Source organism: Elephas maximus, chromosome X (assembly GCF_024166365.1).
Source record: "Elephas maximus indicus isolate mEleMax1 chromosome X, mEleMax1 primary haplotype, whole genome shotgun sequence".
In the NCBI taxonomy this organism is placed as follows: Eukaryota; Metazoa; Chordata; class Mammalia; order Proboscidea; family Elephantidae; genus Elephas; species Elephas maximus.
The window spans coordinates 117,964,021-118,034,292 of record NC_064846.1 but is presented as its reverse complement, the minus strand read 5'-3'; positions in this window follow the sequence as shown (position 1 = coordinate 118,034,292).

The following is a 70,272-nucleotide window of genomic DNA, read 5'->3' as shown; positions in this document are numbered from 1 at the left end:
TTTCTTTCCTTCCTCGTTCCTGCAATGAATTCCCTTTTGTTGTTGCAAACGCAGCCCTTCTTCTGATAAACCGCATCGCAGTGGATTTATCCTTACAGAGGAGCAACTACATAGTCTTAGCTTTAAGAGCTTGTGAAAGCACCCAGGGAGAAAAAGGCCTTTTGTATTATCTATCCTGCCTGAACTCTGTGAATTTGCACTTGCGAAGGCAAGGTTTCCAAGCACAAACTGCAAAGCAGTAACCTCTCTCCTGGCAGAGGCAATCCTATGTAGTGTTGCCGTGAACAGATACTTTAAGCAGAGTGAGGCCCAGGGAAAACGCAGTGCACGGTAAAATCCTAGGAAACTCATGTCTTTCCCCACTTGAAGGCATGCCAATTTCAGCTATTTGCCAAGAACAGAGCTCAGAGGCAACATCAGATTTTGTGCATCTCGGTGAAAGAAAGAACACTCTGACTTCGTCCATTCCTCTGACGAAAGCAGTTAGAAAGAGAAAACCGTCATTTGGTTTCGCTTCCCTGCACTGAGCACGGCAAACCTGCCCATCGCGAAGGGAAGGTTTCCCCTAGAGAAGTGCCTTGCGGTAGCCTGTTCTGGAAGTGGAACGAGTATGCAGTGTTAGACTTTAGCTATTGTGCAGGCTCGTTTTTGCCTCGGGGAAACAAAGTGTCCGGTGAAATCCTTACAATCATAGGGGCATTTCCACATTTCAAAATGTGTAACTACAGACTGTTTTCCGATGAAGACAGCGCAGAGACAACAGCAGCCTGCATGTTTCTCAGTGAAAGGGAGAACTCCCTCTCTTCATCCAGTCCTCTGAGCAAGGGAAGTGTAATGAGAGAAACTTTTCTTTCCTTCCTAGTTCCTGCAATGAATTGCTCATTTGCTCTTGCAAACGCAAGACTTCTTCGGAAAAACTACATCGCGGTGGATTTATCCTTCCTGAGGAGAACTGTATACTGTTAGTTTTAAGAGATTGTGAAAGCACCCCGGGAGAAAAAGGTATTTTGTATTCTCTTTCCTGCCTGAAGTCTGTCAATTGGCACTTGCGAAGGCAAGGTTTCCAAGCACAAACTGCAAAGCAGTAACCTCTCTCCTGGCAGAGTCAATCCTGTGTAGTGTTGCCCTAAAGAGATACCGTGTGCACAGTGAGGCCCAGGGAAAACGCAGTGCACGGTAAAATCCTTGGAAACCCATGTCTTTCCCTACTTGAAGGCATGCCAATTTCAGCTATTTGCCAAGAACAGAGCTCAGAGGCAACATCAGATTTTGTGCATCTCGGTGAAAGAAAGAACACTCTGACTTCGTCCATTCCTCTGACGAAAGCAGTTAGAAAGAGAAAACCGTCAGTTGGTTTCGCTTTGCTGCAGTGAGCACGGCAAACGTGCCCTTCGCGAAGGGAAGGTTTTCTCCGCCTGGCGGTAGCCCTGTTCTGGAAGTGGAACGAGTATGCAGTGTTAGCGTTAAGCTATTGTGAAGGCTCCTTTTGGCCTGGGGAAAACAAAGCGCCTGGTGAAATCCTAACAAACACTGGGGCGTTTCTACAGTTCCAAGTGTGTAACGACAGACTCTTATTCCAAGAAGACAGCACAGAGGCAAACAGCAGCCTGCATGTTTCTCAGGGAAAGGGAGAACTCCCTGACTTCCTCCAGTCCTCTGGGCAAAGCAAGCATAATGAGAGAAACTTTTCTTTCCTTCCTCTTTGCTGCAATGAGGTCCTCATTTGCTCTTGCCAAGGCAAGGCCTCTTCTGAAAACCTGCATCGCAGTGGATTTATCCTTCCAGAGGAGCAACTACATAGTCTTAGTTGAAGAGATTGTGAAAGCACCCAGGGAGAAAAAGGCCTTTTGTATTCCCTTTCCTGCCTGAAGTGTGTGAATTTGCGCTTGCGAAGGCAAGGTTTCCAAGTACAAACTGCAAAGCAGTAAGCTCTCCTCTGGCAGAGTAAATCCTATGTAGTGTTGCCTCGAAGAGATACTTTGAGCACAGGGAGGCCCAGGGAAAACGCAGTGCAGAGTAAAATCCTCGGAAACCCATGTATTTCCCCACTTGAATGCAGGTCAATTTCAGTTATTTGCCAAGAACAGAGCTTAGAGGCAACATCAGATTTAGTGTATCTCAGGGAAAAAAAGAACACTCTGACTTCATCCATTCCTCTGACGAAAGCAGGTAGAAAGAGAAAAGCGTCAGTTGGTTTCGCTTTCGTGCAATGAGCTCGGCAAATCTGCCCTTCGCGAAGGGAAGGTTTCCACCGGAGAAGTCCCTTTTTTGTAGCCCTGTTCTGGAAGTGGAACGAGCATGCAGTGTTAGCGTTAAGCTACTGCGAAAGCTCGTTTTTGCCTAGGGAAAACAAAGTGCCTGGTGAAATCCTGACAATCACTGGGGCGTTTCCACAGTTCAAAGTGTGTAACTTCAGACTCTTTTCCGATGAAGACAGCGCAGAGACAACAGCAGCCTGCATGTTCCTCAGTGAAAGGGAGAACTCCCTCTCTTCATCCAGTCCTCTGAGCAAGGGAAGTGTAATGAGAGAAACTTTTCTTTCCTTCCTCGTTCCTGCAATGAATTCCCTTTTGTTGTTGCAAACGCAGCCCTTCTTCTGATAAACCGCATCGCAGTGGATTTATCCTTCCAGAGGAGCAACTACATAGTCTTAGTTGAAGAGCTTGTGAAAGCACCCAGGGAGAAAAAGGCCTTTTGTATTCCCTTTCCTGCCTGAAGTGTGTGAATTTGCGCTTGCGAAGGCAAGGTTTCCAAGTACAAACTGCAAAGCAGTAAGCTCTCCTCTGGCAGAGTAAATCCTATGTAGTGTTGCCTCGAAGAGATACTTTGAGCACAGGGAGGCCCAGGGAAAACGCAGTGCAGAGTAAAATCCTCGGAAACCCATGTATTTCCCCACTTGAATGCAGGTCAATTTCAGTTATTTGCCAAGAACAGAGCTTAGAGGCAATATCAGATTTAGTGTATCTCAGGGAAATAAAGAACACTCTGACTTCATCCATTCCTCTGACGAAAGCAGGTAGAAAGAGAAAAGCGTCAGTTGGTTTCGCTTTCGTGCAATGAGCTCGGCAAATCTGCCCTTCGCGAAGGGAAGTTTTCCTCCGGAGAAGTCCCTTTTTTGTAGCCCTGTTCTGGAAGTGGAACGAGCATGCAGTGTTAGCGTTAAGCTACTGCGAAAGCTCGTTTTTGCCTAGGGAAAACAAAGTGCCTGGTGAAATCCTTACAATCATTGGGGCATTTCCACATTTCAAAATGTGTAACTACAGACTGTTTTCCGATGAAGACAGCGCAGAGACAACAGCAGCCTGCATGTTTCTCAGTGAAAGGGAGAACTCCCTCTCTTCATCCAGTCCTCTGAGCAAGGGAAGTGTAATGAGAGAAACTTTTCTTTCCTTCCTCGTTCCTGCAATGAATTCCCTTTGGTTGTTGCAAACGCAGCCCTTCTTCTGATAAACCGCATTGCAGTGGATTTATCCTTCCAGAGGAGCAACTACATAGTCTTAGCTTTAAGAGATTGTGAAAGCACCCAGGGAGAAAAAGGCCTTTTGTATTATCTATCCTGCCTGAACTCTGTGAATTTGCACTTGCGAAGGCAAGGTTTCCAAGCACAAACTGCAAAGCAGTAACCTCTCTCCTGGCAGGGTCAATCCTATGTAGTGTTGCCCTAAAGAGATACCGTGTGCACAGTGACGCCCAGGGAAAACGCAGTGCACAGTAAAATCCTAGGAAACTCATGTCTTTCCCCACTTGAAGGCATGCCAATTTCAGCTCTTTGCCAAGAACAGAGCTCAGAGGCAACATCAGATTTTGTGCATCTCGGTGAAAGAAAGAACACTCTGACTTCGTCCATTCCTCTGACGAAAGCAGTTAGAAAGAGAAAACCGTCATTTGGTTTCGCTTCCCTGCACTGAGCACGGCAAACCTGCCCATCGCGAAGGGAAGGTTTCCCCTAGAGAAGTGCCTTGCGGTAGCCTGTTCTGGAAGTGGAACGAGTATGCAGTGTTAGACTTTAGCTATTGTGAAGGCTCGTTTTTGCCTCGGGGAAACAAAGTGTCCGGTGAAATCCTTACAATCACTGGGGCGTTTCCACAGTTCAAAGTGTGTAACTCCAGACTCTTTTCCGATGAAGACAGCGCAGAGACAACAGCAGCCTGCATGTTTCTCAGTGAAAGGGAGAACTCCCTCTCTTCATCCAGTCCTCTGAGCAAGGGAAGTGTAATGAGAGAAACTTTTCTTTCCTTCCTAGTTCCTGCAATGAATTGCTCATTTGCTCTTGCAAACGCAAGACTTCTTCGGAAAAACTACATCGCGGTGGATTTATCCTTCCTGAGGAGAACTGTATACTGTTAGTTTTAAGAGATTGTGAAAGCACCCAGGGAGAAAAAGGTCTTTTGTATTCTCTTTCCTGCCTGAAGTCTGTCAATTGGCACTTGCGAAGGCAAGGTTTCCAAGCACAAACTGCAAAGCAGTAACCTCTCTCCTGGCAGAGTCAATCCTATGTAGTGTTGCCCTAAAGAGATACCGTGTGCACAGTGAGGCCCAGGGAAAACGCAGTGCACGGTAAAATCCTAGGAAACCCATGTCTTTCCCCACTTGAATGCATGTCAATTTCAGCTATTTGCCAAGAACAGAGCTCAGAGGCAACATCAGATTTTGTGCATCTCGGTGAAAGAAAGAACACTCTGACTTCGTCCATTCCTCTGACGAAAGCAGTTAGAAAGAGAAAACCGTCAGTTGGTTTCGCTTTGCTGCAGTGAGCACGGCAAACGTGCCCTTCGCGAAGGGAAGGTTTTCTCCGCCTTGCGGTAGCCCTGTTCTGGAAGTGGAACGAGTATGCAGTGTTAGCGTTAAGCTATTGTGAAGGCTCCTTTTGGCCTGGGGAAAACAAAGCGCCTGGTGAAATCCTAACAAACACTGGGGCGTTTCTACAGTTCCAAGTGTGTAACGACAGACTCTTATTCCAAGAAGACAGCACAGAGGCAAACAGCAGCCTGCATGTTTCTCAGGGAAAGGGAGAACTCCCTGACTTCCTCCAGTTCTCTGGGCAAAGCAAGCATAATGAGAGAAACTTTTCTTTCCTTCCTCTTTGCTGCAATGAGGTCCTCATTTGCTCTTGCCAAGGCAAGGCCTCTTCTGAAAACCTGCATCGCAGTGTGTTTATCCTTCCAGAGGAGCAACTACATAGTCTTAGTTGAAGAGATTGTGAAAGCACCCAGGGAGAAAAAGGCCTTTTGTATTCCCTTTCCTGCCTGAAGTGTGTGAATTTGCGCTTGCGAAGGCAAGGTTTCCAAGTACAAACTGCAAAGCAGTAAGCTCTCCTCTGGCAGAGTAAATCCTATGTAGTGTTGCCTCGAAGAGATACTTTGAGCACAGGGAGGCCCAGGGAAAACGCAGTGCAGAGTAAAATCCTCGGAAACCCATGTATTTCCCCACTTGAATGCAGGTCAATTTCAGTTATTTGCCAAGAACAGAGCTTAGAGGCAACATCAGATTTAGTGTATCTCAGGGAAATAAAGAACACTCTGACTTCATCCATTCCTCTGACGAAAGCAGGTAGAAAGAGAAAAGCGTCAGTTGGTTTCGCTTTCGTGCAATGAGCTCGGCAAATCTGCCCTTCGCGAAGGGAAGGTTTCCTCCGGAGAAGTCCCTTTTTTGTAGCCCTGTTCTGGAAGTGGAACGAGCATGCAGTGTTAGCGTTAAGCTACTGCGAAAGCTCGTTTTTGCCTAGGGAAAACAAAGTGCCTGGTGAAATCCTGACAATCACTGGGGCGTTTCCACAGTTCAAAGTGTGTAACTTCAGACTCTTTTCCGATGAAGACAGCGCAGAGACAACAGCAGCCTGCATGTTCCTCAGTGAAAGGGAGAACTCCCTCTCTTCATCCAGTCCTCTGAGCAAGGGAAGTGTAATGAGAGAAACTTTTCTTTCCTTCCTCGTTCCTGCAATGAATTCCCTTTTGTTGTTGCAAACGCAGCCCTTCTTCTGATAAACCGCATCGCAGTGGATTTATCCTTCCAGAGGAGCAACTACATAGTCTTAGTTGAAGAGCTTGTGAAAGCACCCAGGGAGAAAAAGGCCTTTTGTATTCCCTTTCCTGCCTGAAGTGTGTGAATTTGCGCTTGCGAAGGCAAGGTTTCCAAGTACAAACTGCAAAGCAGTAAGCTCTCCTCTGGCAGAGTAAATCCTATGTAGTGTTGCCTCGAAGAGATACTTTGAGCACAGGGAGGCCCAGGGAAAACGCAGTGCAGAGTAAAATCCTCGGAAACCCATGTATTTCCCCACTTGAATGCAGGTCAATTTCAGTTATTTGCCAAGAACAGAGCTTAGAGGCAATATCAGATTTAGTGTATCTCAGGGAAATAAAGAACACTCTGACTTCATCCATTCCTCTGACGAAAGCAGGTAGAAAGAGAAAAGCGTCAGTTGGTTTCGCTTTCGTGCAATGAGCTCGGCAAATCTGCCCTTCGCGAAGGGAAGTTTTCCTCCGGAGAAGTCCCTTTTTTGTAGCCCTGTTCTGGAAGTGGAACGAGCATGCAGTGTTAGCGTTAAGCTACTGCGAAAGCTCGTTTTTGCCTAGGGAAAACAAAGTGCCTGGTGAAATCCTTACAATCATTGGGGCATTTCCACATTTCAAAATGTGTAACTACAGACTGTTTTCCGATGAAGACAGCGCAGAGACAACAGCAGCCTGCATGTTTCTCAGTGAAAGGGAGAACTCCCTCTCTTCATCCAGTCCTCTGAGCAAGGGAAGTGTAATGAGAGAAACTTTTCTTTCCTTCCTCGTTCCTGCAATGAATTCCCTTTGGTTGTTGCAAACGCAGCCCTTCTTCTGATAAACCGCATTGCAGTGGATTTATCCTTCCAGAGGAGCAACTACATAGTCTTAGCTTTAAGAGATTGTGAAAGCACCCAGGGAGAAAAAGGCCTTTTGTATTATCTATCCTGCCTGAACTCTGTGAATTTGCACTTGCGAAGGCAAGGTTTCCAAGCACAAACTGCAAAGCAGTAACCTCTCTCCTGGCAGGGTCAATCCTATGTAGTGTTGCCCTAAAGAGATACCGTGTGCACAGTGACGCCCAGGGAAAACGCAGTGCACAGTAAAATCCTAGGAAACTCATGTCTTTCCCCACTTGAAGGCATGCCAATTTCAGCTCTTTGCCAAGAACAGAGCTCAGAGGCAACATCAGATTTTGTGCATCTCGGTGAAAGAAAGAACACTCTGACTTCGTCCATTCCTCTGACGAAAGCAGTTAGAAAGAGAAAACCGTCATTTGGTTTCGCTTCCCTGCACTGAGCACGGCAAACCTGCCCATCGCGAAGGGAAGGTTTCCCCTAGAGAAGTGCCTTGCGGTAGCCTGTTCTGGAAGTGGAACGAGTATGCAGTGTTAGACTTTAGCTATTGTGAAGGCTCGTTTTTGCCTCGGGGAAACAAAGTGTCCGGTGAAATCCTTACAATCACTGGGGCGTTTCCACAGTTCAAAGTGTGTAACTCCAGACTCTTTTCCGATGAAGACAGCGCAGAGACAACAGCAGCCTGCATGTTTCTCAGTGAAAGGGAGAACTCCCTCTCTTCATCCAGTCCTCTGAGCAAGGGAAGTGTAATGAGAGAAACTTTTCTTTCCTTCCTAGTTCCTGCAATGAATTGCTCATTTGCTCTTGCAAACGCAAGACTTCTTCGGAAAAACTACATCGCGGTGGATTTATCCTTCCTGAGGAGAACTGTATACTGTTAGTTTTAAGAGATTGTGAAAGCACCCAGGGAGAAAAAGGTCTTTTGTATTCTCTTTCCTGCCTGAAGTCTGTCAATTGGCACTTGCGAAGGCAAGGTTTCCAAGCACAAACTGCAAAGCAGTAACCTCTCTCCTGGCAGAGTCAATCCTATGTAGTGTTGCCCTAAAGAGATACCGTGTGCACAGTGAGGCCCAGGGAAAACGCAGTGCACGGTAAAATCCTAGGAAACCCATGTCTTTCCCCACTTGAATGCATGTCAATTTCAGCTATTTGCCAAGAACAGAGCTCAGAGGCAACATCAGATTTTGTGCATCTCGGTGAAAGAAAGAACACTCTGACTTCGTCCATTCCTCTGACGAAAGCAGTTAGAAAGAGAAAACCGTCAGTTGGTTTCGCTTTGCTGCAGTGAGCACGGCAAACGTGCCCTTCGCGAAGGGAAGGTTTTCTCCGCCTTGCGGTAGCCCTGTTCTGGAAGTGGAACGAGTATGCAGTGTTAGCGTTAAGCTATTGTGAAGGCTCCTTTTGGCCTGGGGAAAACAAAGCGCCTGGTGAAATCCTAACAAACACTGGGGCGTTTCTACAGTTCCAAGTGTGTAACGACAGACTCTTATTCCAAGAAGACAGCACAGAGGCAAACAGCAGCCTGCATGTTTCTCAGGGAAAGGGAGAACTCCCTGACTTCCTCCAGTTCTCTGGGCAAAGCAAGCATAATGAGAGAAACTTTTCTTTCCTTCCTCTTTGCTGCAATGAGGTCCTCATTTGCTCTTGCCAAGGCAAGGCCTCTTCTGAAAACCTGCATCGCAGTGTGTTTATCCTTCCAGAGGAGCAACTACATAGTCTTAGTTGAAGAGATTGTGAAAGCACCCAGGGAGAAAAAGGCCTTTTGTATTCCCTTTCCTGCCTGAAGTGTGTGAATTTGCGCTTGCGAAGGCAAGGTTTCCAAGTACAAACTGCAAAGCAGTAAGCTCTCCTCTGGCAGAGTAAATCCTATGTAGTGTTGCCTCGAAGAGATACTTTGAGCACAGGGAGGCCCAGGGAAAACGCAGTGCAGAGTAAAATCCTCGGAAACCCATGTATTTCCCCACTTGAATGCAGGTCAATTTCAGTTATTTGCCAAGAACAGAGCTTAGAGGCAACATCAGATTTAGTGTATCTCAGGGAAATAAAGAACACTCTGACTTCATCCATTCCTCTGACGAAAGCAGGTAGAAAGAGAAAAGCGTCAGTTGGTTTCGCTTTCGTGCAATGAGCTCGGCAAATCTGCCCTTCGCGAAGGGAAGGTTTCCTCCGGAGAAGTCCCTTTTTTGTAGCCCTGTTCTGGAAGTGGAACGAGCATGCAGTGTTAGCGTTAAGCTACTGCGAAAGCTCGTTTTTGCCTAGGGAAAACAAAGTGCCTGGTGAAATCCTGACAATCACTGGGGCGTTTCCACAGTTCAAAGTGTGTAACTTCAGACTCTTTTCCGATGAAGACAGCGCAGAGACAACAGCAGCCTGCATGTTCCTCAGTGAAAGGGAGAACTCCCTCTCTTCATCCAGTCCTCTGAGCAAGGGAAGTGTAATGAGAGAAACTTTTCTTTCCTTCCTCGTTCCTGCAATGAATTCCCTTTTGTTGTTGCAAACGCAGCCCTTCTTCTGATAAACCGCATCGCAGTGGATTTATCCTTCCAGAGGAGCAACTACATAGTCTTAGTTGAAGAGCTTGTGAAAGCACCCAGGGAGAAAAAGGCCTTTTGTATTCCCTTTCCTGCCTGAAGTGTGTGAATTTGCGCTTGCGAAGGCAAGGTTTCCAAGTACAAACTGCAAAGCAGTAAGCTCTCCTCTGGCAGAGTAAATCCTATGTAGTGTTGCCTCGAAGAGATACTTTGAGCACAGGGAGGCCCAGGGAAAACGCAGTGCAGAGTAAAATCCTCGGAAACCCATGTATTTCCCCACTTGAATGCAGGTCAATTTCAGTTATTTGCCAAGAACAGAGCTTAGAGGCAATATCAGATTTAGTGTATCTCAGGGAAATAAAGAACACTCTGACTTCATCCATTCCTCTGACGAAAGCAGGTAGAAAGAGAAAAGCGTCAGTTGGTTTCGCTTTCGTGCAATGAGCTCGGCAAATCTGCCCTTCGCGAAGGGAAGTTTTCCTCCGGAGAAGTCCCTTTTTTGTAGCCCTGTTCTGGAAGTGGAACGAGCATGCAGTGTTAGCGTTAAGCTACTGCGAAAGCTCGTTTTTGCCTAGGGAAAACAAAGTGCCTGGTGAAATCCTTACAATCATTGGGGCATTTCCACATTTCAAAATGTGTAACTACAGACTGTTTTCCGATGAAGACAGCGCAGAGACAACAGCAGCCTGCATGTTTCTCAGTGAAAGGGAGAACTCCCTCTCTTCATCCAGTCCTCTGAGCAAGGGAAGTGTAATGAGAGAAACTTTTCTTTCCTTCCTCGTTCCTGCAATGAATTCCCTTTGGTTGTTGCAAACGCAGCCCTTCTTCTGATAAACCGCATTGCAGTGGATTTATCCTTCCAGAGGAGCAACTACATAGTCTTAGCTTTAAGAGATTGTGAAAGCACCCAGGGAGAAAAAGGCCTTTTGTATTATCTATCCTGCCTGAACTCTGTGAATTTGCACTTGCGAAGGCAAGGTTTCCAAGCACAAACTGCAAAGCAGTAACCTCTCTCCTGGCAGGGTCAATCCTATGTAGTGTTGCCCTAAAGAGATACCGTGTGCACAGTGACGCCCAGGGAAAACGCAGTGCACAGTAAAATCCTAGGAAACTCATGTCTTTCCCCACTTGAAGGCATGCCAATTTCAGCTCTTTGCCAAGAACAGAGCTCAGAGGCAACATCAGATTTTGTGCATCTCGGTGAAAGAAAGAACACTCTGACTTCGTCCATTCCTCTGACGAAAGCAGTTAGAAAGAGAAAACCGTCATTTGGTTTCGCTTCCCTGCACTGAGCACGGCAAACCTGCCCATCGCGAAGGGAAGGTTTCCCCTAGAGAAGTGCCTTGCGGTAGCCTGTTCTGGAAGTGGAACGAGTATGCAGTGTTAGACTTTAGCTATTGTGAAGGCTCGTTTTTGCCTCGGGGAAACAAAGTGTCCGGTGAAATCCTTACAATCACTGGGGCGTTTCCACAGTTCAAAGTGTGTAACTCCAGACTCTTTTCCGATGAAGACAGCGCAGAGACAACAGCAGCCTGCATGTTTCTCAGTGAAAGGGAGAACTCCCTCTCTTCATCCAGTCCTCTGAGCAAGGGAAGTGTAATGAGAGAAACTTTTCTTTCCTTCCTAGTTCCTGCAATGAATTGCTCATTTGCTCTTGCAAACGCAAGACTTCTTCGGAAAAACTACATCGCGGTGGATTTATCCTTCCTGAGGAGAACTGTATACTGTTAGTTTTAAGAGATTGTGAAAGCACCCAGGGAGAAAAAGGTCTTTTGTATTCTCTTTCCTGCCTGAAGTCTGTCAATTGGCACTTGCGAAGGCAAGGTTTCCAAGCACAAACTGCAAAGCAGTAACCTCTCTCCTGGCAGAGTCAATCCTATGTAGTGTTGCCCTAAAGAGATACCGTGTGCACAGTGAGGCCCAGGGAAAACGCAGTGCACGGTAAAATCCTAGGAAACCCATGTCTTTCCCCACTTGAATGCATGTCAATTTCAGCTATTTGCCAAGAACAGAGCTCAGAGGCAACATCAGATTTTGTGCATCTCGGTGAAAGAAAGAACACTCTGACTTCGTCCATTCCTCTGACGAAAGCAGTTAGAAAGAGAAAACCGTCAGTTGGTTTCGCTTTGCTGCAGTGAGCACGGCAAACGTGCCCTTCGCGAAGGGAAGGTTTTCTCCGCCTTGCGGTAGCCCTGTTCTGGAAGTGGAACGAGTATGCAGTGTTAGCGTTAAGCTATTGTGAAGGCTCCTTTTGGCCTGGGGAAAACAAAGCGCCTGGTGAAATCCTAACAAACACTGGGGCGTTTCTACAGTTCCAAGTGTGTAACGACAGACTCTTATTCCAAGAAGACAGCACAGAGGCAAACAGCAGCCTGCATGTTTCTCAGGGAAAGGGAGAACTCCCTGACTTCCTCCAGTTCTCTGGGCAAAGCAAGCATAATGAGAGAAACTTTTCTTTCCTTCCTCTTTGCTGCAATGAGGTCCTCATTTGCTCTTGCCAAGGCAAGGCCTCTTCTGAAAACCTGCATCGCAGTGTGTTTATCCTTCCAGAGGAGCAACTACATAGTCTTAGTTGAAGAGATTGTGAAAGCACCCAGGGAGAAAAAGGCCTTTTGTATTCCCTTTCCTGCCTGAAGTGTGTGAATTTGCGCTTGCGAAGGCAAGGTTTCCAAGTACAAACTGCAAAGCAGTAAGCTCTCCTCTGGCAGAGTAAATCCTATGTAGTGTTGCCTCGAAGAGATACTTTGAGCACAGGGAGGCCCAGGGAAAACGCAGTGCAGAGTAAAATCCTCGGAAACCCATGTATTTCCCCACTTGAATGCAGGTCAATTTCAGTTATTTGCCAAGAACAGAGCTTAGAGGCAACATCAGATTTAGTGTATCTCAGGGAAATAAAGAACACTCTGACTTCATCCATTCCTCTGACGAAAGCAGGTAGAAAGAGAAAAGCGTCAGTTGGTTTCGCTTTCGTGCAATGAGCTCGGCAAATCTGCCCTTCGCGAAGGGAAGGTTTCCTCCGGAGAAGTCCCTTTTTTGTAGCCCTGTTCTGGAAGTGGAACGAGCATGCAGTGTTAGCGTTAAGCTACTGCGAAAGCTCGTTTTTGCCTAGGGAAAACAAAGTGCCTGGTGAAATCCTTACAATCATTGGGGCATTTCCACATTTCAAAATGTGTAACTACAGACTGTTTTCCGATGAAGACAGCGCAGAGACAACAGCAGCCTGCATGTTTCTCAGTGAAAGGGAGAACTCCCTCTCTTCATCCAGTCCTCTGAGCAAGGGAAGTGTAATGAGAGAAACTTTTCTTTCCTTCCTAGTTCCTGCAATGAATTGCTCATTTGCTCTTGCAAACGCAAGACTTCTTCGGAAAAACTACATCGCGGTGGATTTATCCTTCCTGAGGAGAACTGTATACTGTTAGTTTTAAGAGATTGTGAAAGCACCCAGGGAGAAAAAGGTCTTTTGTATTCTCTTTCCTGCCTGAAGTCTGTCAATTGGCACTTGCGAAGGCAAGGTTTCCAAGCACAAACTGCAAAGCAGTAACCTCTCTCCTGGCAGAGTCAATCCTGTGTAGTGTTGCCCTAAAGAGATACCGTGTGCACAGTGAGGCCCAGGGAAAACGCAGTGCACGGTAAAATCCTTGGAAACCCATGTCTTTCCCTACTTGAAGGCATGCCAATTTCAGCTATTTGCCAAGAACAGAGCTCAGAGGCAACATCAGATTTTGTGCATCTCGGTGAAAGAAAGAACACTCTGACTTCGTCCATTCCTCTGACGAAAGCAGTTAGAAAGAGAAAACCGTCAGTTGGTTTCGCTTTGCTGCAGTGAGCACGGCAAACGTGCCCTTCGCGAAGGGAAGGTTTTCTCCGCCTTGCGGTAGCCCTGTTCTGGAAGTGGAACGAGTATGCAGTGTTAGCGTTAAGCTATTGTGAAGGCTCCTTTTGGCCTGGGGAAAACAAAGCGCCTGGTGAAATCCTAACAAACACTGGGGCGTTTCTACAGTTCCAAGTGTGTAACGACAGACTCTTATTCCAAGAAGACAGCACAGAGGCAAACAGCAGCCTGCATGTTTCTCAGGGAAAGGGAGAACTCCCTGACTTCCTCCAGTCCTCTGGGCAAAGCAAGCATAATGAGAGAAACTTTTCTTTCCTTCCTCTTTGCTGCAATGAGGTCCTCATTTGCTCTTGCCAAGGCAAGGCCTCTTCTGAAAACCTGCATCGCAGTGGATTTATCCTTCCAGAGGAGCAACTACATAGTCTTAGTTGAAGAGATTGTGAAAGCACCCAGGGAGAAAAAGGCCTTTTGTATTCCCTTTCCTGCCTGAAGTGTGTGAATTTGCGCTTGCGAAGGCAAGGTTTCCAAGTACAAACTGCAAAGCAGTAAGCTCTCCTCTGGCAGAGTAAATCCTATGTAGTGTTGCCTCGAAGAGATACTTTGAGCACAGGGAGGCCCAGGGAAAACGCAGTGCAGAGTAAAATCCTCGGAAACCCATGTATTTCCCCACTTGAATGCAGGTCAATTTCAGTTATTTGCCAAGAACAGAGCTTAGAGGCAACATCAGATTTAGTGTATCTCAGGGAAAAAAAGAACACTCTGACTTCATCCATTCCTCTGACGAAAGCAGGTAGAAAGAGAAAAGCGTCAGTTGGTTTCGCTTTCGTGCAATGAGCTCGGCAAATCTGCCCTTCGCGAAGGGAAGGTTTCCACCGGAGAAGTCCCTTTTTTGTAGCCCTGTTCTGGAAGTGGAACGAGCATGCAGTGTTAGCGTTAAGCTACTGCGAAAGCTCGTTTTTGCCTAGGGAAAACAAAGTGCCTGGTGAAATCCTTACAATCATTGGGGCATTTCCACATTTCAAAATGTGTAACTACAGACTGTTTTCCGATGAAGACAGCGCAGAGACAACAGCAGCCTGCATGTTTCTCAGTGAAAGGGAGAACTCCCTCTCTTCATCCAGTCCTCTGAGCAAGGGAAGTGTAATGAGAGAAACTTTTCTTTCCTTCCTAGTTCCTGCAATGAATTGCTCATTTGCTCTTGCAAACGCAAGACTTCTTCGGAAAAACTACATCGCGGTGGATTTATCCTTCCTGAGGAGAACTGTATACTGTTAGTTTTAAGAGATTGTGAAAGCACCCAGGGAGAAAAAGTTCTTTTGTATTCTCTTTCCTGCCTGAAGTCTGTCAATTGGCACTTGCGAAGGCAAGGTTTCCAAGCACAAACTGCAAAGCAGTAACCTCTCTCCTGGCAGAGTCAATCCTGTGTAGTGTTGCCCTAAAGAGATACCGTGTGCACAGTGAGGCCCAGGGAAAACGCAGTGCACGGTAAAATCCTTGGAAACCCATGTCTTTCCCTACTTGAAGGCATGCCAATTTCAGCTATTTGCCAAGAACAGAGCTCAGAGGCAACATCAGATTTTGTGCATCTCGGTGAAAGAAAGAACACTCTGACTTCGTCCATTCCTCTGACGAAAGCAGTTAGAAAGAGAAAACCGTCAGTTGGTTTCGCTTTGCTGCAGTGAGCACGGCAAACGTGCCCTTCGCGAAGGGAAGGTTTTCTCCGCCTTGCGGTAGCCCTGTTCTGGAAGTGGAACGAGTATGCAGTGTTAGCGTTAAGCTATTGTGAAGGCTCCTTTTGGCCTGGGGAAAACAAAGCGCCTGGTGAAATCCTAACAAACACTGGGGCGTTTCTACAGTTCCAAGTGTGTAACGACAGACTCTTATTCCAAGAAGACAGCACAGAGGCAAACAGCAGCCTGCATGTTTCTCAGGGAAAGGGAGAACTCCCTGACTTCCTCCAGTCCTCTGGGCAAAGCAAGCATAATGAGAGAAACTTTTCTTTCCTTCCTCTTTGCTGCAATGAGGTCCTCATTTGCTCTTGCCAAGGCAAGGCCTCTTCTGAAAACCTGCATCGCAGTGGATTTATCCTTCCAGAGGAGCAACTACATAGTCTTAGTTGAAGAGATTGTGAAAGCACCCAGGGAGAAAAAGGCCTTTTGTATTCCCTTTCCTGCCTGAAGTGTGTGAATTTGCGCTTGCGAAGGCAAGGTTTCCAAGTACAAACTGCAAAGCAGTAAGCTCTCCTCTGGCAGAGTAAATCCTATGTAGTGTTGCCTCGAAGAGATACTTTGAGCACAGGGAGGCCCAGGGAAAACGCAGTGCAGAGTAAAATCCTCGGAAACCCATGTATTTCCCCACTTGAATGCAGGTCAATTTCAGTTATTTGCCAAGAACAGAGCTTAGAGGCAACATCAGATTTAGTGTATCTCAGGGAAAAAAAGAACACTCTGACTTCATCCATTCCTCTGACGAAAGCAGGTAGAAAGAGAAAAGCGTCAGTTGGTTTCGCTTTCGTGCAATGAGCTCGGCAAATCTGCCCTTCGCGAAGGGAAGGTTTCCACCGGAGAAGTCCCTTTTTTGTAGCCCTGTTCTGGAAGTGGAACGAGCATGCAGTGTTAGCGTTAAGCTACTGCGAAAGCTCGTTTTTGCCTAGGGAAAACAAAGTGCCTGGTGAAATCCTTACAATCATTGGGGCATTTCCACATTTCAAAATGTGTAACTACAGACTGTTTTCCGATGAAGACAGCGCAGAGACAACAGCAGCCTGCATGTTTCTCAGTGAAAGGGAGAACTCCCTCTCTTCATCCAGTCCTCTGAGCAAGGGAAGTGTAATGAGAGAAACTTTTCTTTCCTTCCTCGTTCCTGCAATGAATTCCCTTTGGTTGTTGCAAACGCAGCCCTTCTTCTGATAAACCGCATTGCAGTGGATTTATCCTTCCAGAGGAGCAACTACATAGTCTTAGCTTTAAGAGATTGTGAAAGCACCCAGGGAGAAAAAGGCCTTTTGTATTATCTATCCTGCCTGAACTCTGTGAATTTGCACTTGCGAAGGCAAGGTTTCCAAGCACAAACTGCAAAGCAGTAACCTCTCTCCTGGCAGGGTCAATCCTATGTAGTGTTGCCCTAAAGAGATACCGTGTGCACAGTGACGCCCAGGGAAAACGCAGTGCACAGTAAAATCCTAGGAAACTCATGTCTTTCCCCACTTGAAGGCATGCCAATTTCAGCTCTTTGCCAAGAACAGAGCTCAGAGGCAACATCAGATTTTGTGCATCTCGGTGAAAGAAAGAACACTCTGACTTCGTCCATTCCTCTGACGAAAGCAGTTAGAAAGAGAAAACCGTCATTTGGTTTCGCTTCCCTGCACTGAGCACGGCAAACCTGCCCATCGCGAAGGGAAGGTTTCCCCTAGAGAAGTGCCTTGCGGTAGCCTGTTCTGGAAGTGGAACGAGTATGCAGTGTTAGACTTTAGCTATTGTGAAGGCTCGTTTTTGCCTCGGGGAAACAAAGTGTCCGGTGAAATCCTGACAATCACTGGGGCGTTTCCACAGTTCAAAGTGTGTAACTCCAGACTGTTTTCCGATGAAGACAGCGCAGAGACAACAGCAGCCTGCATGTTTCTCAGTGAAAGGGAGAACTCCCTCTCTTCATCCAGTCCTCTGAGCAAGGGAAGTGTAATGAGAGAAACTTTTCTTTCCTTCCTAGTTCCTGCAATGAATTGCTCATTTGCTCTTGCAAACGCAAGACTTCTTCGGAAAAACTACATCGCGGTGGATTTATCCTTCCTGAGGAGAACTGTATACTGTTAGTTTTAAGAGATTGTGAAAGCACCCAGGGAGAAAAAGGTCTTTTGTATTCTCTTTCCTGCCTGAAGTCTGTCAATTGGCACTTGCGAAGGCAAGGTTTCCAAGCACAAACTGCAAAGCAGTAACCTCTCTCCTGGCAGAGTCAATCCTGTGTAGTGTTGCCCTAAAGAGATACCGTGTGCACAGTGAGGCCCAGGGAAAACGCAGTGCACGGTAAAATCCTAGGAAACCCATGTCTTTCCCCACTTGAAGGCATGTCAATTTCAGCTATTTGCCAAGAACAGAGCTCAGAGGCAACATCAGATTTTGTGCATCTCGGTGAAAGAAAGAACACTCTGACTTCGTCCATTCCTCTGACGAAAGCAGTTAGAAAGAGAAAACCGTCAGTTGGTTTCGCTTTGCTGCAGTGAGCACGGCAAACGTGCCCTTCGCGAAGGGAAGGTTTTCTCCGCCTTGCGGTAGCCCTGTTCTGGAAGTGGAACGAGTATGCAGTGTTAGCGTTAAGCTATTGTGAAGGCTCCTTTTGGCCTGGGGAAAACAAAGCGCCTGGTGAAATCCTAACAAACACTGGGGCGTTTCTACAGTTCCAAGTGTGTAACGACAGACTCTTATTCCAAGAAGACAGCACAGCGGCAAACAGCAGCCTGCATGTTTCTCAGGGAAAGGGAGAACTCCCTGACTTCCTCCAGTTCTCTGGGCAAAGCAAGCATAATGAGAGAAACTTTTCTTTCCTTCCTCTTTGCTGCAATGAGGTCCTCATTTGCTCTTGCCAAGGCAAGGCCTCTTCTGAAAACCTGCATCGCAGTGTGTTTGTCCTTCCAGAGGAGCAACTACATAGTCTTAGTTGAAGAGATTGTGAAAGCACCCAGGGAGAAAAAGGCCTTTTGTATTCCCTTTCCTGCCTGAAGTGTGTGAATTTGCGCTTGCGAAGGCAAGGTTTCCAAGTACAAACTGCAAAGCAGTAAGCTCTCCTCTGGCAGAGTAAATCCTATGTAGTGTTGCCTCGAAGAGATACTTTGAGCACAGGGAGGCCCAGGGAAAACGCAGTGCAGAGTAAAATCCTCGGAAACCCATGTATTTCCCCACTTGAATGCAGGTCAATTTCAGTTATTTGCCAAGAACAGAGCTTAGAGGCAACATCAGATTTAGTGTATCTCAGGGAAATAAAGAACACTCTGACTTCATCCATTCCTCTGACGAAAGCAGGTAGAAAGAGAAAAGCGTCAGTTGGTTTCGCTTTCGTGCAATGAGCTCGGCAAATCTGCCCTTCGCGAAGGGAAGGTTTCCTCCGGAGAAGTCCCTTTTTTGTAGGCCTGTTCTGGAAGTGGAACGAGCATGCAGTGTTAGCGTTAAGCTACTGCGAAAGCTCGTTTTTGCCTAGGGAAAACAAAGTGCCTGGTGAAATCCTTACAATCATTGGGGCATTTCCACATTTCAAAATGTGTAACTACAGACTGTTTTCCGATGAAGACAGCGCAGAGACAACAGCAGCCTGCATGTTTCTCAGTGAAAGGGAGAACTCCCTCTCTTCATCCAGTCCTCTGAGCAAGGGAAGTGTAATGAGAGAAACTTTTCTTTCCTTCCTCGTTCCTGCAATGAATTCCCTTTGGTTGTTGCAAACGCAGCCCTTCTTCTGATAAACCGCATCGCAGTGGATTTATCCTTCCAGAGGAGCAACTACATAGTCTTAGCTTTAAGAGCTTGTGAAAGCACCCAGGGAGAAAAAGGCCTTTTGTATTATCTATCCTGCCTGAACTCTGTGAATTTGCACTTGCGAAGGCAAGGTTTCCAAGCACAAACTGCAAAGCAGTAACCTCTCTCCTGGCAGGGTCAATCCTATGTAGTGTTGCCCTAAAGAGATACCGTGTGCACAGTGAGGCCCAGGGAAAACGCAGTGCACGGTAAAATCCTAGGAAACTCATGTCTTTCCCCACTTGAAGGCATGCCAATTTCAGCTCTTTGCCAAGAACAGAGCTCAGAGGCAACATCAGATTTTGTGCATCTCGGTGAAAGAAAGAACACTCTGACTTCGTCCATTCCTCTGACGAAAGCAGTTAGAAAGAGAAAACCGTCATTTGGTTTCGCTTCCCTGCACTGAGCACGGCAAACCTGCCCATCGCGAAGGGAAGGTTTCCCCTAGAGAAGTGCCTTGCGGTAGCCTGTTCTGGAAGTGGAACGAGTATGCAGTGTTAGACTTTAGCTATTGTGAAGGCTCGTTTTTGCCTCGGGGAAACAAAGTGTCCGGTGAAATCCTGACAATCACTGGGGCGTTTCCACAGTTCAAAGTGTGTAACTCCAGACTCTTTTCCGATGAAGACAGCGCAGAGACAACAGCAGCCTGCATGTTTCTCAGTGAAAGGGAGAACTCCCTCTCTTCATCCAGTCCTCTGAGCAAGGGAAGTGTAATGAGAGAAACTTTTCTTTCCTTCCTCGTTCCTGCAATGAATTCCCTTTTGTTGTTGCAAACGCAGCCCTTCTTCTGATAAACCGCATCGCAGTGGATTTATCCTTCCAGAGGAGCAACTACATAGTCTTAGCTTTAAGAGCTTGTGAAAGCACCCAGGGAGAAAAAGGCCTTTTGTATTATCTATCCTGCCTGAACTCTGTGAATTTGCACTTGCGAAGGCAAGGTTTCCAAGCACAAACTGCAAAGCAGTAACCTCTCTCCTGGCAGAGGCAATCCTATGTAGTGTTGCTGTGAACAGATACTTTAAGCAGAGTGAGGCCCAGGGAAAACGCAGTGCACGGTAAAATCCTAGGAAACTCATGTCTTTCCCCACTTGAAGGCATGCCAATTTCAGCTATTTGCCAAGAACAGAGCTCAGAGGCAACATCAGATTTTGTGCATCTCGGTGAAAGAAAGAACACTCTGACTACGTCCATTCCTCTGACGAAAGCAGTTAGAAAGAGAAAACCGTCATTTGGTTTCGCTTCCCTGCACTGAGCACGGCAAACCTGCCCATCGCGAAGGGAAGGTTTCCCCTAGAGAAGTGCCTTGCCGTAGCCTGTTCTGGAAGTGGAACGAGTATGCAGTGTTAGACTTTAGCTATTGTGAAGGCTCGTTTTTGCCTCGGGGAAACAAAATGTCCGGTGAAATCCTGACAATCACTGGGGCGTTTCCACAGTTCATAGTGTGTAACTACAGACTCTTTTCCGATGAAGACAGCGCAGAGACAACAGCAGCCTGCATGTTTCTCAGTGAAAAGGAGAACTCCCTCTCTTCATCCCGTCCTCTGAGCAAGGGAAGTGTAATGAGAGAAACTTTTCTTTCCTTCCTCGTTCCTGCAATGAATTCCCTTTGGTTGTTGCAAACGCAGCCCTTCTTCTGATAAACCGCATCGCAGTGGATTTATCCTTCCAGAGGAGCAACTACATAGTCTTAGCTTTAAGAGCTTGTGAAAGCACCCAGGGAGAAAAAGGCCTTTTGTATTATCTATCCTGCCTGAACTCTGTGAATTTGCACTTGCGAAGGCAAGGTTTCCAAGCACAAACTGCAAAGCAGTAACCTCTCTCCTGGCAGAGTCAATCCTATGTAGTGTTGCCCTAAAGAGATACCGTGTGCACAGTGAGGCCCAGGGAAAACGCAGTGCACGGTAAAATCCTAGGAAACTCATGTCTTTCCCCACTTGAAGGCATGCCAATTTCAGCTCTTTGCCAAGAACAGAGCTCAGAGGCAACATCAGATTTTGTGCATCTCGGTGAAAGAAAGAACACTCTGACTTCGTCCATTCCTCTGACGAAAGCAGTTAGAAAGAGAAAACCGTCATTTGGTTTCGCTTCCCTGCACTGAGCACGGCAAACCTGCCCATCGCGAAGGGAAGGTTTCCCCTAGAGAAGTGCCTTGCGGTAGCCTGTTCTGGAAGTGGAACGAGTATGCAGTGTTAGACTTTAGCTATTGTGCAGGCTCGTTTTTGCCTCGGGGAAACAAAGTGTCCGGTGAAATCCTTACAATCATAGGGGCATTTCCACATTTCAAAATGTGTAACTACAGACTGTTTTCCGATGAAGACAGCGCAGAGACAACAGCAGCCTGCATGTTTCTCAGTGAAAGGGAGAACTCCCTCTCTTCATCCAGTCCTCTGAGCAAGGGAAGTGTAATGAGAGAAACTTTTCTTTCCTTCCTAGTTCCTGCAATGAATTGCTCATTTGCTCTTGCAAACGCAAGACTTCTTCGGAAAAACTACATCGCGGTGGATTTATCCTTCCTGAGGAGAACTGTATACTGTTAGTTTTAAGAGATTGTGAAAGCACCCAGGGAGAAAAAGTTCTTTTGTATTCTCTTTCCTGCCTGAAGTCTGTCAATTGGCACTTGCGAAGGCAAGGTTTCCAAGCACAAACTGCAAAGCAGTAACCTCTCTCCTGGCAGAGTCAATCCTGTGTAGTGTTGCCCTAAAGAGATACCGTGTGCACAGTGAGGCCCAGGGAAAACGCAGTGCACGGTAAAATCCTTGGAAACCCATGTCTTTCCCTACTTGAAGGCATGCCAATTTCAGCTATTTGCCAAGAACAGAGCTCAGAGGCAACATCAGATTTTGTGCATCTCGGTGAAAGAAAGAACACTCTGACTTCGTCCATTCCTCTGACGAAAGCAGTTAGAAAGAGAAAACCGTCAGTTGGTTTCGCTTTGCTGCAGTGAGCACGGCAAACGTGCCCTTCGCGAAGGGAAGGTTTTCTCCGCCTTGCGGTAGCCCTGTTCTGGAAGTGGAACGAGTATGCAGTGTTAGCGTTAAGCTATTGTGAAGGCTCCTTTTGGCCTGGGGAAAACAAAGCGCCTGGTGAAATCCTAACAAACACTGGGGCGTTTCTACAGTTCCAAGTGTGTAACGACAGACTCTTATTCCAAGAAGACAGCACAGAGGCAAACAGCAGCCTGCATGTTTCTCAGGGAAAGGGAGAACTCCCTGACTTCCTCCAGTCCTCTGGGCAAAGCAAGCATAATGAGAGAAACTTTTCTTTCCTTCCTCTTTGCTGCAATGAGGTCCTCATTTGCTCTTGCCAAGGCAAGGCCTCTTCTGAAAACCTGCATCGCAGTGGATTTATCCTTCCAGAGGAGCAACTACATAGTCTTAGTTGAAGAGATTGTGAAAGCACCCAGGGAGAAAAAGGCCTTTTGTGTTCCCTTTCCTGCCTGAAGTGTGTGAATTTGCGCTTGCGAAGGCAAGGTTTCCAAGTACAAACTGCAAAGCAGTAAGCTCTCCTCTGGCAGAGTAAATCCTATGTAGTGTTGCCTCGAAGAGATACTTTGAGCACAGGGAGGCCCAGGGAAAACGCAGTGCAGAGTAAAATCCTCGGAAACCCATGTATTTCCCCACTTGAATGCAGGTCAATTTCAGTTATTTGCCAAGAACAGAGCTTAGAGGCAACATCAGATTTAGTGTATCTCAGGGAAATAAAGAACACTCTGACTTCATCCATTCCTCTGACGAAAGCAGGTAGAAAGAGAAAAGCGTCAGTTGGTTTCGCTTTCGTGCAATGAGCTCGGCAAATCTGCCCTTCGCGAAGGGAAGGTTTCCTCCGGAGAAGTCCCTTTTTTGTAGCCCTGTTCTGGAAGTGGAACGAGCATGCAGTGTTAGCGTTAAGCTACTGCGAAAGCTCGTTTTTGCCTAGGGAAAACAAAGTGCCTGGTGAAATCCTTACAATCATTGGGGCATTTCCACATTTCAAAATGTGTAACTACAGACTGTTTTCCGATGAAGACAGCGCAGAGACAACAGCAGCCTGCATGTTTCTCAGTGAAAGGGAGAACTCCCTCTCTTCATCCAGTCCTCTGAGCAAGGGAAGTGTAATGAGAGAAACTTTTCTTTCCTTCCTCGTTCCTGCAATGAATTCCCTTTGGTTGTTGCAAACGCAGCCCTTCTTCTGATAAACCGCATTGCAGTGGATTTATCCTTCCAGAGGAGCAACAACATAGTCTTAGCTTTAAGAGATTGTGAAAGCACCCAGGGAGAAAAAGGCCTTTTGTATTATCTATCCTGCCTGAACTCTGTGAATTTGCACTTGCGAAGGCAAGGTTTCCAAGCACAAACTGCAAAGCAGTAACCTCTCTCCTGGCAGGGTCAATCCTATGTAGTGTTGCCCTAAAGAGATACCGTGTGCACAGTGACGCCCAGGGAAAACGCAGTGCACAGTAAAATCCTAGGAAACTCATGTCTTTCCCCACTTGAAGGCATGCCAATTTCAGCTCTTTGCCAAGAACAGAGCTCAGAGGCAACATCAGATTTTGTGCATCTCGGTGAAAGAAAGAACACTCTGACTTCGTCCATTCCTCTGACGAAAGCAGTTAGAAAGAGAAAACCGTCATTTGGTTTCGCTTCCCTGCACTGAGCACGGCAAACCTGCCCATCGCGAAGGGAAGGTTTCCCCTAGAGAAGTGCCTTGCGGTAGCCTGTTCTGGAAGTGGAACGAGTATGCAGTGTTAGACTTTAGCTATTGTGCAGGCTCGTTTTTGCCTCGGGGAAACAAAGTGTCCGGTGAAATCCTTACAATCATAGGGGCATTTCCACATTTCAAAATGTGTAACTACAGACTGTTTTCCGATGAAGACAGCGCAGAGACAACAGCAGCCTGCATGTTTCTCAGTGAAAGGGAGAACTCCCTCTCTTCATCCAGTCCTCTGAGCAAGGGAAGTGTAATGAGAGAAACTTTTCTTTCCTTCCTAGTTCCTGCAATGAATTGCTCATTTGCTCTTGCAAACGCAAGACTTCTTCGGAAAAACTACATCGCGGTGGATTTATCCTTCCTGAGGAGAACTGTATACTGTTAGTTTTAAGAGATTGTGAAAGCACCCAGGGAGAAAAAGTTCTTTTGTATTCTCTTTCCTGCCTGAAGTCTGTCAATTGGCACTTGCGAAGGCAAGGTTTCCAAGCACAAACTGCAAAGCAGTAACCTCTCTCCTGGCAGAGTCAATCCTGTGTAGTGTTGCCCTAAAGAGATACCGTGTGCACAGTGAGGCCCAGGGAAAACGCAGTGCACGGTAAAATCCTTGGAAACCCATGTCTTTCCCTACTTGAAGGCATGCCAATTTCAGCTATTTGCCAAGAACAGAGCTCAGAGGCAACATCAGATTTTGTGCATCTCGGTGAAAGAAAGAACACTCTGACTTCGTCCATTCCTCTGACGAAAGCAGTTAGAAAGAGAAAACCGTCAGTTGGTTTCGCTTTGCTGCAGTGAGCACGGCAAACGTGCCCTTCGCGAAGGGAAGGTTTTCTCCGCCTTGCGGTAGCCCTGTTCTGGAAGTGGAACGAGTATGCAGTGTTAGCGTTAAGCTATTGTGAAGGCTCCTTTTGGCCTGGGGAAAACAAAGCGCCTGGTGAAATCCTAACAAACACTGGGGCGTTTCTACAGTTCCAAGTGTGTAACGACAGACTCTTATTCCAAGAAGACAGCACAGAGGCAAACAGCAGCCTGCATGTTTCTCAGGGAAAGGGAGAACTCCCTGACTTCCTCCAGTCCTCTGGGCAAAGCAAGCATAATGAGAGAAACTTTTCTTTCCTTCCTCTTTGCTGCAATGAGGTCCTCATTTGCTCTTGCCAAGGCAAGGCCTCTTCTGAAAACCTGCATCGCAGTGGATTTATCCTTCCAGAGGAGCAACTACATAGTCTTAGTTGAAGAGATTGTGAAAGCACCCAGGGAGAAAAAGGCCTTTTGTATTCCCTTTCCTGCCTGAAGTGTGTGAATTTGCGCTTGCGAAGGCAAGGTTTCCAAGTACAAACTGCAAAGCAGTAAGCTCTCCTCTGGCAGAGTAAATCCTATGTAGTGTTGCCTCGAAGAGATACTTTGAGCACAGGGAGGCCCAGGGAAAACGCAGTGCAGAGTAAAATCCTCGGAAACCCATGTATTTCCCCACTTGAATGCAGGTCAATTTCAGTTATTTGCCAAGAACAGAGCTTAGAGGCAACATCAGATTTAGTGTATCTCAGGGAAATAAAGAACACTCTGACTTCATCCATTCCTCTGACGAAAGCAGGTAGAAAGAGAAAAGCGTCAGTTGGTTTCGCTTTCGTGCAATGAGCTCGGCAAATCTGCCCTTCGCGAAGGGAAGGTTTCCTCCGGAGAAGTCCCTTTTTTGTAGGCCTGTTCTGGAAGTGGAACGAGCATGCAGTGTTAGCGTTAAGCTACTGCGAAAGCTCGTTTTTGCCTAGGGAAAACAAAGTGCCTGGTGAAATCCTTACAATCATTGGGGCATTTCCACATTTCAAAATGTGTAACTACAGACTGTTTTCCGATGAAGACAGCGCAGAGACAACAGCAGCCTGCATGTTTCTCAGTGAAAGGGAGAACTCCCTCTCTTCATCCAGTCCTCTGAGCAAGGGAAGTGTAATGAGAGAAACTTTTCTTTCCTTCCTCGTTCCTGCAATGAATTCCCTTTTGTTGTTGCAAACGCAGCCCTTCTTCTGATAAACCGCATCGCAGTGGATTTATCCTTCCAGAGGAGCAACTACATAGTCTTAGCTTTAAGAGCTTGTGAAAGCACCCAGGGAGAAAAAGGCCTTTTGTATTATCTATCCTGCCTGAACTCTGTGAATTTGCACTTGCGAAGGCAAGGTTTCCAAGCACAAACTGCAAAGCAGTAACCTCTCTCCTGGCAGGGTCAATCCTATGTAGTGTTGCCCTAAAGAGATACCGTGTGCACAGTGAGGCCCAGGGAAAACGCAGTGCACGGTAAAATCCTAGGAAACTCATGTCTTTCCCCACTTGAAGGCATGCCAATTTCAGCTCTTTGCCAAGAACAGAGCTCAGAGGCAACATCAGATTTTGTGCATCTCGGTGAAAGAAAGAACACTCTGACTTCGTCCATTCCTCTGACGAAAGCAGTTAGAAAGAGAAAACCGTCATTTGGTTTCGCTTCCCTGCACTGAGCACGGCAAACCTGCCCATCGCGAAGGGAAGGTTTCCCCTAGAGAAGTGCCTTGCGGTAGCCTGTTCTGGAAGTGGAACGAGTATGCAGTGTTAGACTTTAGCTATTGTGAAGGCTCGTTTTTGCCTCGGGGAAACAAAGTGTCCGGTGAAATCCTGACAATCACTGGGGCGTTTCCACAGTTCAAAGTGTGTAACTCCAGACTCTTTTCCGATGAAGACAGCGCAGAGACAACAGCAGCCTGCATGTTTCTCAGTGAAAGGGAGAACTCCCTCTCTTCATCCAGTCCTCTGAGCAAGGGAAGTGTAATGAGAGAAACTTTTCTTTCCTTCCTCGTTCCTGCAATGAATTCCCTTTTGTTGTTGCAAACGCAGCCCTTCTTCTGATAAACCGCATCGCAGTGGATTTATCCTTCCAGAGGAGCAACTACATAGTCTTAGCTTTAAGAGCTTGTGAAAGCACCCAGGGAGAAAAAGGCCTTTTGTATTATCTATCCTGCCTGAACTCTGTGAATTTGCACTTGCGAAGGCAAGGTTTCCAAGCACAAACTGCAAAGCAGTAACCTCTCTCCTGGCAGAGGCAATCCTATGTAGTGTTGCTGTGAACAGATACTTTAAGCAGAGTGAGGCCCAGGGAAAACGCAGTGCACGGTAAAATCCTAGGAAACTCATGTCTTTCCCCACTTGAAGGCATGCCAATTTCAGCTATTTGCCAAGAACAGAGCTCAGAGGCAACATCAGATTTTGTGCATCTCGGTGAAAGAAAGAACACTCTGACTACGTCCATTCCTCTGACGAAAGCAGTTAGAAAGAGAAAACCGTCATTTGGTTTCGCTTCCCTGCACTGAGCACGGCAAACCTGCCCATCGCGAAGGGAAGGTTTCCCCTAGAGAAGTGCCTTGCCGTAGCCTGTTCTGGAAGTGGAACGAGTATGCAGTGTTAGACTTTAGCTATTGTGAAGGCTCGTTTTTGCCTCGGGGAAACAAAATGTCCGGTGAAATCCTGACAATCACTGGGGCGTTTCCACAGTTCATAGTGTGTAACTACAGACTCTTTTCCGATGAAGACAGCGCAGAGACAACAGCAGCCTGCATGTTTCTCAGTGAAAAGGAGAACTCCCTCTCTTCATCCCGTCCTCTGAGCAAGGGAAGTGTAATGAGAGAAACTTTTCTTTCCTTCCTCGTTCCTGCAATGAATTCCCTTTGGTTGTTGCAAACGCAGCCCTTCTTCTGATAAACCGCATCGCAGTGGATTTATCCTTCCAGAGGAGCAACTACATAGTCTTAGCTTTAAGAGCTTGTGAAAGCACCCAGGGAGAAAAAGGCCTTTTGTATTATCTATCCTGCCTGAACTCTGTGAATTTGCACTTGCGAAGGCAAGGTTTCCAAGCACAAACTGCAAAGCAGTAACCTCTCTCCTGGCAGAGTCAATCCTATGTAGTGTTGCCCTAAAGAGATACCGTGTGCACAGTGAGGCCCAGGGAAAACGCAGTGCACGGTAAAATCCTAGGAAACCCATGTCTTTCCCTACTTGAAGGCATGCCAATTTCAGCTATTTGCCAAGAACAGAGCTCAGAGGCAACATCAGATTTTGTGCATCTCGGTGAAAGAAAGAACACTCTGACTTCGTCCATTCCTCTGACGAAAGCAGTTAGAAAGAGAAAACCGTCATTTGGTTTCGCTTCCCTGCACTGAGCACGGCAAACCTGCCCATCGCGAAGGGAAGGTTTCCCCTAGAGAAGTGCCTTGCGGTAGCCTGTTCTGGAAGTGGAACGAGTATGCAGTGTTAGACTTTAGCTATTGTGCAGGCTCGTTTTTGCCTCGGGGAAACAAAGTGTCCGGTGAAATCCTTACAATCATAGGGGCATTTCCACATTTCAAAATGTGTAACTACAGACTGTTTTCCGATGAAGACAGCGCAGAGACAACAGCAGCCTGCATGTTTCTCAGTGAAAGGGAGAACTCCCTCTCTTCATCCAGTCCTCTGAGCAAGGGAAGTGTAATGAGAGAAACTTTTCTTTCCTTCCTAGTTCCTGCAATGAATTGCTCATTTGCTCTTGCAAACGCAAGACTTCTTCGGAAAAACTACATCGCGGTGGATTTATCCTTCCTGAGGAGAACTGTATACTGTTAGTTTTAAGAGATTGTGAAAGCACCCAGGGAGAAAAAGTTCTTTTGTATTCTCTTTCCTGCCTGAAGTCTGTCAATTGGCACTTGCGAAGGCAAGGTTTCCAAGCACAAACTGCAAAGCAGTAACCTCTCTCCTGGCAGAGTCAATCCTGTGTAGTGTTGCCCTAAAGAGATACCGTGTGCACAGTGAGGCCCAGGGAAAACGCAGTGCACGGTAAAATCCTTGGAAACCCATGTCTTTCCCTACTTGAAGGCATGCCAATTTCAGCTATTTGCCAAGAACAGAGCTCAGAGGCAACATCAGATTTTGTGCATCTCGGTGAAAGAAAGAACACTCTGACTTCGTCCATTCCTCTGACGAAAGCAGTTAGAAAGAGAAAACCGTCAGTTGGTTTCGCTTTGCTGCAGTGAGCACGGCAAACGTGCCCTTCGCGAAGGGAAGGTTTTCTCCGCCTTGCGGTAGCCCTGTTCTGGAAGTGGAACGAGTATGCAGTGTTAGCGTTAAGCTATTGTGAAGGCTCCTTTTGGCCTGGGGAAAACAAAGCGCCTGGTGAAATCCTAACAAACACTGGGGCGTTTCTACAGTTCCAAGTGTGTAACGACAGACTCTTATTCCAAGAAGACAGCACAGAGGCAAACAGCAGCCTGCATGTTTCTCAGGGAAAGGGAGAACTCCCTGACTTCCTCCAGTCCTCTGGGCAAAGCAAGCATAATGAGAGAAACTTTTCTTTCCTTCCTCTTTGCTGCAATGAGGTCCTCATTTGCTCTTGCCAAGGCAAGGCCTCTTCTGAAAACCTGCATCGCAGTGGATTTATCCTTCCAGAGGAGCAACTACATAGTCTTAGTTGAAGAGATTGTGAAAGCACCCAGGGAGAAAAAGGCCTTTTGTATTCCCTTTCCTGCCTGAAGTGTGTGAATTTGCGCTTGCGAAGGCAAGGTTTCCAAGTACAAACTGCAAAGCAGTAAGCTCTCCTCTGGCAGAGTAAATCCTATGTAGTGTTGCCTCGAAGAGATACTTTGAGCACAGGGAGGCCCAGGGAAAACGCAGTGCAGAGTAAAATCCTCGGAAACCCATGTATTTCCCCACTTGAATGCAGGTCAATTTCAGTTATTTGCCAAGAACAGAGCTTAGAGGCAACATCAGATTTAGTGTATCTCAGGGAAATAAAGAACACTCTGACTTCATCCATTCCTCTGACGAAAGCAGGTAGAAAGAGAAAAGCGTCAGTTGGTTTCGCTTTCGTGCAATGAGCTCGGCAAATCTGCCCTTCGCGAAGGGAAGGTTTCCTCCGGAGAAGTCCCTTTTTTGTAGCCCTGTTCTGGAAGTGGAACGAGCATGCAGTGTTAGCGTTAAGCTACTGCGAAAGCTCGTTTTTGCCTAGGGAAAACAAAGTGCCTGGTGAAATCCTTACAATCATTGGGGCATTTCCACATTTCAAAATGTGTAACTACAGACTGTTTTCCGATGAAGACAGCGCAGAGACAACAGCAGCCTGCATGTTTCTCAGTGAAAGGGAGAACTCCCTCTCTTCATCCAGTCCTCTGAGCAAGGGAAGTGTAATGAGAGAAACTTTTCTTTCCTTCCTCGTTCCTGCAATGAATTCCCTTTTGTTGTTGCAAACGCAGCCCTTCTTCTGATAAACCGCATCGCAGTGGATTTATCCTTCCAGAGGAGCAACTACATAGTCTTAGCTTTAAGAGATTGTGAAAGCACCCAGGGAGAAAAAGGCCTTTTGTATTATCTATCCTGCCTGAACTCTGTGAATTTGCACTTGCGAAGGCAAGGTTTCCAAGCACAAACTGCAAAGCAGTAACCTCTCTCCTGGCAGGGTCAATCCTATGTAGTGTTGCCCTAAAGAGATACCGTGTGCACAGTGAGGCCCAGGGAAAACGCAGTGCACGGTAAAATCCTAGGAAACTCATGTCTTTCCCCACTTGAAGGCATGCCAATTTCAGCTCTTTGCCAAGAACAGAGCTCAGAGGCAACATCAGATTTTGTGCATCTCGGTGAAAGAAAGAACACTCTGACTTCGTCCATTCCTCTGACGAAAGCAGTTAGAAAGAGAAAACCGTCATTTGGTTTCGCTTCCCTGCACTGAGCACGGCAAACTTGCCCATCGCGAAGGGAAGGTTTCCCCTAGAGAAGTGCCTTGCGGTAGCCTGTTCTGGAAGTGGAACGAGTATGCAGTGTTAGACTTTAGCTATTGTGAAGGCTCGTTTTTGCCTCGGGGAAACAAAGTGTCCGGTGAAATCCTGACAATCACTGGGGCGTTTCCACAGTTCAAAGTGTGTAACTCCAGACTCTTTTCCGATGAAGACAGCGCAGAGACAACAGCAGCCTGCATGTTTCTCAGTGAAAGGGAGAACTCCCTCTCTTCATCCAGTCCTCTGAGCAAGGGAAGTGTAATGAGAGAAACTTTTCTTTCCTTCCTCGTTCCTGCAATGAATTCCCTTTTGTTGTTGCAAACGCAGCCCTTCTTCTGATAAACCGCATCGCAGTGGATTTATCCTTCCAGAGGAGCAACTACATAGTCTTAGCTTTAAGAGCTTGTGAAAGCACCCAGGGAGAAAAAGGCCTTTTGTATTATCTATCCTGCCTGAACTCTGTGAATTTGCACTTGCGAAGGCAAGGTTTCCAAGCACAAACTGCAAAGCAGTAACCTCTCTCCTGGCAGAGGCAATCCTATGTAGTGTTGCCGTGAACAGATACTTTAAGCAGAGTGAGGCCCAGGGAAAACGCAGTGCACGGTAAAATCCTAGGAAACTCATGTCTTTCCCCACTTGAAGGCATGCCAATTTCAGCTATTTGCCAAGAACAGAGCTCAGAGGCAACATCAGATTTTGTGCATCTCGGTGAAAGAAAGAACACTCTGACTACGTCCATTCCTCTGACGAAAGCAGTTAGAAAGAGAAAACCGTCATTTGGTTTCGCTTCCCTGCACTGAGCACGGCAAACCTGCCCATCGCGAAGGGAAGGTTTCCCCTAGAGAAGTGCCTTGCCGTAGCCTGTTCTGGAAGTGGAACGAGTATGCAGTGTTAGACTTTAGCTATTGTGAAGGCTCGTTTTTGCCTCGGGGAAACAAAATGTCCGGTGAAATCCTGACAATCACTGGGGCGTTTCCACAGTTCATAGTGTGTAACTACAGACTCTTTTCCGATGAAGACAGCGCAGAGACAACAGCAGCCTGCATGTTTCTCAGTGAAAAGGAGAACTCCCTCTCTTCATCCCGTCCTCTGAGCAAGGGAAGTGTAATGAGAGAAACTTTTCTTTCCTTCCTCGTTCCTGCAATGAATTCCCTTTGGTTGTTGCAAACGCAGCCCTTCTTCTGATAAACCGCATCGCAGTGGATTTATCCTTCCAGAGGAGCAACTACATAGTCTTAGCTTTAAGAGCTTGTGAAAGCACCCAGGGAGAAAAAGGCCTTTTGTATTATCTATCCTGCCTGAACTCTGTGAATTTGCACTTGCGAAGGCAAGGTTTCCAAGCACAAACTGCAAAGCAGTAACCTCTCTCCTGGCAGAGTCAATCCTATGTAGTGTTGCCCTAAAGAGATACCGTGTGCACAGTGAGGCCCAGGGAAAACGCAGTGCACGGTAAAATCCTAGGAAACCCATGTCTTTCCCTACTTGAAGGCATGCCAATTTCAGCTATTTGCCAAGAACAGAGCTCAGAGGCAACATCAGATTTTGTGCATCTCGGTGAAAGAAAGAACACTCTGACTTCGTCCATTCCTCTGACGAAAGCAGTTAGAAAGAGAAAACCGTCATTTGGTTTCGCTTCCCTGCACTGAGCACGGCAAACCTGCCCATCGCGAAGGGAAGGTTTCCCCTAGAGAAGTGCCTTGCGGTAGCCTGTTCTGGAAGTGGAACGAGTATGCAGTGTTAGACTTTAGCTATTGTGCAGGCTCGTTTTTGCCTCGGGGAAACAAAGTGTCCGGTGAAATCCTTACAATCATAGGGGCATTTCCACATTTCAAAATGTGTAACTACAGACTGTTTTCCGATGAAGACAGCGCAGAGACAACAGCAGCCTGCATGTTTCTCAGTGAAAGGGAGAACTCCCTCTCTTCATCCAGTCCTCTGAGCAAGGGAAGTGTAATGAGAGAAACTTTTCTTTCCTTCCTAGTTCCTGCAATGAATTGCTCATTTGCTCTTGCAAACGCAAGACTTCTTCGGAAAAACTACATCGCGGTGGATTTATCCTTCCTGAGGAGAACTGTATACTGTTAGTTTTAAGAGATTGTGAAAGCACCCAGGGAGAAAAAGTTCTTTTGTATTCTCTTTCCTGCCTGAAGTCTGTCAATTGGCACTTGCGAAGGCAAGGTTTCCAAGCACAAACTGCAAAGCAGTAACCTCTCTCCTGGCAGAGTCAATCCTGTGTAGTGTTGCCCTAAAGAGATACCGTGTGCACAGTGAGGCCCAGGGAAAACGCAGTGCACGGTAAAATCCTTGGAAACCCATGTCTTTCCCTACTTGAAGGCATGCCAATTTCAGCTATTTGCCAAGAACAGAGCTCAGAGGCAACATCAGATTTTGTGCATCTCGGTGAAAGAAAGAACACTCTGACTTCGTCCATTCCTCTGACGAAAGCAGTTAGAAAGAGAAAACCGTCAGTTGGTTTCGCTTTGCTGCAGTGAGCACGGCAAACGTGCCCTTCGCGAAGGGAAGGTTTTCTCCGCCTTGCGGTAGCCCTGTTCTGGAAGTGGAACGAGTATGCAGTGTTAGCGTTAAGCTATTGTGAAGGCTCCTTTTGGCCTGGGGAAAACAAAGCGCCTGGTGAAATCCTAACAAACACTGGGGCGTTTCTACAGTTCCAAGTGTGTAACGACAGACTCTTATTCCAAGAAGACAGCACAGAGGCAAACAGCAGCCTGCATGTTTCTCAGGGAAAGGGAGAACTCCCTGACTTCCTCCAGTCCTCTGGGCAAAGCAAGCATAATGAGAGAAACTTTTCTTTCCTTCCTCTTTGCTGCAATGAGGTCCTCATTTGCTCTTGCCAAGGCAAGGCCTCTTCTGAAAACCTGCATCGCAGTGGATTTATCCTTCCAGAGGAGCAACTACATAGTCTTAGTTGAAGAGATTGTGAAAGCACCCAGGGAGAAAAAGGCCTTTTGTATTCCCTTTCCTGCCTGAAGTGTGTGAATTTGCGCTTGCGAAGGCAAGGTTTCCAAGTACAAACTGCAAAGCAGTAAGCTCTCCTCTGGCAGAGTAAATCCTATGTAGTGTTGCCTCGAAGAGATACTTTGAGCACAGGGAGGCCCAGGGAAAACGCAGTGCAGAGTAAAATCCTCGGAAACCCATGTATTTCCCCACTTGAATGCAGGTCAATTTCAGTTATTTGCCAAGAACAGAGCTTAGAGGCAACATCAGATTTAGTGTATCTCAGGGAAATAAAGAACACTCTGACTTCATCCATTCCTCTGACGAAAGCAGGTAGAAAGAGAAAAGCGTCAGTTGGTTTCGCTTTCGTGCAATGAGCTCGGCAAATCTGCCCTTCGCGAAGGGAAGGTTTCCTCCGGAGAAGTCCCTTTTTTGTAGGCCTGTTCTGGAAGTGGAACGAGCATGCAGTGTTAGCGTTAAGCTACTGCGAAAGCTCGTTTTTGCCTAGGGAAAACAAAGTGCCTGGTGAAATCCTTACAATCATTGGGGCATTTCCACATTTCAAAATGTGTAACTACAGACTGTTTTCCGATGAAGACAGCGCAGAGACAACAGCAGCCTGCATGTTTCTCAGTGAAAGGGAGAACTCCCTCTCTTCATCCAGTCCTCTGAGCAAGGGAAGTGTAATGAGAGAAACTTTTCTTTCCTTCCTCGTTCCTGCAATGAATTCCCTTTTGTTGTTGCAAACGCAGCCCTTCTTCTGATAAACCGCATCGCAGTGGATTTATCCTTCCAGAGGAGCAACTACATAGTCTTAGCTTTAAGAGATTGTGAAAGCACCCAGGGAGAAAAAGGCCTTTTGTATTATCTATCCTGCCTGAACTCTGTGAATTTGCACTTGCGAAGGCAAGGTTTCCAAGCACAAACTGCAAAGCAGTAACCTCTCTCCTGGCAGGGTCAATCCTATGTAGTGTTGCCCTAAAGAGATACCGTGTGCACAGTGAGGCCCAGGGAAAACGCAGTGCACGGTAAAATCCTAGGAAACTCATGTCTTTCCCCACTTGAAGGCATGCCAATTTCAGCTCTTTGCCAAGAACAGAGCTCAGAGGCAACATCAGATTTTGTGCATCTCGGTGAAAGAAAGAACACTCTGACTTCGTCCATTCCTCTGACGAAAGCAGTTAGAAAGAGAAAACCGTCATTTGGTTTCGCTTCCCTGCACTGAGCACGGCAAACTTGCCCATCGCGAAGGGAAGGTTTCCCCTAGAGAAGTGCCTTGCGGTAGCCTGTTCTGGAAGTGGAACGAGTATGCAGTGTTAGACTTTAGCTATTGTGAAGGCTCGTTTTTGCCTCGGGGAAACAAAGTGTCCGGTGAAATCCTGACAATCACTGGGGCGTTTCCACAGTTCAAAGTGTGTAACTCCAGACTCTTTTCCGATGAAGACAGCGCAGAGACAACAGCAGCCTGCATGTTTCTCAGTGAAAGGGAGAACTCCCTCTCTTCATCCAGTCCTCTGAGCAAGGGAAGTGTAATGAGAGAAACTTTTCTTTCCTTCCTCGTTCCTGCAATGAATTCCCTTTTGTTGTTGCAAACGCAGCCCTTCTTCTGATAAACCGCATCGCAGTGGATTTATCCTTCCAGAGGAGCAACTACATAGTCTTAGCTTTAAGAGCTTGTGAAAGCACCCAGGGAGAAAAAGGCCTTTTGTATTATCTATCCTGCCTGAACTCTGTGAATTTGCACTTGCGAAGGCAAGGTTTCCAAGCACAAACTGCAAAGCAGTAACCTCTCTCCTGGCAGAGGCAATCCTATGTAGTGTTGCCGTGAACAGATACTTTAAGCAGAGTGAGGCCCAGGGAAAACGCAGTGCACGGTAAAATCCTAGGAAACTCATGTCTTTCCCCACTTGAAGGCATGCCAATTTCAGCTCTTTGCCAAGAACAGAGCTCAGAGGCAACATCAGATTTTGTGCATCTCGGTGAAAGAAAGAACACTCTGACTACGTCCATTCCTCTGACGAAAGCAGTTAGAAAGAGAAAACCGTCATTTGGTTTCGCTTCCCTGCACTGAGCACGGCAAACCTGCCCATCGCGAAGGGAAGGTTTCCCCTAGAGAAGTGCCTTGCCGTAGCCTGTTCTGGAAGTGGAACGAGTATGCAGTGTTAGACTTTAGCTATTGTGAAGGCTCGTTTTTGCCTCGGGGAAACAAAATGTCCGGTGAAATCCTGACAATCACTGGGGCGTTTCCACAGTTCATAGTGTGTAACTACAGACTCTTTTCCGATGAAGACAGCGCAGAGACAACAGCAGCCTGCATGTTTCTCAGTGAAAAGGAGAACTCCCTCTCTTCATCCCGTCCTCTGAGCAAGGGAAGTGTAATGAGAGAAACTTTTCTTTCCTTCCTCGTTCCTGCAATGAATTCCCTTTGGTTGTTGCAAACGCAGCCCTTCTTCTGATAAACCGCATCGCAGTGGATTTATCCTTCCAGAGGAGCAACTACATAGTCTTAGCTTTAAGAGCTTGTGAAAGCACCCAGGGAGAAAAAGGCCTTTTGTATTATCTATCCTGCCTGAACTCTGTGAATTTGCACTTGCGAAGGCAAGGTTTCCAAGCACAAACTGCAAAGCAGTAACCTCTCTCCTGGCAGAGTCAATCCTATGTAGTGTTGCCCTAAAGAGATACCGTGTGCACAGTGAGGCCCAGGGAAAACGCAGTGCACGGTAAAATCCTAGGAAACCCATGTCTTTCCCTACTTGAAGGCATGCCAATTTCAGCTATTTGCCAAGAACAGAGCTCAGAGGCAACATCAGATTTTGTGCATCTCGGTGAAAGAAAGAACACTCTGACTTCGTCCATTCCTCTGACGAAAGCAGTTAGAAAGAGAAAACCGTCATTTGGTTTCGCTTCCCTGCACTGAGCACGGCAAACCTGCCCATCGCGAAGGGAAGGTTTCCCCTAGAGAAGTGCCTTGCGGTAGCCTGTTCTGGAAGTGGAACGAGTATGCAGTGTTAGACTTTAGCTATTGTGCAGGCTCGTTTTTGCCTCGGGGAAACAAAGTGTCCGGTGAAATCCTTACAATCATAGGGGCATTTCCACATTTCAAAATGTGTAACTACAGACTGTTTTCCGATGAAGACAGCGCAGAGACAACAGCAGCCTGCATGTTTCTCAGTGAAAGGGAGAACTCCCTCTCTTCATCCAGTCCTCTGAGCAAGGGAAGTGTAATGAGAGAAACTTTTCTTTCCTTCCTCGTTCCTGCAATGAATTGCTCATTTGCTCTTGCAAACGCAAGACTTCTTCGGAAAAACTACATCGCGGTGGATTTATCCTTCCTGAGGAGAACTGTATACTGTTAGTTTTAAGAGATTGTGAAAGCACCCAGGGAGAAAAAGTTCTTTTGTATTCTCTTTCCTGCCTGAAGTCTGTCAATTGGCACTTGCGAAGGCAAGGTTTCCAAGCACAAACTGCAAAGCAGTAACCTCTCTCCTGGCAGAGTCAATCCTGTGTAGTGTTGCCCTAAAGAGATACCGTGTGCACAGTGAGGCCCAGGGAAAACGCAGTGCACGGTAAAATCCTTGGAAACCCATGTCTTTCCCTACTTGAAGGCATGCCAATTTCAGCTATTTGCCAAGAACAGAGCTCAGAGGCAACATCAGATTTTGTGCATCTCGGTGAAAGAAAGAACACTCTGACTTCGTCCATTCCTCTGACGAAAGCAGTTAGAAAGAGAAAACCGTCAGTTGGTTTCGCTTTGCTGCAGTGAGCACGGCAAACGTGCCCTTCGCGAAGGGAAGGTTTTCTCCGCCTTGCGGTAGCCCTGTTCTGGAAGTGGAACGAGTATGCAGTGTTAGCGTTAAGCTATTGTGAAGGCTCCTTTTGGCCTGGGGAAAACAAAGCGCCTGGTGAAATCCTAACAAACACTGGGGCGTTTCTACAGTTCCAAGTGTGTAACGACAGACTCTTATTCCAAGAAGACAGCACAGAGGCAAACAGCAGCCTGCATGTTTCTCAGGGAAAGGGAGAACTCCCTGACTTCCTCCAGTCCTCTGGGCAAAGCAAGCATAATGAGAGAAACTTTTCTTTCCTTCCTCTTTGCTGCAATGAGGTCCTCATTTGCTCTTGCCAAGGCAAGGCCTCTTCTGAAAACCTGCATCGCAGTGGATTTATCCTTCCAGAGGAGCAACTACATAGTCTTAGTTGAAGAGATTGTGAAAGCACCCAGGGAGAAAAAGGCCTTTTGTATTCCCTTTCCTGCCTGAAGTGTGTGAATTTGCGCTTGCGAAGGCAAGGTTTCCAAGTACAAACTGCAAAGCAGTAAGCTCTCCTCTGGCAGAGTAAATCCTATGTAGTGTTGCCTCGAAGAGATACTTTGAGCACAGGGAGGCCCAGGGAAAACGCAGTGCAGAGTAAAATCCTCGGAAACCCATGTATTTCCCCACTTGAATGCAGGTCAATTTCAGTTATTTGCCAAGAACAGAGCTTAGAGGCAACATCAGATTTAGTGTATCTCAGGGAAATAAAGAACACTCTGACTTCATCCATTCCTCTGACGAAAGCAGGTAGAAAGAGAAAAGCGTCAGTTGGTTTCGCTTTCGTGCAATGAGCTCGGCAAATCTGCCCTTCGCGAAGGGAAGGTTTCCTCCGGAGAAGTCCCTTTTTTGTAGCCCTGTTCTGGAAGTGGAACGAGCATGCAGTGTTAGCGTTAAGCTACTGCGAAAGCTCGTTTTTGCCTAGGGAAAACAAAGTGCCTGGTGAAATCCTTACAATCATTGGGGCATTTCCACATTTCAAAATGTGTAACTACAGACTGTTTTCCGATGAAGACAGCGCAGAGACAACAGCAGCCTGCATGTTTCTCAGTGAAAGGGAGAACTCCCTCTCTTCATCCAGTCCTCTGAGCAAGGGAAGTGTAATGAGAGAAACTTTTCTTTCCTTCCTCGTTCCTGCAATGAATTCCCTTTTGTTGTTGCAAACGCAGCCCTTCTTCTGATAAACCGCATCGCAGTGGATTTATCCTTCCAGAGGAGCAACTACATAGTCTTAGCTTTAAGAGATTGTGAAAGCACCCAGGGAGAAAAAGGCCTTTTGTATTATCTATCCTGCCTGAACTCTGTGAATTTGCACTTGCGAAGGCAAGGTTTCCAAGCACAAACTGCAAAGCAGTAACCTCTCTCCTGGCAGGGTCAATCCTATGTAGTGTTGCCCTAAAGAGATACCGTGTGCACAGTGAGGCCCAGGGAAAACGCAGTGCACGGTAAAATCCTAGGAAACTCATGTCTTTCCCCACTTGAAGGCATGCCAATTTCAGCTCTTTGCCAAGAACAGAGCTCAGAGGCAACATCAGATTTTGTGCATCTCGGTGAAAGAAAGAACACTCTGACTTCGTCCATTCCTCTGACGAAAGCAGTTAGAAAGAGAAAACCGTCATTTGGTTTCGCTTCCCTGCACTGAGCACGGCAAACCTGCCCATCGCGAAGGGAAGGTTTCCCCTAGAGAAGTGCCTTGCGGTAGCCTGTTCTGGAAGTGGAACGAGTATGCAGTGTTAGACTTTAGCTATTGTGAAGGCTCGTTTTTGCCTCGGGGAAACAAAGTGTCCGGTGAAATCCTGACAATCACTGGGGCGTTTCCACAGTTCAAAGTGTGTAACTCCAGACTCTTTTCCGATGAAGACAGCGCAGAGACAACAGCAGCCTGCATGTTTCTCAGTGAAAGGGAGAACTCCCTCTCTTCATCCAGTCCTCTGAGCAAGGGAAGTGTAATGAGAGAAACTTTTCTTTCCTTCCTCGTTCCTGCAATGAATTCCCTTTTGTTGTTGCAAACGCAGCCCTTCTTCTGATAAACCGCATCGCAGTGGATTTATCCTTACAGAGGAGCAACTACATAGTCTTAGCTTTAAGAGCTTGTGAAAGCACCCAGGGAGAAAAAGGCCTTTTGTATTATCTATCCTGCCTGAACTCTGTGAATTTGCACTTGCGAAGGCAAGGTTTCCAAGCACAAACTGCAAAGCAGTAACCTCTCTCCTGGCAGAGGCAATCCTATGTAGTGTTGCCGTGAACAGATACTTTAAGCAGAGTGAGGCCCAGGGAAAACGCAGTGCACGGTAAAATCCTAGGAAACTCATGTCTTTCCCCACTTGAAGGCATGCCAATTTCAGCTATTTGCCAAGAACAGAGCTCAGAGGCAACATCAGATTTTGTGCATCTCGGTGAAAGAAAGAACACTCTGACTTCGTCCATTCCTCTGACGAAAGCAGTTAGAAAGAGAAAACCGTCATTTGGTTTCGCTTCCCTGCACTGAGCACGGCAAACCTGCCCATCGCGAAGGGAAGGTTTCCCCTAGAGAAGTGCCTTGCGGTAGCCTGTTCTGGAAGTGGAACGAGTATGCAGTGTTAGACTTTAGCTATTGTGCAGGCTCGTTTTTGCCTCGGGGAAACAAAGTGTCCGGTGAAATCCTTACAATCATAGGGGCATTTCCACATTTCAAAATGTGTAACTACAGACTGTTTTCCGATGAAGACAGCGCAGAGACAACAGCAGCCTGCATGTTTCTCAGTGAAAGGGAGAACTCCCTCTCTTCATCCAGTCCTCTGAGCAAGGGAAGTGTAATGAGAGAAACTTTTCTTTCCTTCCTAGTTCCTGCAATGAATTGCTCATTTGCTCTTGCAAACGCAAGACTTCTTCGGAAAAACTACATCGCGGTGGATTTATCCTTCCTGAGGAGAACTGTATACTGTTAGTTTTAAGAGATTGTGAAAGCACCCCGGGAGAAAAAGGTATTTTGTATTCTCTTTCCTGCCTGAAGTCTGTCAATTGGCACTTGCGAAGGCAAGGTTTCCAAGCACAAACTGCAAAGCAGTAACCTCTCTCCTGGCAGAGTCAATCCTGTGTAGTGTTGCCCTAAAGAGATACCGTGTGCACAGTGAGGCCCAGGGAAAACGCAGTGCACGGTAAAATCCTTGGAAACCCATGTCTTTCCCTACTTGAAGGCATGCCAATTTCAGCTATTTGCCAAGAACAGAGCTCAGAGGCAACATCAGATTTTGTGCATCTCGGTGAAAGAAAGAACACTCTGACTTCGTCCATTCCTCTGACGAAAGCAGTTAGAAAGAGAAAACCGTCAGTTGGTTTCGCTTTGCTGCAGTGAGCACGGCAAACGTGCCCTTCGCGAAGGGAAGGTTTTCTCCGCCTTGCGGTAGCCCTGTTCTGGAAGTGGAACGAGTATGCAGTGTTAGCGTTAAGCTATTGTGAAGGCTCCTTTTGGCCTGGGGAAAACAAAGCGCCTGGTGAAATCCTAACAAACACTGGGGCGTTTCTACAGTTCCAAGTGTGTAACGACAGACTCTTATTCCAAGAAGACAGCACAGAGGCAAACAGCAGCCTGCATGTTTCTCAGGGAAAGGGAGAACTCCCTGACTTCCTCCAGTCCTCTGGGCAAAGCAAGCATAATGAGAGAAACTTTTCTTTCCTTCCTCTTTGCTGCAATGAGGTCCTCATTTGCTCTTGCCAAGGCAAGGCCTCTTCTGAAAACCTGCATCGCAGTGGATTTATCCTTCCAGAGGAGCAACTACATAGTCTTAGTTGAAGAGATTGTGAAAGCACCCAGGGAGAAAAAGGCCTTTTGTATTCCCTTTCCTGCCTGAAGTGTGTGAATTTGCGCTTGCGAAGGCAAGGTTTCCAAGTACAAACTGCAAAGCAGTAAGCTCTCCTCTGGCAGAGTAAATCCTATGTAGTGTTGCCTCGAAGAGATACTTTGAGCACAGGGAGGCCCAGGGAAAACGCAGTGCAGAGTAAAATCCTCGGAAACCCATGTATTTCCCCACTTGAATGCAGGTCAATTTCAGTTATTTGCCAAGAACAGAGCTTAGAGGCAACATCAGATTTAGTGTATCTCAGGGAAAAAAAGAACACTCTGACTTCATCCATTCCTCTGACGAAAGCAGGTAGAAAGAGAAAAGCGTCAGTTGGTTTCGCTTTCGTGCAATGAGCTCGGCAAATCTGCCCTTCGCGAAGGGAAGGTTTCCACCGGAGAAGTCCCTTTTTTGTAGCCCTGTTCTGGAAGTGGAACGAGCATGCAGTGTTAGCGTTAAGCTACTGCGAAAGCTCGTTTTTGCCTAGGGAAAACAAAGTGCCTGGTGAAATCCTGACAATCACTGGGGCGTTTCCACAGTTCAAAGTGTGTAACTTCAGACTCTTTTCCGATGAAGACAGCGCAGAGACAACAGCAGCCTGCATGTTCCTCAGTGAAAGGGAGAACTCCCTCTCTTCATCCAGTCCTCTGAGCAAGGGAAGTGTAATGAGAGAAACTTTTCTTTCCTTCCTCGTTCCTGCAATGAATTCCCTTTTGTTGTTGCAAACGCAGCCCTTCTTCTGATAAACCGCATCGCAGTGGATTTATCCTTCCAGAGGAGCAACTACATAGTCTTAGTTGAAGAGCTTGTGAAAGCACCCAGGGAGAAAAAGGCCTTTTGTATTCCCTTTCCTGCCTGAAGTGTGTGAATTTGCGCTTGCGAAGGCAAGGTTTCCAAGTACAAACTGCAAAGCAGTAAGCTCTCCTCTGGCAGAGTAAATCCTATGTAGTGTTGCCTCGAAGAGATACTTTGAGCACAGGGAGGCCCAGGGAAAACGCAGTGCAGAGTAAAATCCTCGGAAACCCATGTATTTCCCCACTTGAATGCAGGTCAATTTCAGTTATTTGCCAAGAACAGAGCTTAGAGGCAACATCAGATTTAGTGTATCTCAGGGAAATAAAGAACACTCTGACTTCATCCATTCCTCTGACGAAAGCAGGTAGAAAGAGAAAAGCGTCAGTTGGTTTCGCTTTCGTGCAATGAGCTCGGCAAATCTGCCCTTCGCGAAGGGAAGTTTTCCTCCGGAGAAGTCCCTTTTTTGTAGCCCTGTTCTGGAAGTGGAACGAGCATGCAGTGTAAGCGTTAAGCTACTGCGAAAGCTCGTTTTTGCCTAGGGAAAACAAAGTGCCTGGTGAAATCCTTACAATCATTGGGGCATTTCCACATTTCAAAATGTGTAACTACAGACTGTTTTCCGATGAAGACAGCGCAGAGACAACAGCAGCCTGCATGTTTCTCAGTGAAAGGGAGAACTCCCTCTCTTCATCCAGTCCTCTGAGCAAGGGAAGTGTAATGAGAGAAACTTTTCTTTCCTTCCTAGTTCCTGCAATGAATTGCTCATTTGCTCTTGCAAACGCAAGACTTCTTCGGAAAAACTACATCGCGGTGGATTTATCCTTCCTGAGGAGAACTGTATACTGTTAGTTTTAAGAGATTGTGAAAGCACCCCGGGAGAAAAAGGTATTTTGTATTCTCTTTCCTGCCTGAAGTCTGTCAATTGGCACTTGCGAAGGCAAGGTTTCCAAGCACAAACTGCAAAGCAGTAACCTCTCTCCTGGCAGAGTCAATCCTGTGTAGTGTTGCCCTAAAGAGATACCGTGTGCACAGTGAGGCCCAGGGAAAACGCAGTGCACGGTAAAATCCTTGGAAACCCATGTCTTTCCCTACTTGAAGGCATGCCAATTTCAGCTATTTGCCAAGAACAGAGCTCAGAGGCAACATCAGATTTTGTGCATCTCGGTGAAAGAAAGAACACTCTGACTTCGTCCATTCCTCTGACGAAAGCAGTTAGAAAGAGAAAACCGTCAGTTGGTTTCGCTTTGCTGCAGTGAGCACGGCAAACGTGCCCTTCGCGAAGGGAAGGTTTTCTCCGCCTGGCGGTAGCCCTGTTCTGGAAGTGGAACGAGTATGCAGTGTTAGCGTTAAGCTATTGTGAAGGCTCCTTTTGGCCTGGGGAAAACAAAGCGCCTGGTGAAATCCTAACAAACACTGGGGCGTTTCTACAGTTCCAAGTGTGTAACGACAGACTCTTATTCCAAGAAGACAGCACAGAGGCAAACAGCAGCCTGCATGTTTCTCAGGGAAAGGGAGAACTCCCTGACTTCCTCCAGTCCTCTGGGCAAAGCAAGCATAATGAGAGAAACTTTTCTTTCCTTCCTCTTTGCTGCAATGAGGTCCTCATTTGCTCTTGCCAAGGCAAGGCCTCTTCTGAAAACCTGCATCGCAGTGGATTTATCCTTCCAGAGGAGCAACTACATAGTCTTAGTTGAAGAGATTGTGAAAGCACCCAGGGAGAAAAAGGCCTTTTGTATTCCCTTTCCTGCCTGAAGTGTGTGAATTTGCGCTTGCGAAGGCAAGGTTTCCAAGTACAAACTGCAAAGCAGTAAGCTCTCCTCTGGCAGAGTAAATCCTATGTAGTGTTGCCTCGAAGAGATACTTTGAGCACAGGGAGGCCCAGGGAAAACGCAGTGCAGAGTAAAATCCTCGGAAACCCATGTATTTCCCCACTTGAATGCAGGTCAATTTCAGTTATTTGCCAAGAACAGAGCTTAGAGGCAACATCAGATTTAGTGTATCTCAGGGAAAAAAAGAACACTCTGACTTCATCCATTCCTCTGACGAAAGCAGGTAGAAAGAGAAAAGCGTCAGTTGGTTTCGCTTTCGTGCAATGAGCTCGGCAAATCTGCCCTTCGCGAAGGGAAGGTTTCCACCGGAGAAGTCCCTTTTTTATAGCCCTGTTCTGGAAGTGGAACGAGCATGCAGTGTTAGCGTTAAGCTACTGCGAAAGCTCGTTTTTGCCTAGGGAAAACAAAGTGCCTGGTGAAATCCTGACAATCACTGGGGCGTTTCCACAGTTCAAAGTGTGTAACTTCAGACTCTTTTCCGATGAAGACAGCGCAGAGACAACAGCAGCCTGCATGTTCCTCAGTGAAAGGGAGAACTCCCTCTCTTCATCCAGTCCTCTGAGCAAGGGAAGTGTAATGAGAGAAACTTTTCTTTCCTTCCTCGTTCCTGCAATGAATTCCCTTTTGTTGTTGCAAACGCAGCCCTTCTTCTGATAAACCGCATCGCAGTGGATTTATCCTTCCAGAGGAGCAACTACATAGTCTTAGTTGAAGAGCTTGTGAAAGCACCCAGGGAGAAAAAGGCCTTTTGTATTCCCTTTCCTGCCTGAAGTGTGTGAATTTGCGCTTGCGAAGGCAAGGTTTCCAAGTACAAACTGCAAAGCAGTAAGCTCTCCTCTGGCAGAGTAAATCCTATGTAGTGTTGCCTCGAAGAGATACTTTGAGCACAGGGAGGCCCAGGGAAAACGCAGTGCAGAGTAAAATCCTCGGAAACCCATGTATTTCCCCACTTGAATGCAGGTCAATTTCAGTTATTTGCCAAGAACAGAGCTTAGAGGCAACATCAGATTTAGTGTATCTCAGGGAAATAAAGAACACTCTGACTTCATCCATTCCTCTGACGAAAGCAGGTAGAAAGAGAAAAGCGTCAGTTGGTTTCGCTTTCGTGCAATGAGCTCGGCAAATCTGCCCTTCGCGAAGGGAAGTTTTCCTCCGGAGAAGTCCCTTTTTTGTAGCCCTGTTCTGGAAGTGGAACGAGCATGCAGTGTTAGCGTTAAGCTACTGCGAAAGCTCGTTTTTGCCTAGGGAAAACAAAGTGCCTGGTGAAATCCTTACAATCATTGGGGCATTTCCACATTTCAAAATGTGTAACTACAGACTGTTTTCCGATGAAGACAGCGCAGAGACAACAGCAGCCTGCATGTTTCTCAGTGAAAGGGAGAACTCCCTCTCTTCATCCAGTCCTCTGAGCAAGGGAAGTGTAATGAGAGAAACTTTTCTTTCCTTCCTCGTTCCTGCAATGAATTCCCTTTGGTTGTTGCAAACGCAGCCCTTCTTCTGATAAACCGCATTGCAGTGGATTTATCCTTCCAGAGGAGCAACTACATAGTCTTAGCTTTAAGAGATTGTGAAAGCACCCAGGGAGAAAAAGGCCTTTTGTATTATCTATCCTGCCTGAACTCTGTGAATTTGCACTTGCGAAGGCAAGGTTTCCAAGCACAAACTGCAAAGCAGTAACCTCTCTCCTGGCAGGGTCAATCCTATGTAGTGTTGCCCTAAAGAGATACCGTGTGCACAGTGACGCCCAGGGAAAACGCAGTGCACAGTAAAATCCTAGGAAACTCATGTCTTTCCCCACTTGAAGGCATGCCAATTTCAGCTCTTTGCCAAGAACAGAGCTCAGAGGCAACATCAGATTTTGTGCATCTCGGTGAAAGAAAGAACACTCTGACTTCGTCCATTCCTCTGACGAAAGCAGTTAGAAAGAGAAAACCGTCATTTGGTTTCGCTTCCCTGCACTGAGCACGGCAAACCTGCCCATCGCGAAGGGAAGGTTTCCCCTAGAGAAGTGCCTTGCGGTAGCCTGTTCTGGAAGTGGAACGAGTATGCAGTGTTAGACTTTAGCTATTGTGAAGGCTCGTTTTTGCCTCGGGGAAACAAAGTGTCCGGTGAAATCCTTACAATCACTGGGGCGTTTCCACAGTTCAAAGTGTGTAACTCCAGACTCTTTTCCGATGAAGACAGCGCAGAGACAACAGCAGCCTGCATGTTTCTCAGTGAAAGGGAGAACTCCCTCTCTTCATCCAGTCCTCTGAGCAAGGGAAGTGTAATGAGAGAAACTTTTCTTTCCTTCCTAGTTCCTGCAATGAATTGCTCATTTGCTCTTGCAAACGCAAGACTTCTTCGGAAAAACTACATCGCGGTGGATTTATCCTTCCTGAGGAGAACTGTATACTGTTAGTTTTAAGAGATTGTGAAAGCACCCAGGGAGAAAAAGGTCTTTTGTATTCTCTTTCCTGCCTGAAGTCTGTCAATTGGCACTTGCGAAGGCAAGGTTTCCAAGCACAAACTGCAAAGCAGTAACCTCTCTCCTGGCAGAGTCAATCCTATGTAGTGTTGCCCTAAAGAGATGCCGTGTGCACAGTGAGGCCCAGGGAAAACGCAGTGCACGGTAAAATCCTAGGAAACCCATGTCTTTCCCCACTTGAATGCATGTCAATTTCAGCTATTTGCCAAGAACAGAGCTCAGAGGCAACATCAGATTTTGTGCATCTCGGTGAAAGAAAGAACACTCTGACTTCGTCCATTCCTCTGACGAAAGCAGTTAGAAAGAGAAAACCGTCAGTTGGTTTCGCTTTGCTGCAGTGAGCACGGCAAACGTGCCTTTCGCGAAGGGAAGGTTTTCTCCGCCTTGCGGTAGCCCTGTTCTGGAAGTGGAACGAGTATGCAGTGTTAGCGTTAAGCTATTGTGAAGGCTCCTTTTGGCCTGGGGAAAACAAAGCGCCTGGTGAAATCCTAACAAACACTGGGGCGTTTCTACAGTTCCAAGTGTGTAACGACAGACTCTTATTCCAAGAAGACAGCACAGAGGCAAACAGCAGCCTGCATGTTTCTCAGGGAAAGGGAGAACTCCCTGACTTCCTCCAGTTCTCTGGGCAAAGCAAGCATAATGAGAGAAACTTTTCTTTCCTTCCTCTTTGCTGCAATGAGGTCCTCATTTGCTCTTGCCAAGGCAAGGCCTCTTCTGAAAACCTGCATCGCAGTGTGTTTATCCTTCCAGAGGAGCAACTACATAGTCTTAGTTGAAGAGATTGTGAAAGCACCCAGGGAGAAAAAGGCCTTTTGTATTCCCTTTCCTGCCTGAAGTGTGTGAATTTGCGCTTGCGAAGGCAAGGTTTCCAAGTACAAACTGCAAAGCAGTAAGCTCTCCTCTGGCAGAGTAAATCCTATGTAGTGTTGCCTCGAAGAGATACTTTGAGCACAGGGAGGCCCAGGGAAAACGCAGTGCAGAGTAAAATCCTCGGAAACCCATGTATTTCCCCACTTGAATGCAGGTCAATTTCAGTTATTTGCCAAGAACAGAGCTTAGAGGCAACATCAGATTTAGTGTATCTCAGGGAAATAAAGAACACTCTGACTTCATCCATTCCTCTGACGAAAGCAGGTAGAAAGAGAAAAGCGTCAGTTGGTTTCGCTTTCGTGCAATGAGCTCGGCAAATCTGCCCTTCGCGAAGGGAAGGTTTCCTCCGGAGAAGTCCCTTTTTTGTAGCCCTGTTCTGGAAGTGGAACGAGCATGCAGTGTTAGCGTTAAGCTACTGCGAAAGCTCGTTTTTGCCTAGGGAAAACAAAGTGCCTGGTGAAATCCTTACAATCATTGGGGCATTTCCACATTTCAAAATGTGTAACTACAGACTGTTTTCCGATGAAGACAGCGCAGAGACAACAGCAGCCTGCATGTTTCTCAGTGAAAGGGAGAACTCCCTCTCTTCATCCAGTCCTCTGAGCAAGGGAAGTGTAATGAGAGAAACTTTTCTTTCCTTCCTAGTTCCTGCAATGAATTGCTCATTTGCTCTTGCAAACGCAAGACTTCTTCGGAAAAACTACATCGCGGTGGATTTATCCTTCCTGAGGAGAACTGTATACTGTTAGTTTTAAGAGATTGTGAAAGCACCCAGGGAGAAAAAGGTCTTTTGTATTCTCTTTCCTGCCTGAAGTCTGTCAATTGGCACTTGCGAAGGCAAGGTTTCCAAGCACAAACTGCAAAGCAGTAACCTCTCTCCTGGCAGAGTCAATCCTGTGTAGTGTTGCCCTAAAGAGATACCGTGTGCACAGTGAGGCCCAGGGAAAACGCAGTGCACGGTAAAATCCTTGGAAACCCATGTCTTTCCCTACTTGAAGGCATGCCAATTTCAGCTATTTGCCAAGAACAGAGCTCAGAGGCAACATCAGATTTTGTGCATCTCGGTGAAAGAAAGAACACTCTGACTTCGTCCATTCCTCTGACGAAAGCAGTTAGAAAGAGAAAACCGTCAGTTGGTTTCGCTTTGCTGCAGTGAGCACGGCAAACGTGCCCTTCGCGAAGGGAAGGTTTTCTCCGCCTTGCGGTAGCCCTGTTCTGGAAGTGGAACGAGTATGCAGTGTTAGCGTTAAGCTATTGTGAAGGCTCCTTTTGGCCTGGGGAAAACAAAGCGCCTGGTGAAATCCTAACAAACACTGGGGCGTTTCTACAGTTCCAAGTGTGTAACGACAGACTCTTATTCCAAGAAGACAGCACAGAGGCAAACAGCAGCCTGCATGTTTCTCAGGGAAAGGGAGAACTCCCTGACTTCCTCCAGTCCTCTGGGCAAAGCAAGCATAATGAGAGAAACTTTTCTTTCCTTCCTCTTTGCTGCAATGAGGTCCTCATTTGCTCTTGCCAAGGCAAGGCCTCTTCTGAAAACCTGCATCGCAGTGGATTTATCCTTCCAGAGGAGCAACTACATAGTCTTAGTTGAAGAGATTGTGAAAGCACCCAGGGAGAAAAAGGCCTTTTGTATTCCCTTTCCTGCCTGAAGTGTGTGAATTTGCGCTTGCGAAGGCAAGGTTTCCAAGTACAAACTGCAAAGCAGTAAGCTCTCCTCTGGCAGAGTAAATCCTATGTAGTGTTGCCTCGAAGAGATACTTTGAGCACAGGGAGGCCCAGGGAAAACGCAGTGCAGAGTAAAATCCTCGGAAACCCATGTATTTCCCCACTTGAATGCAGGTCAATTTCAGTTATTTGCCAAGAACAGAGCTTAGAGGCAACATCAGATTTAGTGTATCTCAGGGAAAAAAAGAACACTCTGACTTCATCCATTCCTCTGACGAAAGCAGGTAGAAAGAGAAAAGCGTCAGTTGGTTTCGCTTTCGTGCAATGAGCTCGGCAAATCTGCCCTTCGCGAAGGGAAGGTTTCCACCGGAGAAGTCCCTTTTTTGTAGCCCTGTTCTGGAAGTGGAACGAGCATGCAGTGTTAGCGTTAAGCTACTGCGAAAGCTCGTTTTTGCCTAGGGAAAACAAAGTGCCTGGTGAAATCCTTACAATCATTGGGGCATTTCCACATTTCAAAATGTGTAACTACAGACTGTTTTCCGATGAAGACAGCGCAGAGACAACAGCAGCCTGCATGTTTCTCAGTGAAAGGGAGAACTCCCTCTCTTCATCCAGTCCTCTGAGCAAGGGAAGTGTAATGAGAGAAACTTTTCTTTCCTTCCTAGTTCCTGCAATGAATTGCTCATTTGCTCTTGCAAACGCAAGACTTCTTCGGAAAAACTACATCGCGGTGGATTTATCCTTCCTGAGGAGAACTGTATACTGTTAGTTTTAAGAGATTGTGAAAGCACCCAGGGAGAAAAAGTTCTTTTGTATTCTCTTTCCTGCCTGAAGTCTGTCAATTGGCACTTGCGAAGGCAAGGTTTCCAAGCACAAACTGCAAAGCAGTAACCTCTCTCCTGGCAGAGTCAATCCTGTGTAGTGTTGCCCTAAAGAGATACCGTGTGCACAGTGAGGCCCAGGGAAAACGCAGTGCACGGTAAAATCCTTGGAAACCCATGTCTTTCCCTACTTGAAGGCATGCCAATTTCAGCTATTTGCCAAGAACAGAGCTCAGAGGCAACATCAGATTTTGTGCATCTCGGTGAAAGAAAGAACACTCTGACTTCGTCCATTCCTCTGACGAAAGCAGTTAGAAAGAGAAAACCGTCAGTTGGTTTCGCTTTGCTGCAGTGAGCACGGCAAACGTGCCCTTCGCGAAGGGAAGGTTTTCTCCGCCTTGCGGTAGCCCTGTTCTGGAAGTGGAACGAGTATGCAGTGTTAGCGTTAAGCTATTGTGAAGGCTCCTTTTGGCCTGGGGAAAACAAAGCGCCTGGTGAAATCCTAACAAACACTGGGGCGTTTCTACAGTTCCAAGTGTGTAACGACAGACTCTTATTCCAAGAAGACAGCACAGAGGCAAACAGCAGCCTGCATGTTTCTCAGGGAAAGGGAGAACTCCCTGACTTCCTCCAGTCCTCTGGGCAAAGCAAGCATAATGAGAGAAACTTTTCTTTCCTTCCTCTTTGCTGCAATGAGGTCCTCATTTGCTCTTGCCAAGGCAAGGCCTCTTCTGAAAACCTGCATCGCAGTGGATTTATCCTTCCAGAGGAGCAACTACATAGTCTTAGTTGAAGAGATTGTGAAAGCACCCAGGGAGAAAAAGGCCTTTTGTATTCCCTTTCCTGCCTGAAGTGTGTGAATTTGCGCTTGCGAAGGCAAGGTTTCCAAGTACAAACTGCAAAGCAGTAAGCTCTCCTCTGGCAGAGTAAATCCTATGTAGTGTTGCCTCGAAGAGATACTTTGAGCACAGGGAGGCCCAGGGAAAACGCAGTGCAGAGTAAAATCCTCGGAAACCCATGTATTTCCCCACTTGAATGCAGGTCAATTTCAGTTATTTGCCAAGAACAGAGCTTAGAGGCAACATCAGATTTAGTGTATCTCAGGGAAAAAAAGAACACTCTGACTTCATCCATTCCTCTGACGAAAGCAGGTAGAAAGAGAAAAGCGTCAGTTGGTTTCGCTTTCGTGCAATGAGCTCGGCAAATCTGCCCTTCGCGAAGGGAAGGTTTCCACCGGAGAAGTCCCTTTTTTGTAGCCCTGTTCTGGAAGTGGAACGAGCATGCAGTGTTAGCGTTAAGCTACTGCGAAAGCTCGTTTTTGCCTAGGGAAAACAAAGTGCCTGGTGAAATCCTTACAATCATTGGGGCATTTCCACATTTCAAAATGTGTAACTACAGACTGTTTTCCGATGAAGACAGCGCAGAAACAACAGCAGCCTGCATGTTTCTCAGTGAAAGGGAGAACTCCCTCTCTTCATCCAGTCCTCTGAGCAAGGGAAGTGTAATGAGAGAAACTTTTCTTTCCTTCCTCGTTCCTGCAATGAATTCCCTTTGGTTGTTGCAAACGCAGCCCTTCTTCTGATAAACCGCATTGCAGTGGATTTATCCTTCCAGAGGAGCAACTACATAGTCTTAGCTTTAAGAGATTGTGAAAGCACCCAGGGAGAAAAAGGCCTTTTGTATTATCTATCCTGCCTGAACTCTGTGAATTTGCACTTGCGAAGGCAAGGTTTCCAAGCACAAACTGCAAAGCAGTAACCTCTCTCCTGGCAGGGTCAATCCTATGTAGTGTTGCCCTAAAGAGATACCGTGTGCACAGTGACGCCCAGGGAAAACGCAGTGCACGGTAAAATCCTAGGAAACTCATGTCTTTCCCCACTTGAAGGCATGCCAATTTCAGCTCTTTGCCAAGAACAGAGCTCAGAGGCAACATCAGATTTTGTGCATCTCGGTGAAAGAAAGAACACTCTGACTTCGTCCATTCCTCTGACGAAAGCAGTTAGAAAGAGAAAACCGTCATTTGGTTTCGCTTCCCTGCACTGAGCACGGCAAACCTGCCCATCGCGAAGGGAAGGTTTCCCCTAGAGAAGTGCCTTGCGGTAGCCTGTTCTGGAAGTGGAACGAGTATGCAGTGTTAGACTTTAGCTATTGTGAAGGCTCGTTTTTGCCTCGGGGAAACAAAGTGTCCGGTGAAATCCTGACAATCACTGGGGCGTTTCCACAGTTCAAAGTGTGTAACTCCAGACTCTTTTCCGATGAAGACAGCGCAGAGACAACAGCAGCCTGCATGTTTCTCAGTGAAAGGGAGAACTCCCTCTCTTCATCCAGTCCTCTGAGCAAGGGAAGTGTAATGAGAGAAACTTTTCTTTCCTTCCTCGTTCCTGCAATGAATTCCCTTTTGTTGTTGCAAACGCAGCCCTTCTTCTGATAAACCGCATCGCAGTGGATTTATCCTTACAGAGGAGCAACTACATAGTCTTAGCTTTAAGAGCTTGTGAAAGCACCCAGGGAGAAAAAGGCCTTTTGTATTATCTATCCTGCCTGAACTCTGTGAATTTGCACTTGCGAAGGCAAGGTTTCCAAGCACAAACTGCAAAGCAGTAACCTCTCTCCTGGCAGAGGCAATCCTATGTAGTGTTGCCGTGAACAGATACTTTAAGCAGAGTGAGGCCCAGGGAAAACGCAGTGCACGGTAAAATCCTAGGAAACTCATGTCTTTCCCCACTTGAAGGCATGCCAATTTCAGCTATTTGCCAAGAACAGAGCTCAGAGGCAACATCAGATTTTGTGCATCTCGGTGAAAGAAAGAACACTCTGACTACGTCCATTCCTCTGACGAAAGCAGTTAGAAAGAGAAAACCGTCATTTGGTTTCGCTTCCCTGCACTGAGCACGGCAAACCTGCCCATCGCGAAGGGAAGGTTTCCCCTAGAGAAGTGCCTTGCCGTAGCCTGTTCTGGAAGTGGAACGAGTATGCAGTGTTAGACTTTAGCTATTGTGAAGGCTCGTTTTTGCCTCGGGGAAACAAAGTGTCCGGTGAAATCCTGACAATCACTGGGGCGTTTCCACAGTTCAAAGTGTGTAACTACAGACTCTTTTCCGATGAAGACAGCGCAGAGACAACAGCAGCCTGCATGTTTCTCAGTGAAAAGGAGAACTCCCTCTCTTCATCCCGTCCTCTGAGCAAGGGAAGTGTAATGAGAGAAACTTTTCTTTCCTTCCTCGTTCCTGCAATGAATTCCCTTTGGTTGTTGCAAACGCAGCCCTTCTTCTGATAAACCGCATCGCAGTGGATTTATCCTTCCAGAGGAGCAACTACATAGTCTTAGCTTTAAGAGCTTGTGAAAGCACCCAGGGAGAAAAAGGCCTTTTGTATTATCTATCCTGCCTGAACTCTGTGAATTTGCACTTGCGAAGGCAAGGTTTCCAAGCACAAACTGCAAAGCAGTAACCTCTCTCCTGGCAGAGTCAATCCTATGTAGTGTTGCCCTAAAGAGATACCGTGTGCACAGTGAGGCCCAGGGAAAACGCAGTGCACGGTAAAATCCTAGGAAACCCATGTCTTTCCCTACTTGAAGGCATGCCAATTTCAGCTATTTGCCAAGAACAGAGCTCAGAGGCAACATCAGATTTTGTGCATCTCGGTGAAAGAAAGAACACTCTGACTTCGTCCATTCCTCTGACGAAAGCAGTTAGAAAGAGAAAACCGTCATTTGGTTTCGCTTCCCTGCACTGAGCACGGCAAACCTGCCCATCGCGAAGGGAAGGTTTCCCCTAGAGAAGTGCCTTGCGGTAGCCTGTTCTGGAAGTGGAACGAGTATGCAGTGTTAGACTTTAGCTATTGTGCAGGCTCGTTTTTGCCTCGGGGAAACAAAGTGTCCGGTGAAATCCTTACAATCATAGGGGCATTTCCACATTTCAAAATGTGTAACTACAGACTGTTTTCCGATGAAGACAGCGCAGAGACAACAGCAGCCTGCATGTTTCTCAGTGAAAGGGAGAACTCCCTCTCTTCATCCAGTCCTCTGAGCAAGGGAAGTGTAATGAGAGAAACTTTTCTTTCCTTCCTAGTTCCTGCAATGAATTGCTCATTTGCTCTTGCAAACGCAAGACTTCTTCGGAAAAACTACATCGCGGTGGATTTATCCTTCCTGAGGAGAACTGTATACTGTTAGTTTTAAGAGATTGTGAAAGCACCCAGGGAGAAAAAGTTCTTTTGTATTCTCTTTCCTGCCTGAAGTCTGTCAATTGGCACTTGCGAAGGCAAGGTTTCCAAGCACAAACTGCAAAGCAGTAACCTCTCTCCTGGCAGAGTCAATCCTGTGTAGTGTTGCCCTAAAGAGATACCGTGTGCACAGTGAGGCCCAGGGAAAACGCAGTGCACGGTAAAATCCTTGGAAACCCATGTCTTTCCCTACTTGAAGGCATGCCAATTTCAGCTATTTGCCAAGAACAGAGCTCAGAGGCAACATCAGATTTTGTGCATCTCGGTGAAAGAAAGAACACTCTGACTTCGTCCATTCCTCTGACGAAAGCAGTTAGAAAGAGAAAACCGTCAGTTGGTTTCGCTTTGCTGCAGTGAGCACGGCAAACGTGCCCTTCGCGAAGGGAAGGTTTTCTCCGCCTTGCGGTAGCCCTGTTCTGGAAGTGGAACGAGTATGCAGTGTTAGCGTTAAGCTATTGTGAAGGCTCCTTTTGGCCTGGGGAAAACAAAGCGCCTGGTGAAATCCTAACAAACACTGGGGCGTTTCTACAGTTCCAAGTGTGTAACGACAGACTCTTATTCCAAGAAGACAGCACAGAGGCAAACAGCAGCCTGCATGTTTCTCAGGGAAAGGGAGAACTCCCTGACTTCCTCCAGTCCTCTGGGCAAAGCAAGCATAATGAGAGAAACTTTTCTTTCCTTCCTCTTTGCTGCAATGAGGTCCTCATTTGCTCTTGCCAAGGCAAGGCCTCTTCTGAAAACCTGCATCGCAGTGGATTTATCCTTCCAGAGGAGCAACTACATAGTCTTAGTTGAAGAGATTGTGAAAGCACCCAGGGAGAAAAAGGCCTTTTGTATTCCCTTTCCTGCCTGAAGTGTGTGAATTTGCGCTTGCGAAGGCAAGGTTTCCAAGTACAAACTGCAAAGCAGTAAGCTCTCCTCTGGCAGAGTAAATCCTATGTAGTGTTGCCTCGAAGAGATACTTTGAGCACAGGGAGGCCCAGGGAAAACGCAGTGCAGAGTAAAATCCTCGGAAACCCATGTATTTCCCCACTTGAATGCAGGTCAATTTCAGTTATTTGCCAAGAACAGAGCTTAGAGGCAACATCAGATTTAGTGTATCTCAGGGAAAAAAAGAACACTCTGACTTCATCCATTCCTCTGACGAAAGCAGGTAGAAAGAGAAAAGCGTCAGTTGGTTTCGCTTTCGTGCAATGAGCTCGGCAAATCTGCCCTTCGCGAAGGGAAGGTTTCCTCCGGAGAAGTCCCTTTTTTGTAGCCCTGTTCTGGAAGTGGAACGAGCATGCAGTGTTAGCGTTAAGCTACTGCGAAAGCTCGTTTTTGCCTAGGGAAAACAAAGTGCCTGGTGAAATCCTTACAATCATTGGGGCATTTCCACATTTCAAAATGTGTAACTACAGACTGTTTTCCGATGAAGACAGCGCAGAGACAACAGCAGCCTGCATGTTTCTCAGTGAAAGGGAGAACTCCCTCTCTTCATCCAGTCCTCTGAGCAAGGGAAGTGTAATGAGAGAAACTTTTCTTTCCTTCCTCGTTCCTGCAATGAATTCCCTTTGGTTGTTGCAAACGCAGCCCTTCTTCTGATAAACCGCATCGCAGTGGATTTATCCTTCCAGAGGAGCAACTACATAGTCTTAGCTTTAAGAGCTTGTGAAAGCACCCAGGGAGAAAAAGGCCTTTTGTATTATCTATCCTGCCTGAACTCTGTGAATTTGCACTTGCGAAGGCAAGGTTTCCAAGCACAAACTGCAAAGCAGTAACCTCTCTCCTGGCAGGGTCAATCCTATGTAGTGTTGCCCTAAAGAGATACCGTGTGCACAGTGAGGCCCAGGGAAAACGCAGTGCACGGTAAAATCCTAGGAAACTCATGTCTTTCCCCACTTGAAGGCATGCCAATTTCAGCTCTTTGCCAAGAACAGAGCTCAGAGGCAACATCAGATTTTGTGCATCTCGGTGAAAGAAAGAACACTCTGACTTCGTCCATTCCTCTGACGAAAGCAGTTAGAAAGAGAAAACCGTCATTTGGTTTCGCTTCCCTGCACTGAGCACGGCAAACCTGCCCATCGCGAAGGGAAGGTTTCCCCTAGAGAAGTGCCTTGCGGTAGCCTGTTCTGGAAGTGGAACGAGTATGCAGTGTTAGACTTTAGCTATTGTGAAGGCTCGTTTTTGCCTCGGGGAAACAAAGTGTCCGGTGAAATCCTGACAATCACTGGGGCGTTTCCACAGTTCAAAGTGTGTAACTCCAGACTCTTTTCCGATGAAGACAGCGCAGAGACAACAGCAGCCTGCATGTTTCTCAGTGAAAGGGAGAACTCCCTCTCTTCATCCAGTCCTCTGAGCAAGGGAAGTGTAATGAGAGAAACTTTTCTTTCCTTCCTCGTTCCTGCAATGAATTCCCTTTTGTTGTTGCAAACGCAGCCCTTCTTCTGATAAACCGCATCGCAGTGGATTTATCCTTCCAGAGGAGCAACTACATAGTCTTAGCTTTAAGAGCTTGTGAAAGCACCCAGGGAGAAAAAGGCCTTTTGTATTATCTATCCTGCCTGAACTCTGTGAATTTGCACTTGCGAAGGCAAGGTTTCCAAGCACAAACTGCAAAGCAGTAACCTCTCTCCTGGCAGAGTCAATCCTATGTAGTGTTGCCCTAAAGAGATACCGTGTGCACAGTGAGGCCCAGGGAAAACGCAGTGCACGGTAAAATCCTAGGAAACCCATGTCTTTCCCTACTTGAAGGCATGCCAATTTCAGCTATTTGCCAAGAACAGAGCTCAGAGGCAACATCAGATTTTGTGCATCTCGGTGAAAGAAAGAACACTCTGACTTCGTCCATTCCTCTGACGAAAGCAGTTAGAAAGAGAAAACCGTCATTTGGTTTCGCTTCCCTGCACTGAGCACGGCAAACCTGCCCATCGCGAAGGGAAGGTTTCCCCTAGAGAAGTGCCTTGCGGTAGCCTGTTCTGGAAGTGGAACGAGTATGCAGTGTTAGACTTTAGCTATTGTGCAGGCTCGTTTTTGCCTCGGGGAAACAAAGTGTCCGGTGAAATCCTTACAATCATAGGGGCATTTCCACATTTCAAAATGTGTAACTACAGACTGTTTTCCGATGAAGACAGCGCAGAGACAACAGCAGCCTGCATGTTTCTCAGTGAAAGGGAGAACTCCCTCTCTTCATCCAGTCCTCTGAGCAAGGGAAGTGTAATGAGAGAAACTTTTCTTTCCTTCCTAGTTCCTGCAATGAATTGCTCATTTGCTCTTGCAAACGCAAGACTTCTTCGGAAAAACTACATCGCGGTGGATTTATCCTTCCTGAGGAGAACTGTATACTGTTAGTTTTAAGAGATTGTGAAAGCACCCAGGGAGAAAAAGTTCTTTTGTATTCTCTTTCCTGCCTGAAGTCTGTCAATTGGCACTTGCGAAGGCAAGGTTTCCAAGCACAAACTGCAAAGCAGTAACCTCTCTCCTGGCAGAGTCAATCCTGTGTAGTGTTGCCCTAAAGAGATACCGTGTGCACAGTGAGGCCCAGGGAAAACGCAGTGCACGGTAAAATCCTTGGAAACCCATGTCTTTCCCTACTTGAAGGCATGCCAATTTCAGCTATTTGCCAAGAACAGAGCTCAGAGGCAACATCAGATTTTGTGCATCTCGGTGAAAGAAAGAACACTCTGACTTCGTCCATTCCTCTGACGAAAGCAGTTAGAAAGAGAAAACCGTCAGTTGGTTTCGCTTTGCTGCAGTGAGCACGGCAAACGTGCCCTTCGCGAAGGGAAGGTTTTCTCCGCCTTGCGGTAGCCCTGTTCTGGAAGTGGAACGAGTATGCAGTGTTAGCGTTAAGCTATTGTGAAGGCTCCTTTTGGCCTGGGGAAAACAAAGCGCCTGGTGAAATCCTAACAAACACTGGGGCGTTTCTACAGTTCCAAGTGTGTAACGACAGACTCTTATTCCAAGAAGACAGCACAGAGGCAAACAGCAGCCTGCATGTTTCTCAGGGAAAGGGAGAACTCCCTGACTTCCTCCAGTCCTCTGGGCAAAGCAAGCATAATGAGAGAAACTTTTCTTTCCTTCCTCTTTGCTGCAATGAGGTCCTCATTTGCTCTTGCCAAGGCAAGGCCTCTTCTGAAAACCTGCATCGCAGTGGATTTATCCTTCCAGAGGAGCAACTACATAGTCTTAGTTGAAGAGATTGTGAAAGCACCCAGGGAGAAAAAGGCCTTTTGTATTCCCTTTCCTGCCTGAAGTGTGTGAATTTGCGCTTGCGAAGGCAAGGTTTCCAAGTACAAACTGCAAAGCAGTAAGCTCTCCTCTGGCAGAGTAAATCCTATGTAGTGTTGCCTCGAAGAGATACTTTGAGCACAGGGAGGCCCAGGGAAAACGCAGTGCAGAGTAAAATCCTCGGAAACCCATGTATTTCCCCACTTGAATGCAGGTCAATTTCAGTTATTTGCCAAGAACAGAGCTTAGAGGCAACATCAGATTTAGTGTATCTCAGGGAAAAAAAGAACACTCTGACTTCATCCATTCCTCTGACGAAAGCAGGTAGAAAGAGAAAAGCGTCAGTTGGTTTCGCTTTCGTGCAATGAGCTCGGCAAATCTGCCCTTCGCGAAGGGAAGGTTTCCTCCGGAGAAGTCCCTTTTTTGTAGCCCTGTTCTGGAAGTGGAACGAGCATGCAGTGTTAGCGTTAAGCTACTGCGAAAGCTCGTTTTTGCCTAGGGAAAACAAAGTGCCTGGTGAAATCCTTACAATCATTGGGGCATTTCCACATTTCAAAATGTGTAACTACAGACTGTTTTCCGATGAAGACAGCGCAGAGACAACAGCAGCCTGCATGTTTCTCAGTGAAAGGGAGAACTCCCTCTCTTCATCCAGTCCTCTGAGCAAGGGAAGTGTAATGAGAGAAACTTTTCTTTCCTTCCTCGTTCCTGCAATGAATTCCCTTTGGTTGTTGCAAACGCAGCCCTTCTTCTGATAAACCGCATCGCAGTGGATTTATCCTTCCAGAGGAGCAACTACATAGTCTTAGCTTTAAGAGCTTGTGAAAGCACCCAGGGAGAAAAAGGCCTTTTGTATTATCTATCCTGCCTGAACTCTGTGAATTTGCACTTGCGAAGGCAAGGTTTCCAAGCACAAACTGCAAAGCAGTAACCTCTCTCCTGGCAGGGTCAATCCTATGTAGTGTTGCCCTAAAGAGATACCGTGTGCACAGTGAGGCCCAGGGAAAACGCAGTGCACGGTAAAATCCTAGGAAACTCATGTCTTTCCCCACTTGAAGGCATGCCAATTTCAGCTCTTTGCCAAGAACAGAGCTCAGAGGCAACATCAGATTTTGTGCATCTCGGTGAAAGAAAGAACACTCTGACTTCGTCCATTCCTCTGACGAAAGCAGTTAGAAAGAGAAAACCGTCATTTGGTTTCGCTTCCCTGCACTGAGCACGGCAAACCTGCCCATCGCGAAGGGAAGGTTTCCCCTAGAGAAGTGCCTTGCGGTAGCCTGTTCTGGAAGTGGAACGAGTATGCAGTGTTAGACTTTAGCTATTGTGAAGGCTCGTTTTTGCCTCGGGGAAACAAAGTGTCCGGTGAAATCCTGACAATCACTGGGGCGTTTCCACAGTTCAAAGTGTGTAACTCCAGACTCTTTTCCGATGAAGACAGCGCAGAGACAACAGCAGCCTGCATGTTTCTCAGTGAAAGGGAGAACTCCCTCTCTTCATCCAGTCCTCTGAGCAAGGGAAGTGTAATGAGAGAAACTTTTCTTTCCTTCCTCGTTCCTGCAATGAATTCCCTTTTGTTGTTGCAAACGCAGCCCTTCTTCTGATAAACCGCATCGCAGTGGATTTATCCTTCCAGAGGAGCAACTACATAGTCTTAGCTTTAAGAGCTTGTGAAAGCACCCAGGGAGAAAAAGGCCTTTTGTATTATCTATCCTGCCTGAACTCTGTGAATTTGCACTTGCGAAGGCAAGGTTTCCAAGCACAAACTGCAAAGCAGTAACCTCTCTCCTGGCAGAGTCAATCCTATGTAGTGTTGCCCTAAAGAGATACCGTGTGCACAGTGAGGCCCAGGGAAAACGCAGTGCACGGTAAAATCCTAGGAAACCCATGTCTTTCCCTACTTGAAGGCATGCCAATTTCAGCTATTTGCCAAGAACAGAGCTCAGAGGCAACATCAGATTTTGTGCATCTCGGTGAAAGAAAGAACACTCTGACTTCGTCCATTCCTCTGACGAAAGCAGTTAGAAAGAGAAAACCGTCATTTGGTTTCGCTTCCCTGCACTGAGCACGGCAAACCTGCCCATCGCGAAGGGAAGGTTTCCCCTAGAGAAGTGCCTTGCGGTAGCCTGTTCTGGAAGTGGAACGAGTATGCAGTGTTAGACTTTAGCTATTGTGCAGGCTCGTTTTTGCCTCGGGGAAACAAAGTGTCCGGTGAAATCCTTACAATCATAGGGGCATTTCCACATTTCAAAATGTGTAACTACAGACTGTTTTCCGATGAAGACAGCGCAGAGACAACAGCAGCCTGCATGTTTCTCAGTGAAAGGGAGAACTCCCTCTCTTCATCCAGTCCTCTGAGCAAGGGAAGTGTAATGAGAGAAACTTTTCTTTCCTTCCTAGTTCCTGCAATGAATTGCTCATTTGCTCTTGCAAACGCAAGACTTCTTCGGAAAAACTACATCGCGGTGGATTTATCCTTCCTGAGGAGAACTGTATACTGTTAGTTTTAAGAGATTGTGAAAGCACCCAGGGAGAAAAAGTTCTTTTGTATTCTCTTTCCTGCCTGAAGTCTGTCAATTGGCACTTGCGAAGGCAAGGTTTCCAAGCACAAACTGCAAAGCAGTAACCTCTCTCCTGGCAGAGTCAATCCTGTGTAGTGTTGCCCTAAAGAGATACCGTGTGCACAGTGAGGCCCAGGGAAAACGCAGTGCACGGTAAAATCCTTGGAAACCCATGTCTTTCCCTACTTGAAGGCATGCCAATTTCAGCTATTTGCCAAGAACAGAGCTCAGAGGCAACATCAGATTTTGTGCATCTCGGTGAAAGAAAGAACACTCTGACTTCGTCCATTCCTCTGACGAAAGCAGTTAGAAAGAGAAAACCGTCAGTTGGTTTCGCTTTGCTGCAGTGAGCACGGCAAACGTGCCCTTCGCGAAGGGAAGGTTTTCTCCGCCTTGCGGTAGCCCTGTTCTGGAAGTGGAACGAGTATGCAGTGTTAGCGTTAAGCTATTGTGAAGGCTCCTTTTGGCCTGGGGAAAACAAAGCGCCTGGTGAAATCCTAACAAACACTGGGGCGTTTCTACAGTTCCAAGTGTGTAACGACAGACTCTTATTCCAAGAAGACAGCACAGAGGCAAACAGCAGCCTGCATGTTTCTCAGGGAAAGGGAGAACTCCCTGACTTCCTCCAGTCCTCTGGGCAAAGCAAGCATAATGAGAGAAACTTTTCTTTCCTTCCTCTTTGCTGCAATGAGGTCCTCATTTGCTCTTGCCAAGGCAAGGCCTCTTCTGAAAACCTGCATCGCAGTGGATTTATCCTTCCAGAGGAGCAACTACATAGTCTTAGTTGAAGAGATTGTGAAAGCACCCAGGGAGAAAAAGGCCTTTTGTATTCCCTTTCCTGCCTGAAGTGTGTGAATTTGCGCTTGCGAAGGCAAGGTTTCCAAGTACAAACTGCAAAGCAGTAAGCTCTCCTCTGGCAGAGTAAATCCTATGTAGTGTTGCCTCGAAGAGATACTTTGAGCACAGGGAGGCCCAGGGAAAACGCAGTGCAGAGTAAAATCCTCGGAAACCCATGTATTTCCCCACTTGAATGCAGGTCAATTTCAGTTATTTGCCAAGAACAGAGCTTAGAGGCAACATCAGATTTAGTGTATCTCAGGGAAAAAAAGAACACTCTGACTTCATCCATTCCTCTGACGAAAGCAGGTAGAAAGAGAAAAGCGTCAGTTGGTTTCGCTTTCGTGCAATGAGCTCGGCAAATCTGCCCTTCGCGAAGGGAAGGTTTCCACCGGAGAAGTCCCTTTTTTGTAGCCCTGTTCTGGAAGTGGAACGAGCATGCAGTGTTAGCGTTAAGCTACTGCGAAAGCTCGTTTTTGCCTAGGGAAAACAAAGTGCCTGGTGAAATCCTTACAATCATTGGGGCATTTCCACATTTCAAAATGTGTAACTACAGACTGTTTTCCGATGAAGACAGTGCAGAAACAACAGCAGCCTGCATGTTTCTCAGTGAAAGGGAGAACTCCCTCTCTTCATCCAGTCCTCTGAGCAAGGGAAGTGTAATGAGAGAAACTTTTCTTTCCTTCCTCGTTCCTGCAATGAATTCCCTTTGGTTGTTGCAAACGCAGCCCTTCTTCTGATAAACCGCATTGCAGTGGATTTATCCTTCCAGAGGAGCAACTACATAGTCTTAGCTTTAAGAGATTGTGAAAGCACCCAGGGAGAAAAAGGCCTTTTGTATTATCTATCCTGCCTGAACTCTGTGAATTTGCACTTGCGAAGGCAAGGTTTCCAAGCACAAACTGCAAAGCAGTAACCTCTCTCCTGGCAGGGTCAATCCTATGTAGTGTTGCCCTAAAGAGATACCGTGTGCACAGTGACGCCCAGGGAAAACGCAGTGCACAGTAAAATCCTAGGAAACTCATGTCTTTCCCCACTTGAAGGCATGCCAATTTCAGCTCTTTGCCAAGAACAGAGCTCAGAGGCAACATCAGATTTTGTGCATCTCGGTGAAAGAAAGAACACTCTGACTTCGTCCATTCCTCTGACGAAAGCAGTTAGAAAGAGAAAACCGTCATTTGGTTTCGCTTCCCTGCACTGAGCACGGCAAACCTGCCCATCGCGAAGGGAAGGTTTCCCCTAGAGAAGTGCCTTGCGGTAGCCTGTTCTGGAAGTGGAACGAGTATGCAGTGTTAGACTTTAGCTATTGTGAAGGCTCGTTTTTGCCTCGGGGAAACAAAGTGTCCGGTGAAATCCTGACAATCACTGGGGCGTTTCCACAGTTCAAAGTGTGTAACTCCAGACTCTTTTCCGATGAAGACAGCGCAGAGACAACAGCAGCCTGCATGTTTCTCAGTGAAAGGGAGAACTCCCTCTCTTCATCCAGTCCTCTGAGCAAGGGAAGTGTAATGAGAGAAACTTTTCTTTCCTTCCTAGTTCCTGCAATGAATTGCTCATTTGCTCTTGCAAACGCAAGACTTCTTCGGAAAAACTACATCGCGGTGGATTTATCCTTCCTGAGGAGAACTGTATACTGTTAGTTTTAAGAGATTGTGAAAGCACCCAGGGAGAAAAAGGTCTTTTGTATTCTCTTTCCTGCCTGAAGTCTGTCAATTGGCACTTGCGAAGGCAAGGTTTCCAAGCACAAACTGCAAAGCAGTAACCTCTCTCCTGGCAGAGTCAATCCTGTGTAGTGTTGCCCTAAAGAGATACCGTGTGCACAGTGAGGCCCAGGGAAAACGCAGTGCACGGTAAAATCCTAGGAAACCCATGTCTTTCCCCACTTGAATGCATGTCAATTTCAGCTATTTGCCAAGAACAGAGCTCAGAGGCAACATCAGATTTTGTGCATCTCGGTGAAAGAAAGAACACTCTGACTTCGTCCATTCCTCTGACGAAAGCAGTTAGAAAGAGAAAACCGTCAGTTGGTTTCGCTTTGCTGCAGTGAGCACGGCAAACGTGCCCTTCGCGAAGGGAAGGTTTTCTCCGCCTTGCGGTAGCCCTGTTCTGGAAGTGGAACGAGTATGCAGTGTTAGCGTTAAGCTATTGTGAAGGCTCCTTTTGGCCTGGGGAAAACAAAGCGCCTGGTGAAATCCTAACAAACACTGGGGCGTTTCTACAGTTCCAAGTGTGTAACGACAGACTCTTATTCCAAGAAGACAGCACAGCGGCAAACAGCAGCCTGCATGTTTCTCAGGGAAAGGGAGAACTCCCTGACTTCCTCCAGTTCTCTGGGCAAAGCAAGCATAATGAGAGAAACTTTTCTTTCCTTCCTCTTTGCTGCAATGAGGTCCTCATTTGCTCTTGCCAAGGCAAGGCCTCTTCTGAAAACCTGCATCGCAGTGTGTTTATCCTTCCAGAGGAGCAACTACATAGTCTTAGTTGAAGAGATTGTGAAAGCACCCAGGGAGAAAAAGGCCTTTTGTATTCCCTTTCCTGCCTGAAGTGTGTGAATTTGCGCTTGCGAAGGCAAGGTTTCCAAGTACAAACTGCAAAGCAGTAAGCTCTCCTCTGGCAGAGTAAATCCTATGTAGTGTTGCCTCGAAGAGATACTTTGAGCACAGGGAGGCCCAGGGAAAACGCAGTGCAGAGTAAAATCCTCGGAAACCCATGTATTTCCCCACTTGAATGCAGGTCAATTTCAGTTATTTGCCAAGAACAGAGCTTAGAGGCAACATCAGATTTAGTGTATCTCAGGGAAATAAAGAACACTCTGACTTCATCCATTCCTCTGACGAAAGCAGGTAGAAAGAGAAAAGCGTCAGTTGGTTTCGCTTTCGTGCAATGAGCTCGGCAAATCTGCCCTTCGCGAAGGGAAGGTTTCCTCCGGAGAAGTCCCTTTTTTGTAGCCCTGTTCTGGAAGTGGAACGAGCATGCAGTGTTAGCGTTAAGCTACTGCGAAAGCTCGTTTTTGCCTAGGGAAAACAAAGTGCCTGGTGAAATCCTTACAATCATTGGGGCATTTCCACATTTCAAAATGTGTAACTACAGACTGTTTTCCGATGAAGACAGCGCAGAGACAACAGCAGCCTGCATGTTTCTCAGTGAAAGGGAGAACTCCCTCTCTTCATCCAGTCCTCTGAGCAAGGGAAGTGTAATGAGAGAAACTTTTCTTTCCTTCCTCGTTCCTGCAATGAATTCCCTTTGGTTGTTGCAAACGCAGCCCTTCTTCTGATAAACCGCATCGCAGTGGATTTATCCTTCCAGAGGAGCAACTACATAGTCTTAGCTTTAAGAGCTTGTGAAAGCACCCAGGGAGAAAAAGGCCTTTTGTATTATCTATCCTGCCTGAACTCTGTGAATTTGCACTTGCGAAGGCAAGGTTTCCAAGCACAAACTGCAAAGCAGTAACCTCTCTCCTGGCAGGGTCAATCCTATGTAGTGTTGCCCTAAAGAGATACCGTGTGCACAGTGAGGCCCAGGGAAAACGCAGTGCACGGTAAAATCCTAGGAAACTCATGTCTTTCCCCACTTGAAGGCATGCCAATTTCAGCTCTTTGCCAAGAACAGAGCTCAGAGGCAACATCAGATTTTGTGCATCTCGGTGAAAGAAAGAACACTCTGACTTCGTCCATTCCTCTGACGAAAGCAGTTAGAAAGAGAAAACCGTCATTTGGTTTCGCTTCCCTGCACTGAGCACGGCAAACCTGCCCATCGCGAAGGGAAGGTTTCCCCTAGAGAAGTGCCTTGCGGTAGCCTGTTCTGGAAGTGGAACGAGTATGCAGTGTTAGACTTTAGCTATTGTGAAGGCTCGTTTTTGCCTCGGGGAAACAAAGTGTCCGGTGAAATCCTGACAATCACTGGGGCGTTTCCACAGTTCAAAGTGTGTAACTCCAGACTCTTTTCCGATGAAGACAGCGCAGAGACAACAGCAGCCTGCATGTTTCTCAGTGAAAGGGAGAACTCCCTCTCTTCATCCAGTCCTCTGAGCAAGGGAAGTGTAATGAGAGAAACTTTTCTTTCCTTCCTCGTTCCTGCAATGAATTCCCTTTTGTTGTTGCAAACGCAGCCCTTCTTCTGATAAACCGCATCGCAGTGGATTTATCCTTCCAGAGGAGCAACTACATAGTCTTAGCTTTAAGAGCTTGTGAAAGCACCCAGGGAGAAAAAGGCCTTTTGTATTATCTATCCTGCCTGAACTCTGTGAATTTGCACTTGCGAAGGCAAGGTTTCCAAGCACAAACTGCAAAGCAGTAACCTCTCTCCTGGCAGAGGCAATCCTATGTAGTGTTGCCGTGAACAGATACTTTAAGCAGAGTGAGGCCCAGGGAAAACGCAGTGCACGGTAAAATCCTAGGAAACTCATGTCTTTCCCCACTTGAAGGCATGCCAATTTCAGCTATTTGCCAAGAACAGAGCTCAGAGGCAACATCAGATTTTGTGCATCTCGGTGAAAGAAAGAACACTCTGACTACGTCCATTCCTCTGACGAAAGCAGTTAGAAAGAGAAAACCGTCATTTGGTTTCGCTTCCCTGCACTGAGCACGGCAAACCTGCCCATGGCGAAGGGAAGGTTTCCCCTAGAGAAGTGCCTTGCGGTAGCCTGTTCTGGAAGTGGAACGAGTATGCAGTGTTAGACTTTAGCTATTGTGAAGGCTCGTTTTTGCCTCGGGGAAACAAAGTGTCCGGTGAAATCCTGACAATCACTGGGGCGTTTCCACAGTTCAAAGTGTGTAACTACAGACTCTTTTCCGATGAAGACAGCGCAGAGACAACAGCAGCCTGCATGTTTCTCAGTGAAAAGGAGAACTCCCTCTCTTCATCCCGTCCTCTGAGCAAGGGAAGTGTAATGAGAGAAACTTTTCTTTCCTTCCTAGTTCCTGCAATGAATTGCTCATTTGCTCTTGCAAACGCAAGACTTCTTCGGAAAAACTACATCGCGGTGGATTTATCCTTCCTGAGGAGAACTGTATACTGTTAGTTTTAAGAGATTGTGAAAGCACCCAGGGAGAAAAAGTTCTTTTGTATTCTCTTTCCTGCCTGAAGTCTGTCAATTGGCACTTGCGAAGGCAAGGTTTCCAAGCACAAACTGCAAAGCAGTAACCTCTCTCCTGGCAGAGTCAATCCTGTGTAGTGTTGCCCTAAAGAGATACCGTGTGCACAGTGAGGCCCAGGGAAAACGCAGTGCACGGTAAAATCCTTGGAAACCCATGTCTTTCCCTACTTGAAGGCATGCCAATTTCAGCTATTTGCCAAGAACAGAGCTCAGAGGCAACATCAGATTTTGTGCATCTCGGTGAAAGAAAGAACACTCTGACTTCGTCCATTCCTCTGACGAAAGCAGTTAGAAAGAGAAAACCGTCAGTTGGTTTCGCTTTGCTGCAGTGAGCACGGCAAACGTGCCCTTCGCGAAGGGAAGGTTTTCTCCGCCTTGCGGTAGCCCTGTTCTGGAAGTGGAACGAGTATGCAGTGTTAGCGTTAAGCTATTGTGAAGGCTCCTTTTGGCCTGGGGAAAACAAAGCGCCTGGTGAAATCCTAACAAACACTGGGGCGTTTCTACAGTTCCAAGTGTGTAACGACAGACTCTTATTCCAAGAAGACAGCACAGAGGCAAACAGCAGCCTGCATGTTTCTCAGGGAAAGGGAGAACTCCCTGACTTCCTCCAGTCCTCTGGGCAAAGCAAGCATAATGAGAGAAACTTTTCTTTCCTTCCTCTTTGCTGCAATGAGGTCCTCATTTGCTCTTGCCAAGGCAAGGCCTCTTCTGAAAACCTGCATCGCAGTGGATTTATCCTTCCAGAGGAGCAACTACATAGTCTTAGTTGAAGAGATTGTGAAAGCACCCAGGGAGAAAAAGGCCTTTTGTATTCCCTTTCCTGCCTGAAGTGTGTGAATTTGCGCTTGCGAAGGCAAGGTTTCCAAGTACAAACTGCAAAGCAGTAAGCTCTCCTCTGGCAGAGTAAATCCTATGTAGTGTTGCCTCGAAGAGATACTTTGAGCACAGGGAGGCCCAGGGAAAACGCAGTGCAGAGTAAAATCCTCGGAAACCCATGTATTTCCCCACTTGAATGCAGGTCAATTTCAGTTATTTGCCAAGAACAGAGCTTAGAGGCAACATCAGATTTAGTGTATCTCAGGGAAAAAAAGAACACTCTGACTTCATCCATTCCTCTGACGAAAGCAGGTAGAAAGAGAAAAGCGTCAGTTGGTTTCGCTTTCGTGCAATGAGCTCGGCAAATCTGCCCTTCGCGAAGGGAAGGTTTCCACCGGAGAAGTCCCTTTTTTGTAGCCCTGTTCTGGAAGTGGAACGAGCATGCAGTGTTAGCGTTAAGCTACTGCGAAAGCTCGTTTTTGCCTAGGGAAAACAAAGTGCCTGGTGAAATCCTTACAATCATTGGGGCATTTCCACATTTCAAAATGTGTAACTACAGACTGTTTTCCGATGAAGACAGTGCAGAAACAACAGCAGCCTGCATGTTTCTCAGTGAAAGGGAGAACTCCCTCTCTTCATCCAGTCCTCTGAGCAAGGGAAGTGTAATGAGAGAAACTTTTCTTTCCTTCCTCGTTCCTGCAATGAATTCCCTTTGGTTGTTGCAAACGCAGCCCTTCTTCTGATAAACCGCATTGCAGTGGATTTATCCTTCCAGAGGAGCAACTACATAGTCTTAGCTTTAAGAGATTGTGAAAGCACCCAGGGAGAAAAAGGCCTTTTGTATTATCTATCCTGCCTGAACTCTGTGAATTTGCACTTGCGAAGGCAAGGTTTCCAAGCACAAACTGCAAAGCAGTAACCTCTCTCCTGGCAGGGTCAATCCTATGTAGTGTTGCCCTAAAGAGATACCGTGTGCACAGTGACGCCCAGGGAAAACGCAGTGCACAGTAAAATCCTAGGAAACTCATGTCTTTCCCCACTTGAAGGCATGCCAATTTCAGCTCTTTGCCAAGAACAGAGCTCAGAGGCAACATCAGATTTTGTGCATCTCGGTGAAAGAAAGAACACTCTGACTTCGTCCATTCCTCTGACGAAAGCAGTTAGAAAGAGAAAACCGTCATTTGGTTTCGCTTCCCTGCACTGAGCACGGCAAACCTGCCCATCGCGAAGGGAAGGTTTCCCCTAGAGAAGTGCCTTGCGGTAGCCTGTTCTGGAAGTGGAACGAGTATGCAGTGTTAGACTTTAGCTATTGTGAAGGCTCGTTTTTGCCTCGGGGAAACAAAGTGTCCGGTGAAATCCTGACAATCACTGGGGCGTTTCCACAGTTCAAAGTGTGTAACTCCAGACTCTTTTCCGATGAAGACAGCGCAGAGACAACAGCAGCCTGCATGTTTCTCAGTGAAAGGGAGAACTCCCTCTCTTCATCCAGTCCTCTGAGCAAGGGAAGTGTAATGAGAGAAACTTTTCTTTCCTTCCTAGTTCCTGCAATGAATTGCTCATTTGCTCTTGCAAACGCAAGACTTCTTCGGAAAAACTACATCGCGGTGGATTTATCCTTCCTGAGGAGAACTGTATACTGTTAGTTTTAAGAGATTGTGAAAGCACCCAGGGAGAAAAAGGTCTTTTGTATTCTCTTTCCTGCCTGAAGTCTGTCAATTGGCACTTGCGAAGGCAAGGTTTCCAAGCACAAACTGCAAAGCAGTAACCTCTCTCCTGGCAGAGTCAATCCTGTGTAGTGTTGCCCTAAAGAGATACCGTGTGCACAGTGAGGCCCAGGGAAAACGCAGTGCACGGTAAAATCCTAGGAAACCCATGTCTTTCCCCACTTGAATGCATGTCAATTTCAGCTATTTGCCAAGAACAGAGCTCAGAGGCAACATCAGATTTTGTGCATCTCGGTGAAAGAAAGAACACTCTGACTTCGTCCATTCCTCTGACGAAAGCAGTTAGAAAGAGAAAACCGTCAGTTGGTTTCGCTTTGCTGCAGTGAGCACGGCAAACGTGCCCTTCGCGAAGGGAAGGTTTTCTCCGCCTTGCGGTAGCCCTGTTCTGGAAGTGGAACGAGTATGCAGTGTTAGCGTTAAGCTATTGTGAAGGCTCCTTTTGGCCTGGGGAAAACAAAGCGCCTGGTGAAATCCTAACAAACACTGGGGCGTTTCTACAGTTCCAAGTGTGTAACGACAGACTCTTATTCCAAGAAGACAGCACAGCGGCAAACAGCAGCCTGCATGTTTCTCAGGGAAAGGGAGAACTCCCTGACTTCCTCCAGTTCTCTGGGCAAAGCAAGCATAATGAGAGAAACTTTTCTTTCCTTCCTCTTTGCTGCAATGAGGTCCTCATTTGCTCTTGCCAAGGCAAGGCCTCTTCTGAAAACCTGCATCGCAGTGTGTTTATCCTTCCAGAGGAGCAACTACATAGTCTTAGTTGAAGAGATTGTGAAAGCACCCAGGGAGAAAAAGGCCTTTTGTATTCCCTTTCCTGCCTGAAGTGTGTGAATTTGCGCTTGCGAAGGCAAGGTTTCCAAGTACAAACTGCAAAGCAGTAAGCTCTCCTCTGGCAGAGTAAATCCTATGTAGTGTTGCCTCGAAGAGATACTTTGAGCACAGGGAGGCCCAGGGAAAACGCAGTGCAGAGTAAAATCCTCGGAAACCCATGTATTTCCCCACTTGAATGCAGGTCAATTTCAGTTATTTGCCAAGAACAGAGCTTAGAGGCAACATCAGATTTAGTGTATCTCAGGGAAATAAAGAACACTCTGACTTCATCCATTCCTCTGACGAAAGCAGGTAGAAAGAGAAAAGCGTCAGTTGGTTTCGCTTTCGTGCAATGAGCTCGGCAAATCTGCCCTTCGCGAAGGGAAGGTTTCCTCCGGAGAAGTCCCTTTTTTGTAGCCCTGTTCTGGAAGTGGAACGAGCATGCAGTGTTAGCGTTAAGCTACTGCGAAAGCTCGTTTTTGCCTAGGGAAAACAAAGTGCCTGGTGAAATCCTTACAATCATTGGGGCATTTCCACATTTCAAAATGTGTAACTACAGACTGTTTTCCGATGAAGACAGCGCAGAGACAACAGCAGCCTGCATGTTTCTCAGTGAAAGGGAGAACTCCCTCTCTTCATCCAGTCCTCTGAGCAAGGGAAGTGTAATGAGAGAAACTTTTCTTTCCTTCCTCGTTCCTGCAATGAATTCCCTTTGGTTGTTGCAAACGCAGCCCTTCTTCTGATAAACCGCATCGCAGTGGATTTATCCTTCCAGAGGAGCAACTACATAGTCTTAGCTTTAAGAGCTTGTGAAAGCA